This window comes from Schistocerca piceifrons, chromosome X, assembly GCF_021461385.2.
Source record: "Schistocerca piceifrons isolate TAMUIC-IGC-003096 chromosome X, iqSchPice1.1, whole genome shotgun sequence".
NCBI lineage: Eukaryota > Metazoa > Arthropoda > Insecta > Orthoptera > Acrididae > Schistocerca > Schistocerca piceifrons.
In genome coordinates, this window is record NC_060149.1 from 392,270,553 (window position 1) to 392,342,641 (window position 72,089).

General features: G+C 44.7%; 1 protein-coding gene across 1 annotated transcript; it reads left to right on the forward strand.

Moving 5' to 3' along the window:
- The first annotated feature begins 3,806 nt into the window (after window positions 1–3,806).
- LOC124722380 (ell-associated factor Eaf-like) lies at window positions 3,807–35,707 on the forward strand. Its single transcript, XM_047247554.1, has 3 exons — window positions 3,807–3,879; window positions 10,442–10,646; window positions 35,377–35,707. The coding sequence occupies exons 1-3, from the start codon at window positions 3,807–3,809 to the stop codon at window positions 35,705–35,707; spliced, it is 609 nt and encodes a 202-aa protein (XP_047103510.1).
- Window positions 35,708–72,089: the final 36,382 nt, after the last annotated feature.

A 72,089-nucleotide genomic window follows, 5' to 3' on the forward strand; every position in this document is an offset into this window, starting at 1 on the left:
AAAGCCTAAGAGATATAATTATGCCTGAGGTAATTGTTCATATAGCAAAAGTTGAATGCTCAGCAACTGCAGCCATGTGGACATGCAGCGCAAGAGGAAACCATTGTTCGAGATGTACTGTCTCCTATTTTGTTGACTGGATTTTCAGGTCTCGTGTTTTGTTTACAAGCAAGACACAGATGAACCAAAAACCGGGCGATAACGTTCTAGGATAACTGTTGCGACGATTTATGTCTCTTGGTATATACGACTCTGCCTTGAAAGACACGAATTTTATGACTGAATAAGGGCCAACACCGTCACTGTATTGTGGGATTCAAATGGTTCAAATGGCTCTGGGCACTATGGGACATAACATCTGACGTCATCAGTCCCCTAGAACTTAGAACTACTTAAACCTAACTAACATAAGGACATCACACACATCCATGCCCGAGGCAGGATTCGAACCTGCGACCGTAGCGGTCGCGCGGTTCCAGACTGATGCGCCTAGAACCGCTCGGTCACATCGGTCGGTTATTGCGGGATTGTTTAAAACTGAATTGTTCCTGCCATATGCGAAATACTGTGCTACGAAATCCTATTAATGTGGTGTATAAATGCATTAGTTGCCCTCAAGTTCAAAGTCTTTTGACTGCAGCGAAATAATTTATCAGTTATGCAAAGAAAAGTGGCCTTCTTAATGCTCTTGATAGATTACTGCAGCAGTCGAACGATACTCGCTGGAATATGCGGACGACAGTATTAAAATCGGTAGAAAGCCAATCTTTGGATTTGTGCGAAAAGCTGTCTGAGAAGACAGAAACAGCTCAAATTGAAGGAACTGACATCACGCTGATGAGGGAACTAATTTCTCTTTCCACGTTATGTATGCTTTTCTACTGTTGCAATTCTTAAACATTGTGATTTATTTTATAGCTCTTAAAACGTAAGGGGTTTTGCACCCCTTCAAGGGGGCGTGCAAGGAATAAGAACTGGGTAAATCATCTACACTGCACGTTCTGTTGCTTTGGAACATGACAATATTACCGCATTTGAATCAGGCGCCCCGGGACAGAGAAACCTCTGAAATAGGACTTTTACGTAAAAGCCTCAAATTGTACTTAGAGAAAATGTTAATTTTTCAGAGGTACCATGAAGTAGCAGCCACCATTCCATCATTTATAAATGTTATGTTAAGATAAGAAGTGTGAAGTAATGGCAGAGGTAAAACGTACAATCCATTTATTGCCGAGTTCGAAGGAGAACTGACACCTCTCAGTCGCAACCAAGGTCTGCCACAGAATCGAGTGTAGGCCTCATAGGTTCGGAGTCGATGTTCCCTCGCCTGAGCAGCCGAATGCATGAGAATATTTTATCTGATCGCCCGATCGAATTTGCGAGCGATCTTGACGGAGCCCTGAAACTGAATGAAATAGTTCAAATACCGTCAACAACAAAACATTTTATTTCATTTTCAATATACTTTAATTCTCAGAGTAGGGGTAACACTGGCACGGATTTGCGAAACGTTGTATTAAAGAACTTTTGTATTTTCGAATCAAGTAAATAACATTATGGTGAAAGAGGAATGAACGAGACACTAAGAGGTAATTCTTTCATCAAATCCCACAAAAACCCAATTAAGAGAAATCAAACAAGTTTGCTTTGCAGGCAGATGTCGGTGGTGGTCTTGCTACAATAGATGAGTTGAAGAGATATTTAAATCAAAACTGCAAAATGGAAGAAAATGTGCCTTCTTACTGGAAAAAGAACGGGCAAAATTTTCTAGTTTCTCAGAAAATTATCAGAAAAATATTGAGTGTACAAGCATCTAACTCTGCTTATGTAAGGAGTATTAGTTCTGCCCGTTCTATTATCAACCCAAGACGGTCACTTTTACACCATGCAATGTTGATTCTTTTCTTTTTATTGGTATTAATCCTACTCGAGACAAATGAGTGAAAAAGTGTGCTGAAACTCTTTTCGAACATTAAGTTTCATTTTTCATTGTTTATAGTAATAGAAAAGTTTTCGTTTATTGCACATTTTGTTGCTTATCTTTGGTTTGTGTGTACTGTCTTTTAAATTACTTTTGAATTTTTGAAATGAAATAAAACTCAGTTTATTTCCGAGCAGGGCCAATACTGGGAGCCCTATTTCAGACTCAACTCATCATATTTGAAAATTAGTATTTAGAAAAGTTTATCTTTTAGTCACAAGTGTGCTCATCGCAATTGATATATACAAAATGTATCAAAAACATGATCCGACTTTTAAAAAAATCATATCGTTACGTTATTTGAGATATGTGTGAACAACGTACGAACAACGTGGAAAGAGCAAACTCTCGAGTTTTACATGGTTCCTACTGGATAGCAGCAGTGTGCGCCCTCTTCAGTTCTAAGAAAAATTATGTCGGGACAACAGAAAGCGTTTTGTGTTCTACGTTTTACGCATTGCGGGTAATAACTGTTCAGCGTGACTTTCGTACCAGGTATGGTGTAGATCCTCTTACAGCATAGAGCATTAGACAATGGCATGAACAATTCCGAGAAACCGGTTTTTTCTGTAAAGGCAAATCGCCGGGCAATCCCCGAGTGTCCTTAAAAGATGTCGAAACGCGTCCGCCATAGTTTCATAAGGAGTCCGCGAAAGTTCGTTCGCTGTGCAGTTCGACAGCTCAACATGCCTCCGATGTCCGTATGGCGTGTGTTGCATCGACGATCATACACGAAATCATTAAAAATTCAGCTACTTCAAGCTCTTCCTTTAGGTGACCAACAACAGCCAGTGGAGTTCTGCAATTTCGTTCTTGGCAAGATGGAGGATGACAGTTTTCTTCCATACTTAGTGTTTAGTGAGGAAGCAACATTCCATTTAAATGGAAAGGTGAATCGTCATAATGTGAGAATATGGGGTACGGAACAACCACATGAAGTTGTACAACATGAGAGGGACTCTCCAAAATTTAATGTGTTTTGTGCAGTTTCACGAGAAAAGGAGTCTGGTCCAATTTTCTTTACCGAGAACACTGTTGTAGGAAGCACATCATGTGCTTGAGAATTTTCTTTTCTCACAGTTGGAGACTGATTCGAACGACTTCATTTACCAATAGGATGAGGCACTGCCATACTGGCATCTGGAAGTGCGGGAATTTTTAAATCCAAGGATTACTGAACAAAGGATCGGTCACACTGGAGCAAATGATTCAGCCTTAAATTAGTAGCTTCCAAGGTCACCGGACCTGACTGTTGTGATTATTTCTTGTGGGGGTTTATAAAAGACACTGTTTATGTGCCGCCGTTACCAACAATAATGAATGAACTGAGATATCGCATAATAGCAGCTGTGGAAGCTGTAACTCAAGACATGATCGCTGCAGTGTGGGGACAATTTGAATACCGCATTGGCATATGCCGTGCTTCTCAGAGGGGCATATTGAACACCTGTGAAAACGCATGAAAAAAACTTTTTGCGTTTCCCGTTCATCAAAAAACAAAATTCATTGTAGGCCTATATGTTTATTAGTTTCAGAAATATATACGTGCGAAATCGATTATTCTTTTTGATACACCCTGTATTTTTCTTGGCGGTTTCGACTGTAATGAGTCATCATCGGAACTAAAAATCCAGTATCTTGTTAAGAAAGTAACTCATAAAGTCGCCATCAAACACTCAGTGTGGTCATTCAAAATACATCTAACAAATGCGAGCAAGACCCCTGCGAATAAAATAAAATCTTTCAGAGAGGACAGGTGTAGGTGCAGTGGGAAGCGCGTATACAGAATAACCCAGAGCCACGGGTCGCCTGGCGGCCGCGTCGAATGCGGCGGATCGGGCCGGAGAAACCAGCGGGCTCGGAGTACTGTACGGAGGGCCACTCTGCACTGCTCACTTGTCAGGTGTGGACCAGAGAAGCGCAGAAGTGCCATAATGCCTAGCCTACCATCCTGAGACAACTTCCTGACATTTTGCTGTGACAACAACGCTTGGATCATCAAGGCACCACAGTAATCGGTGCCAGAAGTAGTGGATTCGAGCAACATCGTGTTCCAGCATACTGGGTCATTAGTGCACCTTGGTGAGTGTAAATAAGTTGTCTTTATTTGTTTCTCTCCTTTCAAGTAGTGTGTAATGTCGGTTCAGTTGGCCTCGAACCAGATCTTCAATTGTGGTTTTCGACTGCAGTTTGTGACAGTAGACTCAGACGATGATTTGAAGGTGTTTAGAGATAAGCATATGCTCTTTTGTGCCTAGTTAGTGTGGGCAGTGTAACTTACTGAGCGCAACGTGGCTGGCTCAGTTGTCACTTGTATTTTTTTTTAATGCAAAGAGCGGTAACCACTCAGGTATAAAGGTTGATTAGTGTAGAGAATCGGTACAGCAGAGCTAAGATTAAGTTTCCATGTGTTAGATATAGGCTTTAAAATTAGGAAATCAGAGGAGCAGGTGGGTATTATCCAGGAAGCGGGAGATAATACAGAATTTCATAGAAAGTTAGACGCTTTAAAGAAGGACGGATACTAGTCCAGTTGATTAGTACCTGTTTTTGATGCTAATGCTGCTACCATACTCTATCCTTTTTCGACCTAGCCAGGAGAAGGTGTGTTAGCATTTGTGGATAACCATTTGACAGTCGCAAAACTGAGTTGTTGGTCAGACGAACAATTGTTGCAAAGAGCCAAATTACGTTTAATACCGGACGCAAGGGCATACCTAACGTACCACAAAGACTTGATAAATGCTCGAAAATTTGAAGTGCTGAAGAAATGCTTAGTATAACGGCATAGAAGATATAATAGTTTTATATACTATCACAAGCAGTTAAATGGTGTGTTACAGAAAGTTTCGTGGATAGAATAAGAAAATTCAGTGTTAATTACTACGAGTTAACAGACCGTGGTGGGAGGAACAGGGTCCTTCTGCAAGAAGCAGAGCAGAGGGCGTTAGAAGCACTTCTACGGCGATAGCCACATAACGTATAGAGGAAAGTGAGTGCAGAGTTTTTGAAGGACTTAGGTGGGGCTATAGGTACAGCAACATCTTTAAAAGAAATAGGTACAGTAGCTCGAGTCTATGGTAGAAAAAGTAGTTTTTCGACTGACGTCAAGTGTTACCATTGTGTACCTTCCTGTCACTTACAGCAATATTGTAATTGGCCACAATTAAGAAAATGTGGGAAGGTTGGACATTGAGATTGGAACAGCAGGCAAAATAGAGGGTATATTGTGAAGGGACGAACTGGGAGTCGTTAAATGAATCCATGTCAACCAGTCAGCCCTTGGGTGAATTTCAGCATGACTGGAACCTCTTCAGAGCTAGAATTTTGCTTGATTGACATAATGGATGGAAGGGAACACAAGTTTTTATTAGACGCTGGTGCCCATATGTCTGTGGCTAGCTTATACCTCATACGAAAGAAACAGATAAACCCTCCACGGTGTAAGTTACTTACAGTAGGCGGTAATGACGTGCTTTCGCCGTGTTTGTCGATATTAAGTTTTCAGACAGGAGCAAAACATTTCCGTGCTCATCGTAATATGCACGATCTCTATCAAAATTCGAACATCTCTATCAAAATCCGAACAAAAATAAAGTTTTGTTATATTTAATATTTCACCCACGTTACAAGATCATTGAGACACCAATACTCGTAACGGCTAACGCCGAACGGTTAATGTCAAAAGTCGAAAATCTGACACCTGACGGCTAATGCATAAGTCCTAACTCATTATGCCTAACGCAAAATGCCTCACGCCATACATTCTCTGTAAGCAGACCATTATATGACCACTTCCAATGTTATACATCTTAAACAAATGCCACAACACATAGTAAAGTGATATACAACAAAAAGATGTAATTTTTTCTGTACATTGGTGCAGGACACTGGTATAAAACAGGCAGAGAAGCAAGGGGTCCGATGTCAGCTACAGGTAGGAAGAATCATCTAAGGAATTCCGAGTTAATGATTACGTGGTCAGTATAGTAGTAGAGACATTGCAGTTAGTAAGGCACAACGTATATATACTGGCATCTACATGTAACATACGTTTATACTGCGATACCCATGCAGTCCCTAGTTTTCTCGACGATTTTGGAACTGGGGTTGCTTTGACAGTCATATACATTAATATCTTTATGTATAGCTGATCGGTGTTCTCAGATTTACTATCATGGAGACAGTGACTGTCAAATAGTTAAGAAAAGGGAATCCCTACGCTTTCGGCTATCTAGTTTCGCCTAATTTTCCAGGTCACTCAGCTAGCCACTGCCTTGCAAGATCCACTGCTTTGCAAGATAAGCAGAGAAAAGATACATGTGGATTTTCGTAAAATGGGGGACTTCCTGTTGTGCGAGGGTTGGGGGAAGGGTGCAGTGTCTGGTTTTTTCATGTACATGGCCAGATGCAGTTCCCAGCATGACCATAGAGATGCCGATGTCATCGAAATATAATAAACACAGTTGCCTGGGATGGTGGCATTGCCAGAATGGTCTTGAAGATAAGACAACGCTTATGCTGGTGACCTCCAGTTTGGGGTCAACTTTGGCACGATTTATAGGAGGAACCTCAGTGAAACAATTTTGGAGAAAGGATGCCATTATGGTCACAGAGGGTCTGGAAAGATGACTTTCAACCGCTACAGACTTAAATTAAGACGAAAGATTCTTAGGATTTTCTGTCAGATTGGTAGATAGAATTTTATTTTAGATTTTAATGAAAATTCCACGTATGACTGACGTTACATTAATTTTGGCTTCGTTCAGCTTCTGTTTTGTCTGCGTGGACTTAAATCTAAAGTGAAGTTATTTTTCCCATCCCTCGCAACTTTACTCAGCGGTACCTGTCTAAGGCGTATTCTGTAGTCTCAGAGATGAACGTTTCATGTTGACCGCTCTGCTAATCTGAAATTTGTACCTTGTCGCAATTGCTAAGCAGAAATATCTTATTTCACCATCTTTCGGGAATGCATTCAAAACAATCTTTTCTTCTTACAATATTTGTACCGTTGACCATACAGCTATCTTCAGGATGAGTCGATGACTGAACAAAACCTTCTTTAGTAAATATATAGTGAAATAAATGAGCCGGCCAGGGTGGCCGAGCGGTTCTAGGCGCTACAGCCTGGAACCGCGCGACCGCTAAGGTCGCAGGTTCTAATCCTGCCTCGGGCATGGGTGTGTGTGATATCCTTAGATTAGTCATGGTTCAAATGGCTCTGAGCACTATGGGGCTTAACATCTGAGGGCATCAGTCCCCTAGAACTTAGAACTACTTAAACCTAACTAACCTAAGGACATCACACAGATCCATGCCCGAGGCAGGATTCGAACCTGCGACCGTAGCGGTCGCGCAGTTCCGGACTGTAGCGCCTAGAACCGCTCGGCCATTCCGGCCGGCGATTAGTTATGCTTAAGTAGTTCTAAGTTCTAGGGGACTGATGACCTCAGAAGTTAAGTCTCATAGTGCTCAGAGCCATTTTTGAAGTAAATGAGTGTGCGTAAGAGATAAGACAACCGCCACAAGAGCCTCAGTCACAGATAAAACTTTAAGCGTCTAAGAATAAAGCATTGTAAGCGCCGAGTCAGCAGATCCCCAGTGCTTAGGAATAAAGTTGTTAGTTAATAAAATGAAGGGCGTGTATTGGAATGCTAGCACCAGAAAAATAATTCCTCTAAAATGCAGACGTAAAATGATTTGTCGAGCTAGAAACCCTTGTCTCGGCTGAGATGATACTCTGCTAATTGTATTTTCACACCTTTCTTTACGAAAATATCTGAAGAAGTAATAATGTTTTTATTGGAAGCGCGCCTGGAAGATGATGGACTACTCTATCCGACGCGAAAATTTCAAGAAACACAGTAATATCTTCCTATCTGTCTTTACATTCTTATTTACTGCCGCTTTAAGTGATGCTATAAGGACCTTACTATCAGTGATTCCCTTTCTGCGTTAAATGAGCCGAAAATTTAGGGCCTGTTTTTAACTAGGAGGTCGAAAATGTTATCTTCACCATTCATTTCTCTGATTAGCTGATCAATATGATTTTTGAATATGGCATTCAAAACATTGTAGGACTGTACTGGGCACTACACATGGCAGTTTGAATAGTTTGGGTCAAGCCCCCACGTGCTATGGCACACTCAGCTTAATTGAGAGGCCCAGATATGTGCTGGGCTCAATGTTTGGCTACGTTTTTCGTCATGGGGTGCCAGCTCGCACCTCTCGTAAACTCAATTTTTAAGCTGAAATAAAATATAACAAAACAATGCAGGTAGGTATTACGGTAAAATTTAAAATATTGAGTCACTCACGTTGATTTATAATTTGAGCAAGTAGCTTATTTTTCTTCAATATATTCACTAAACACTTAAAATGCATTCTGAGGGGCTCATACGTAAGGGCGGCCGTTAATTACTGATGCTACAACAAGACTTCACTGTAAAAATCATGTCACGATCACGGCACTCGACGGTCTGTTCACAATTCGCAAAATATACTCTTGTCTGCTGTCCTAAACCACTATATTGCGCTCCACTTGACCGCTTTCGATCGTCGCTACATACATGCTTGTCCACGAATGTGGCTGCCAACCCTCTACCAATCCAGATGCGCGGATAAACACAAAAACGTATGACATATTGAAAAACATGGAAATTTCCCGGATAATAACAATTTAAAGTCCCGTTTTTTGTATCTCCCACAGTTTTTACAGAAATAATGTTCTTCTGGCGTGATTTCGCTTTTCCCGGATTTTTGATACTAAACATAAATAAACAAATAAAAATACATACTTAATTACTCATCTACCTCTTTAAGCTTTAGAATGCTTAGTTTCGTCTCTTTGAATTTACTTATTACCAAAAACACAGTTTCTCTCAGTCGAATCCCATATCCGGACCTCTCATTCAAAAATGGTACACACTATGCTAAATCGGCTATGATTGCTCGCTGCAGCTCTCCTAGCCGCATCCGTACACACTTTGTTCATATTAATTGGCCAAAGCATTGCCGAGATATTACCTTCTGAACTTTCATAAATTTACAATTTTTAAGACAGCAATAACTTTTGAACTATTATATATTTTTGTTGCGCGTGTAGATAATTTAGTTTAACATATTTTTCTGTCCATGAATGCCAACTTGCACCTCCGTCCCACTCTTAGTTTTGTTTTTATTAATTTTTCTGTGGCATATAAATTTCTCCAAGAGCGCAAACACGGCCATATGCGCCCCTGCCAAGCGCCCGCTCGGGTTTTTTCAACGCTGCGTACACGCTAGCCGCTCGCCACGGTCCCGTGGCAACAGCCAGTTACGTGTTCTGCGGCGAGACACTGCCGCTCTAATCTCCTGCCACAGCTTGTACGCTCACAAATGTCACACGATTCCCTGTCCGTACATCTCTGTTTACATCTACATTTATAACAAACATATAACGGTGTGTTGCGGAGGGTACTTAGGGTACCACTATCTGTTCTCCCCCTTTCCTTTTACATTGACGAATGGCGCGTCGGAAAAGTAACTGCTGGTAAGACTCTGTATGACATCTGATTTCTCTACTATCCTCGCCATGATCGTTTCGCGAGAGGTATGTGCAACGGAGTAACATACGGCCCAACTCTTCTTGGAACATATCCTATCGAAATTTCAACAGTAAACTTGTCTATTGCTGGAGTTTGTTGAGCAAACCCATAACGCTCTCCCGCCTAGTCAACAATATCGTGACGAAAACTCCGCTCTTCCGTGGATTTTCTCTGCTTCTCCCATCAGTCTTTCTTGATAAGGGCCCCAGACTGATGAACAGTATTCTAGAACCTGTCAAACGGATGCATTTGAGCCACTTCTTTCATGGATGCTTTTTTTTATTTCCTTCAGATTCTCTCAATAAAACTCAATCTGGCATCTGCTTTTCCTAATATTCCTTTTACGTGCTCATTCCACCTAAGGTAGCTTCACATGGTAACTCCTAGGTATGTTGCGGTATTTACGGATCTCTTTGGTTGTTAATGCGTAATGTGTTACATTTATTTACGTTCAGGGTCAACTGCCAGTCCTTGCATAAATCATAGATTCTATTATGATATTCATCATTTGGCTACAGTCTTCTGGAGTTTCAACCTTCTTATAAACAACAGCATCATACGCGAATAGCCTCACGAAGCCTCCACCGTTATTTATTGATCATTAATCTAGTACCTTCCGCCGCGGAAATCGAACACGCGGCAGAACAACTGGACGTGGTCAGCCCATAGAGGGCTCCGCCTCCGCGGCGGCTATTCCGCGCAGCGAGGGCGCCACCGCTAAGCCACGTGCAGACAGCGGCCAATAGCCGCTCCCTCCGGTTTCGTATATCGGGACCCGCTCTGCCCTAGTCCACGCATCTTCGGCGGTAATCCGGAAGGATACCGCCCTTCGATTGACGTTTCGGTTCTAATCGAAGCGTTAGGTGTATTGCAGGTGCCGTCCAGCAGTCCAGCAGTCCAGCAGTCCAGCAGCAGCAGCAGCAGCAGCGGTCCCGGTCCCGGTCTGCAGCGGCGGTCCAGCCGGCAGGAGCCAGCCAGTCAGCCAGCCAGCAGCAGCAGCAGCAGCAGCAGCCCCGGCCCCGTCCGCGGCAGCAGCAGCTGCGGCGTTCCTACCACCCGCCGTCGCCGTCGCCGTCGCCGTCGCCGTCGCCGTCGCCGTCGCCGTCGCCGTCGCCGTCGCCGTCGCCGTCGCCGTCGCCGTCGCCGTCGCCGTCGCCGTCGCCGTCGCCGTCGCCGTCTTTCCCCAGTTTGTGTCCTTTCTTTTTCGTCCTGTGCGTTTTTGTTTCTCCCTGTCATGTCCGCCCCCACCACCACCACCACCACCACCACCACCGCCACCACTACCACCACAGCCATAGTTTATACTTCCCCTTCCGCCGCCACCACCACTATAACATGGTGTGCCCAGTCACACCCCCCTCCTTCCATCCCACCTCTTCTCACTCTCCCTTCGCCCTCGCTCTTTGTCGCCCCCTCTCCAGCTTCTTCCTCCCGCTCCTCTCGATCTGATCCTTTCCCCGCACTCCCCCAGCCTGTCACTGCCGCTGCAGCTAGGGTGGTGGCCCGTCGGGCCACTGTCCATGCCCAACTCTCCCTATCGCCTTCGCCGTCACCGCCGCCACCTTCGCCGTCGCCGTCGCCTTCACCGTCACCATCTCCGGCGCAGACTGCTGCGTCCACGCCGGGACCTGTCCCTTCCCACCACCTCCCTATAGCTCCCGTCCCTCATATCACCACCCGCCCTTCTGCCGCCATAAAACGCCCTAGTGGCACCACCACCTCCTCCGCTCCCAAAAAGGCCCCGCCCCATCCTCCTCCCCCCGCCAGGGTGCCATGGATGTCTCCCCACTTGGCCCTGCTCCCTGCGCCTCCTCCTCCTCCTCCTCCTCCTCCTCCTCCTCCTCCTCCTCCTCCCCCTCCCCCTCCCCCTCCTCTTCCCCCCCTCTTTATACAAATACCTCCTCTCCCGTCCCGATCCTTCCCATCTCGAGGCCCGGAATCTCTCCCTCCTCCTCCGCCAACACTTCCCTGGTGCCCCCATCTCTCTCCTCACTCCCAGACGGGATTCTGTTCTCGTCTCCTCCCCCAGCCCAGCCGTCCATACTGACATCCTTTCCCGCCTCCCCATCACCCGTTTTGGCCCCAACGCCTCCCTCACCCCTGCTCCTTCTCCATCTCCTACCCGCCAACCCCAACCCCTGCGTCGCCCGCAAACCCTCACCGCCGTGATCACTCGGCTGAGTCCGTCGATCACAGAGGAGGAGGTGTTGGCGGAGCTCAAGGCGCATCCCACGCTGGAGGTGCGGGCGGTCTGCCGCATTTTCAACTCGGCCGGCCCCACTCGCCTTATGCGGGTTTTCTCCGAGGACGCCCGCTCCATTGACCGTCTCCTGAAGGAGGGTGCCCTCCTCTTTAACCAGCGCTACAAGGTCGACCCTTCTCGTTCCCCTCCTCAATCCCTGCGCTGCCAGGGGTGTCTGCGCTATAATGCACACCCAACAGCTGAGTGCCGCTAGGCCCCCACCTGCCCACATTGTAGGCAAGCGCACTTCCTCCGGCAGTGCCCTAACCTTCAATCCCCTCCCTCCTGCAATACCTGCAATCTCCCCCATCCCACCTACTCCCAAAAGTGTAAAGCTCAACCCCCTCCGACCACTCCTGAACTCACCGTCCCTGTCTGTCCTCTGGACGCCCCCACCCCTCCTGGCAATTCCCTTCGTCCCCCCCCCCCACCACTGAGGACATCATCAGGTTCCTCACCATCGTCCTTCAGAATGTTCATCCCTTTCAGCGCCCCCACACCCTCCAACAGATCTCCCTCGCCGCCCGTTCCATTTTCCAACTCAAAATGTACGCCACCTACTCCAACAACCAGGCCCTTTTCACCTTCTCCCGTCTTGACACCCTCGTCTAAATCCCTGTCATGGCGCGACAGCAACGTATCCTTTTCAACAATAATCGCTCCCTTCCCGCCAACAAGAACCTCTTCCTGCACACCCTTGCCACCCACTGCATGGATGCCTTCCTCCTCAATGAAACCTTCCTCCAACCCCACCACTCCATCCACACCTCACCCTATCTCCTCCACCGCTCCGATGATCCCCTCCCAATTGTGCGTGGCGGAGTTGCCATTGGTCATCACCGCCAGATTCCCGTTCGGCTCCAACCTCTCCTTCCTCACCCCACCGAACACCTGATCCTTAGTCTCTTCTTCCCCGGCCTTACCATTACCTGTGCCACTATCTATGTCCGCCCCAGCGCCCCTATTCCTTTCGACTTCCTCTCCCACATCGATCGTACCTTCTCCTCCTACGTGATCACCGACGACCTCAACATCCATAGTCGTTCCGCTGCCCAGTTATGGCGGTGGCATCGGTTCCTCTCCTCCCTTCAAGGCGACCTCATCCCCATCCCCCAGCACACCCGTCCCGAATCCAACTCCACTCCTGATGTTATCCTCTCCTCCCCCAACCTCCTTGGCCGCATAACGGTGGATGTCCTGGAGCCTATTGGTAGCGACCATCTCCCTGTCCTCCTCACCGTTTCAGACAGTCGTCGCCCCCGCCCCGATCCTCGTAATGACCCTCCCCCTAAGTACGTCCATGACTATTCCCGTGCCAACTGGAATGCCTACCGGGATACCCATTCCACCCAGGTCGATAGCCACCCCTTCACCTACCACCACCCTGACGATGTCACCCATGCCACCTCCTTTCTCCAGCAGACCTTGTCTGAGGCCGTGGAGGCCCACGTCGCTACTGTCGCCGTCCACCCCCACCATCCTACCTTACCCCCACAGGCCGTCCTCCTCCTCCGTGAATCCCGTCGTCTCTACCGTGACTTCCTCCGCATGCATGACCCGGACACACTACGACGCCACCGGCAACTCCAGCGACACATTCGTAATTTGCTCGAGGCTAAGAAACGCCGGGACTGGCGACAGACATGCACCTGTTTAAATGCTACCCTACCAATCAACTCGTCCAAGTTCTGGTCAGCCTTCCGTCGCCTTACCGGAACTAAACCCTCCCCCTATTATCCTCTTCTCCATGATGATCACCCTTTCCCTGACACCCTTAGTAAGGCCAATCACTTTGCCTCCTACCTCTCCAATGTATTTTCCATACCCGATGATCCCCAGTTCGATTACTCACTCTTCCTGGATATCCGCGATCGAACTGACACATCTGTCCCTCCCCTCACTCCTGGTTTCCAGTACTTGGACAACATTGCACACACAGAACTCAATGCCCCTATCACTACACAGGATCTCATTGATACACTCCGCACAAAACGCAACACCGCTCCTGGTCACGATCGTGTCACCTACCGTCACCTTCGTGAAGCTCCTGTCTCTTTCCTCTCCACCCTGGCCAGGCTCTACAATGTAGTCCTGTCCACCGGTTACTACCCCGACCTGTGGAAAACCTCCCGTATCCTCATGTTCCTTAAACCTGGCAAACCGCCGTCCGCCGTCTCCTCCTACCGTCCCATCAGCCTTACCTCGGTCTTCAGCAAGGTCCTGGAATCTATCCTCACCCGACGCATCCACCAGCATCTCCGCCAGCACCGCCTGCTTCCTGTTACCCAGTGTGGCTTTCGGCCGTCCTTCTCTTCCGATGACCTTCTCCTTCACCTCACTCATCTCCTTTCCGAACAGCTTCATTCCCGTCGCTCCGCAATCTTCCTCTCCCTGGACCTCGAACGTGCTTATGACCGCATGTGGCATTCCGGTCTCCTCTTCAAGCTCCAAACCTTCGCCCTTCCCATTAACTACGTCCGTCTGATCGGCTCCTTTCGCTCCCGCCGTCCTTCCTATGTCACCATCCATAACACAGATTCCTACACCTTTTTCCCCTCTGCCGGTGTGCCCCAAGGCTCCGTCCTCTCCCCCCTTCTGTACCTTTTGTACACGGCGGACATGCCGCCGCCGTCAGCCCCTGTCCACCTTCTCCAGTTTGCCGATGACACCGCCTTCCTTGCCCTTGCCCCCGCCCTACAGCGCTCCCAACACCTTCTCCAATCCCATCTTGACCGGTTCACCGCTTGGTGCAACCAGTGGTTGCTCAAGGTCAATCCCTCCAAAACCTAGGCGATCATTGTAGGCAAAACCACCCCTTCCTTCCGCCTCCTTGATTTCTATATCACCATCTATGGCCGTCCTATCGCCCTCACTCCCACCCTTAAGTACCTTGGCGTCACCCTCGACCGCCGCCTCTCCTGGACTCCCAACCTCCGGACAATCCAAGCCAAGGTACGCTCCCGACTCGGTCTCCTCAAGCTGCTCTCCGGCCATACGTGGGGTCTGGACCCCCCCCCCCCCCCCACTGTCCTCCACACCTATAAATCCCTCATCTGCCCTATCCTTTGTTATGCCCATCCGGCTTGGATCTCCGACCCCCTACCTTTTATAAATCCCTCCAAATCCTTGAACGTCATGCTCTCTGCCTCACCTATCGCATCCGTCTCCCCTCCCCCACGCGGATCCTGTACGATCTCATCCCCTTCCCCCACCTCCTCCTTTTCCTTGAAAGGATACGGATCCTGTACACCTCCCACAAACTCGATCCTCCTCACCCGCTCGTCTCCCCGATCCTCTCCCACTCCCACACACTGCCGCGCCTGTATTCGCTCGTCCCACCCAGTCTCCATCTCTCCTCCCTCCTTACCCTCTCCCAAGGTGGCTTCCGCCAGCTCCCCTCCCTGATGATGCCCTCCTCCCCTCCATCTAACCCTCCTACCAACTTTGATCCTCCCACCCTCCTCCTGTGCTTGCTCCTCTGGGCACCCTCCCACCCTTCTCTCCCTTTTCCCTCCCTCCTCCCTTTCTCCCCCCTCCTCCCCCGGGCCTCCCCTCCCCTGTCCCTCTCCTCCTGCCCCCGTCTCCTCAGCCATTGGCCTCCTTTTTCTCCCCTCTCACCCACCTCACCCCTGTTCCCCTCTTGGCAGGTCCCCGGACTCGCACACACTAAGTGGACATTCGCGCGCCGGAGATCACCGCCATCAGTGTTTCGTGTGTGCCGTCATGTTTAGTGTTCAGTGTTTCACCGTCACACTCCATCGGTCACCAGTGCCATCGTCTTCTTCAGTGTTTGTGCGTCGTATCAACAGTTTGCAGTGTGGATTATCGTAGAGTGTGAACGGCTCCGTGTTTGTCTTTGTGTCTACTGTTTTATTGCCCACCGTTCTGTAACTTGTGTCTTCTCCGTGTCTCTTCTCTTTGTGTATCCTCTGGCTGAAGAGCGGCGTAGAATGCTGCTGACAGCCTGCCTGTTATACAGGTTTAAAATAACGATAAAGGGAAAAAAAAGCCCTAGTCCAGGCAGTCTGGTACTCGCTCTGGATTTCGTTTCTATCTCGGCGGTACTGCGTTCTGGTCGTTGCTCATTGTTGACATTTGCCTGGCTCTGGTTCCGAGTGGATTTACGTTTGGTGTTTGGTGTTATGATTTCCACAAGCCTCCGTTGTTTATCTCTTCCTTGCTGTGTCGCTCATAGTCGGTCGTGGTCGGTTGTTGTCAGTTGCCGTTGGTCTGTCCTCCGACTCGTCCTGTGTTTACCCATTGGTGCGTGCTCCACCGCCGGCGGCTTCCCCGCCTGGCGGCTCCGATCCGCAACCCAAGGCGTTCCCGCTGTTGGTTGTGGTTACTACAATTAACAGAAATTGTAAATAGTAAGGAGCCTATCACACTCCCTTGGGGGTCTCCCAAAACTGCCTTTTCCTTTTTTCGATTTTGTTTGGTGAAAAACGATGTCTTGAATTCTGTCAGCAAGGAAGTCCTTTATCCCACCATAAATCTCCAACTAGTACCATTACACGACGTGAAAATTTACGTACAACCTTCTCCAAGTCTTCCATCAAATGTTACGCCACTGTTGCTCCTGAAGTAGGTGCTCAATAAAAGCATTCGATTAACATGGTTGATCCACAACATTTATAGTCACCAACCTTACTTCGTATTCGGAAAATGTTCTGACACCATTCCATAAACATTCCGGCAGTTAACTAATACTGTATTAACATTATATTTCGCAGATCTGCCATGAAGAATGCTACTCTCTTTAATTAATGGAGTTGATATTCTTCCCTCTCTCAAATTATAACTATTTTATCGGACCAATGGAGGGACTTCTATACGCTAACAAAACCACGTGTGCTCACCACACGTATTCTGCTGCCCTCTAAGCTGCTTCATGCACGTAGTACTCGCCCGACCTACAGGAGTTCTGCTATTCCCTAACTGATACCGTACGTTGAGAACAACATTGTCATAGAATCACCTGGTCCTCTGGTTTAAGTTACTGTGCATCCAATCAGAGGGCCACGTCCGGTTCTGGAAACGATGCTGCGTCCATCCCACGTACGGGACTGGCCGTCTTGACCAGAGCAGCCAACCACCTGGAACGATCGAGGATGGCCTCTGACCCCTGGCAGCAGGAGTCATTCGTGACGGCATGAACGACGATTTGCAGCCGGGTGCACACAGTGCGCTCAAGCGCCGCCGTCAGGGCCTACTCCGCATCTTAGTCGTGAGTCGTCGGCAAGCGGAGTGGCGACTGGCCTTCCTACCCGACCTGACCGTTATTTCCGTAAGCTGATGTTTCTCCATCACCTGCCTTACCTGATGATTCTGTTGATGTCATGTTTGCCTCGGCAGGCGGGGGTCGAGATCGTATGTAGCATCCAAACCATCAAAACTGACATTTACCGAATGCGCCATCGAATATTGCACACTGCACTCACCACTATACCGTCTGACATGTAGATATATGTAGAACAATAAGAAGTGGGATTCGGTCCGAAAACAATGCACGTTGCCCTTCAGCATGGCAGCGATAGTATTCACATGCCCATTGCGCTCTCATGTCCCTATAGTTCCTGGACAATGAATGCCACCCATTCTTTCTGGTCGCTCCAGCTGTCACAAGCGTTAATGTGTCACACCAGTTCGTGAGGATTTCAGGAACGACTATTTGTCCTCTTTAATCCTTCCTTGTGGAACTCTTCTAGGGATTCAGAGAGGAAGATAATATTTTCAGCCGTCTTTCTCCAAATAATTAATATCCCTGAGTAAAAGTTACATAATATTCTGTAGTCGTTAGCAGCATAACATTAACAGAAAGAAGCACGGGAAAATATGCGTCATTTGGAGATGATCTTCCTATAAACTGTTCACCCTCTAACTCCGCCACAGTTACTCACCTACCTCAAATAGCAATCAACAGCTTATCGAAATGGACGATATATACATAATTTTGTACGTATACAGGTCGGTTTATGGAGATTTTTAAGCATTTGTATAGTGTTTTTATCTAATACAGCGGAATTTTAAGAATCAATAAGATTTTAGAGTCTTAATTTCCTTGTTAATATACTCGCGCGATCTAAAGGTGAGATCATTCAACGCACTAAACGTTATCAGATGCCTCATAAGATGTCACACCTTTGATTTGAACTTTGTACGAGGCATTGTTGGAGCTCGACTTTACTACTGTGGTTTATGGTTCAGAAAGTATCATAATGAAGCCTAATGTGACACTTCAGCTTTTTAAAATTAGAACAAAATTTTCTTTAAAAATATTACGATGTTTTGTGCAAATGAGATGGCAGTGAACTTAGGTAATTCACAATGTGTGCAATTCTGTATCACTCAGTGCCTAAACATACCGTTACGAATGGTCCGCTAGGGAAAATCAATAAAAGAAACAGAATACTTTTAATTCTTGTGTGTTTATACTGAACCAGGAGTCACATGCTACAGATCTTCTTGAAACAGTGCAAAATTTGCGTTACGGGTACACCAAAAAAATTTATTTACTTTTCCTATTTTGGTTAAATGATGTGTAATGTCATAATATTCTGGAGAAGTTCTTCATTAAGAAAGTAAGTGTTCTTTGCACAGTAGTGGGTAGTAAGGTTCTACATGTATATAAAGTATACAGGGTGTAATGATGTTACGAACCTTCTGGGGCGATGGAAAGGGGTGCGTGTATCAGTTTGAGGTAAGAAACTCTAGCGTTGAAACGATCTAGTCGAAAGGTAGAAGCAAAAAGCTATTCAAGCTCTGCCGTAGCCTCTCGCAGCGCTCAAACTAAGGGTCCCAACTTCCTGCCAAATACTGCCCAGTACTCAGATAATTTTCCCTGTTAATGGACTAATAACGGCGCACGTAACTTGATGTCAGAGAGACCAAAATCTCTAAATCTACGGTACAGTAATAATGAATTCCAGTTACCTTCACAAGTTTCACGAGCTGCTTCATTTCGACAGTTGATAAAACGGCGTCCCTCAGCGTCAATGCTGTCATGGAAAAGTCGCAGAAAACAATGAACTCTCACAAATACAGTGTACACCGGTGCATTTAAGCGGAGAGAAAGAAGAAACGATACTAGTACGTAATAATTGATTATTCTTGCCCACACGTTGAGTCATAGTCTGTATTGATGGCTCTTCACAACTGTTGCGTGAGGATCCTTATCGGCCCAAATATGAATGATGAGACTATTTATCATCCCGTCTCTGGTAAAATAGGCTTCTACAGTAAAATTACGTGCACACGAAAGTGAGGATCGACTGTAAGGAGTTGCAAGATCCATTGGCTGAACGCGACACGATGTCCGAAGTCAGCAGGAGTTAAAACATACACTTCGTGTGGGTGTAGCTGAATTTCCGTAACCCTCGCCACACAGTACTCTGCGAAACATTCATTTTATGTGCAACTGATTGAGTGCTGATTGCAGGCACCTCATCTGCTCGAGCAAGTACTGCATCTTGTACGTCGAGATTCCGTGTCGTTTGTCGTCCTCCTCGGTCTTTGTACTGTGGTTTGGCAAAGCCTTCTAAACATATTTCGAGCTGTTCAACATTTCCGCTCCTCTACCGCTTTCATTTACCAGCCCATAAACGAAAGTTCCCTCGCGAGGTACAACTCTATTTCGTCACGGCTGATCGACATCGGTACTTCAACCTGTAAACACAGACTGCAGTGTAATACAGTACAGGCTCTGTACTTCACGACTGCTCGTGCCAGTTCGCAGTACGCTATCTGCATTGGATTAGTCATTATCGCAATCTCTATACCTAAGTTGCCGTCGGGACTGCCAAACGTACAGTCTTAGCAACAACAGTACCGGTGATCGTATTTTACTGTCAGAGATGACTTATAACTTTCAACTCGGTCGTTTCCAGACCAGGGTCCTTTTCCTCAAACAGATAAATTTTTCCTTCTTCATCATCCCTTACAGCTTGTAACATTATCACGGAATCACCGTGTATACAGGGAGCCCCAGCAGGAATGATCAATATTCAGGGATGTGACAGGAACGATCATTCGAACCAAAAATGTCTAGTACACGATGGTTTTAACACGCATACCTTAAGAGGTATGAGCACTTGTTCCATAGAACGCATGTCTCCCAGTAGCGAAAATGAACAAATGCTCATAGCTCTTAAGGCATCTATCTCACAGCTCAGGCGACAGTATAGTGTTTACAAGCGCCAGAAATTCTTCTTTGGAATAGCAGCAGTTGCCGTAGGTCTGATATGCTTTCTGTTTAGCCGGAAGTTAATTGAGTGTAAGATACTTCACATCAATGGGTAAGTGGTCAAAGAGTTTTGTGGCTTAATGCGTCACATCTTTCTTGCCATACTAAGGGTGAGTGTTTAATAATTCGTCATTTTCCATGTCCCTCACCTCAATAATCCGTTCTTTCAGAAAGTGCTAAAGACGCTGGCGAGCTAAGAGTGCACGCGATTTACGTATTAAAAATTCCGGTAACGCTAGATACACCCAGTGTAATATTTCTAGCTTTACAGCCATCAAATTCAGGTACGAGAAGCTCTTCTTAGCGCAGTTGAGAAGGCAGCACTGGAAAGATGACGTAATGTGGGGTGAGATACCGAAAAAAATGGTTCAAATGGCTCTGAGCACTATGGGACTTAACATCTGAGGTCATCAGTCCCCTAGAACTTAGAACTACTTAAACCTAACTAACCTAAGGACATCACACACATCCATGCCCGAGGCAGGATTCGAACCTGCGACCGTAGCCGTCGCGCGGTTCCAGACTGAAGGCCCCTAGAACCGATCGGCCACTCCGGCCGGCGTGTGAGGTACCGATCACAGATAGTTTGTTCGGTAAATGTATCGTGAGAAAGACCGCCTAAATTGTGGTCCTCCTCTACTGGCCAAAATGATAAACTTCTGTTATTAACATTAGAAAAACTGAACAGTGAATTTACTTGCACTTCATATCAAAGCATCTCTGAATAGCAGGCTATCATGCCATTATTTCAAAAGTAATAATAACGATGAGTAATAAAGGCAGACGAAGCAGTTCGGTAGGCGCGCAGTCCGGAACCGCGGGACTGTTACGGTCGCAGGTTCGAATCCTGCCTCGGGAATGGATGTGTGTGATGTCCTTAGGTTAGTTAGGTTTAAGTAGTTCTAAGTTCTAGGGGACTGATGACCACAGAAGTTGAGTCCCATAGTGCTCAGAGCCATTTGAAGCACTTCGGAGGTCTTTGGAGATCTCTAGTCTGGAAATGAGAGGTGGTTCGGCAATCTTGGAGGAAAGACATGTTTTCTGACACAGTCGGTATCGTCTGACAACTTAATTAGCAGTCTCCGTTTGTTTATTTTACATGTAATTGAGAACAATTTAATAGTAATTACGCAAATACGCAGTTTATTGTTTTGTTAGTTTTCTGTGAAGTAGTGAAGAATGGAAATTATTTGCGATTGGTAAAGAGAAATATAATTGTGGAGCTTCTTGTATTCTGCTACACTACTGACCATTAAAGTTGCTACACCAAGAAGAAATGCAGATGATAAACGGGTATTCATTGGACAAATATACTAGAGCTGTCATGTGATTACATTTTCACGCAATTTGGGTGCATAGATACTGAGAAATCAGTACCCAGAACTACCACCTCTGGCTGTAATAACGGCCTTGATACGCTTAGGCATTGAGTCATACAGAGCTTGGATGGGGTGTACGGGTACAGCTGCCCAAGCAGCTTCAACACGATACCACAGTTCATCAAGAGTAGTGACTGGCGTATTGTGACGAGCCAGTTGTTCGACCACCATTAACCAGACGTTTGCAGTTGGTGAGAGATCCGGACAATGTACTGGCCAGGGCAGCAGTCGAACATTTCGTGTATCCAGAACGGCCCGTGTAGGACCTGCAACATGCTGTCGTGCATTATCCTGCTGATCGACTGAAGGGTAGAGCCACGGGTCTTAAAACATCTGAAATGTAACGTCCACTGTTCAAAGTGCCGTCAATGGGAACTAGAGGTGACCTAGACGTGTAACCAATGGCACACCATACCATCACGCCGGGTAATACGCCACTATGGCGATGACGAATACGCGCTTCCAATGTGCGTTCACCACGATGTCGCCAAACACGGATGCGACCATCATGATGCTGTAAACAGAGCCTGGATTCATCCGAAAAAATGACGTTTTGCCATTCGTGCACCCAGGTTCGTCGTTGAGTACACCATCGCAGGCGCTCCTGCCTGTGATGCAGCGTCAAGGGTAACCGCAGGCATGGTCTCCGAGCTGATAGCATGATGCTGCAAACGTCGTCGAACTGTTCGTGCAGATGGTTGTTGTCTTGCACACGTTCCCATCTGTTGACTCAGGGATCGAGACGTGGCTGCACGACCCGTTACAGCCATGCGGATAAGATGCCTGTCATCTCGACTGCTAGTGATACGAGGCCGTTGGGATCCAGCACGGCATTCCGTATTACCCTTGTGAACCCACCGATTCCATATTCCGCTAACAGTCATTGGATCTCGACCAACGCGAGCAGCAATGTCGCGATACGATAAACCGCAATCGCGATAGGCTGCAATCCGACCTTTATCAAAGTCGGAAACGTGATGTTACGCATTTCTCCTCCTTACACGAGGCGTCACAACTGCTGTTTGTGTATGAGAAATCGTCTGGAAACTTTCCTCATGTCAGCACGTTGTAGGTGTCGCCACCGGCGCCAACCATGTGTGAATGCTCTGAAAAGCTAATCATTTGCATATCACAGCATCTTCTTCCTGTCGGTTAAATTTCGCATCTGTAGCACGTCATCTTCGTGGTGCAGGAATTTTAATGGCCAGTAATGTAATAAAAAGTGACAGCACCCCGTTTAAACAGACCAAGTCAGAAGTGAATTATTTATGCAATACCAGTTCCTCGCTAACAGTTTATTACAGCCTCAAGATAACTGATTCGCGACCTACGTGCTGTTTTCTGCGCAGAGGACAACAACTATAGAAGACAGGAGGTTGGTGAACATTATTCAGAAACTATGCATTCCCCTCAGGGCGGTGGAAGCAACTAGATACTTCGCGTGTACTGCAGTCTTAGTACAAATGAGATCAATGACACGTCATCTGTGGTAACACGGAAGAGGTATGAAAGAGGGCAACTTCCGAGGGAAGGAATTTATCATACACATCTAAATCCCTCTTTCTCTTGCACCAGTAGGTATCATGTACTTCATCGGCAGGAGTGGCTTTTTACTATACTGAAATAAGCTCCCATAAGGGTGAAATTTTTAGCAACATGTCTCACAGAGTGGGAAATACCGGTGCAGCACTCTCACAGCGTTCGGCTACGGTATACATGGTGTAACATTATTCTTTCCTGTCAGTTTATGCATCTGGGTCACATAATACAATTCTGATATGCATATTGTGTGGTAATTTGTCAGAAATCGCCTCTTCTATGTGAGAAACGTCTCTTATTTTTGAGGTAATGTTAATACAACTGAAGACCACAGATAGGAGAAAGATTCTCTACGTTGATTGATTGGTTATCGTATGTCATAGTCGTCTGGGGAATTTCGATGGATACGTTCAGTCACCTAAGTGTACTTATCCTTGGGGAAGTGTGAGAAATTTATGTTAATAGTGTCTGCTGAATGTGGGTAACTGATAGGCGTGTATATGATGGCAGATGGGTGAGGGTGGAGCCGGGTACCATGGCCTACTCTTCTATAGCAACAGAAAAGTGGGGGCCGGTCTTAACGTCCCCATCTAACGGACGGCCTACTATCTATTGTGTCACTATGAAGAAATTTGGAATTTAATCCACGATATTAGCTCAAAGTCTGATGATCCGGAAATTTACGTCTCCAACTCTCCCCACCGTTCCGGCCAAATATTGACTGTGAAAATTTCTTCCGTCACCAGGATTTAAACAAACTTACCTCAGAGTCGAGCACCACCGCACACGCATGCGTTAACAACCTGATCTACGGAGACAGGTTTTTACACGTTGTGTTCATAAGACAAATTTCGCCAATCGGCTCTTTCTTCGAAGACACGCCTATTATATATGAAGTAATTTTAAAACAATTGCAGATAGTAGCAGAAGGAAGATCTTCGTTGATTGACTGATTATATGTCTAAATTCCTTATTTGAGTAACCTACTGATATAAACGTCTTATTCAGGTTGGTCTCCATGCCATGACATGACATCTTTTCTAAAACGCTAGTGAGAAGTCCTACGAATATAGCAACTCATGTGTAGGGAATACTGGGAAACGACCGATAGGAAACTATGCTGAAAAAAGACATTTAAAAACTCTGAAAATTAGAGTAGCAAAACTAATCAGTTCAAGAAACAAAAATACACATGTACCTAATTAATATTGTGATAATTTGAAACACTGACATCATTGGCTATAGAGTTTTTACTGTACCCTGCTCTTAGGGAATGAGTCCGATTCCTTGGTCAAAGTTTTATCAGCACTTCGTTTGGACATAATTTCGATAAATGGTAGCAAATCGGTGGCCCATTGTGCAGCCCTGTTGCCGTTCTGTTGTTCATATTTTTCGGGGATTCATCTCCTTCATTTTAATTACTTACGCTTGAAGGCACGGGCTCTGAAACTGCTTTTTCTTTTTTCGTTATTTTCTTTATTCCTAAATCTGCCGTACAAAAAAAATCGTCTTCTCTTTTATTACGTAGCAACGCATACTTTAACAAAACGATTTAAAACGATTAACAACTAGTAGTACGAAATTTTTATTTGTTTCGAAATTTTTATTTGTTTGTAATGAATGTTTATGTGTATTTCTAAAAGCTCCAGCGAAAGTCAATCAAAATGATTGTAATATACCAAAACATGTATGAAAAAAGGAGTGTGTTGTAATTTACGTATGAAATGGGATTTCCCGCAATTCATTCGTAACGAGCAGATTATTTCAGTCTAAAAGAGGATTATGTATTCAATTATTATTGAGAACGAACAGATTGTGGGGTAATATTCAAGTGCTTATCTGGTGTATGTTTTTGATCTAGTTTGCTGTGAATAACATTACTTCTGAAATTTACAGCTGTCGCTGATATAGAAAAGGAGTTACAAGCTGCGACAGTAAGAAACTAATGATAAATTTATCAGTATGAAAGACGGACATCGTTTATCATCCCTCGAAAGAAAAAAAGAACCGACGACACATTTATTATCCACCCTTACCGATATCGTATTTAATTCGCAAAATTAAGAGACGTAAGTGCACGTGGAGTATTGACCTGTGACTTACATTTGACAAAATAAATTTGACAAAGCCACAAAGCAATGACCCAAATGAAGCGCAGTGGGAACAAAAGGAAGATCCTGTCTTAATTAATCACTAATGAATATGATAAGAGTTTCGTCCCAGTGCCAATGTGTTCTCAAGTCTCTAAACTACAAAATACAGAGCGTCCCAAACCTGTAGGGATCAAATTAAACGGATGGTAGTGGATCCTAAGTTGAGCATTTTGAGATGTAAACTGATGATCGGAAATGAATATTTACTTTTTATTGACACCAGCAACTTCCATATAGCAACAACATTTATGCATACAGTAATTGTTCAGTTTAGCTTTTTTTTTATATCAGCAAACTGCATCTAGTAGCACCAACTGGAGCATACAGTAACTGTTCAGTGCCGACCACGCTTTCCATTATAATGGTGCATAAAGTTCACATAAAACTTTCTCGCACTTTTTCAAATATCACTTTAGTCTATTGTGCGATGAGACACGACTCTAAGATAATACCAACCAGCTCATTTCAACCCCACGATGAGGCTACCTATTGTTCTGATGCAAATCTACATGGCGACTCTTGACCTCACGTAAGTAGTCTGCATACCGTAATTTAAAATAACAAACAGTGTCTATAGAGGCAGCGTACTTCCCTAATACACCAACTTCCACATTATAGCTGTGACAGTGGGAATGTACCCACAGCAAATGGATGATCTACTCCCTCTGTATACTGTGAACATCTTCCTAACGGTTGTTTGTTTTATTCCAACTCCGGTGTTGAATATTTTTAAGGACGCTCTGCGAGTCGGACACGATTAATACCTTTGAAAAGGGAGTTGAAGACACGAAATTGAGTTCTTCCAAACGTGCCACTGTCTCCGCCGTAAAAATAGAATCGCTTTTAGGCAGTTTTAAGAATTTGTGGACTTAAAGTTGAGAGCATAGAAAAGCACATCAAGTATACTCTTCTTGTGAAATTTTGGATCCATCGCTATCAATACAGAACTCCGTCTTCACGCCACAAGTGGCTCATCGGGACCATCCGATCGCCATGTCATCCTCAGCAGGGGATGCGGATAGGAGGGGCGTGTGGTCAGCACACAGCTCTCCCGGTCGTTATGATGGTTTTCTTTGACCGGAGCCTCTACTGTTCGGTCGAGTAGCTCCTCAGTTGGCATTACGAGGCTGAGTGCACCCCGAAAAATGGCAACAGTGCATGGCGGCCCGAATGGTCACCCATCCAAGTGCGGGCCACGCCCAACAGCGCTTAACTTCGGTGATCTGACGGGAGCCGGTGTAGCCCCTGCGACAAGGCAGTTGCCGGTATCAATACAGGGTGACAATTATTGAACTGTATGAAATAAAATAGTCGTAACTCCTGAACGGTTTGCGTTAGGACGTTAAAACTGCACGGTTGGCCGCGGGGCATAATAGGAATTAGCATGCGTTGTGTGGTTTGGTTAAGCGACGAAGTCCCTTTCATTTGGATGGGTTAGTCAATAAGGAAAATTGGCGAATTTGGGGGATTGAGAATCCGCAATTAAGGATCGAGAAGTCTCTTCACCCTCAACGGGTTACTGTGTGGTGTGCAATGTCCAGTCACGGAATAATCTGTGCGATATTTCTTGATGGCACGGTGACTACCGAACGGTACGTGAAGATGTTGGAATATGATTTCATCCCCATTAGCCAAAGTGACTCTGATTTCGACAAGATGTTGTTCATGCAAGACGGAGCTCGACCCCATCGAAGCAGGAGAGTGTTTGATATCCTGGAGGAGCACTTTGGGGACCGCATTCAGGCTCTGTTGTACCCAGAGGCCACAGGCAAGGGCCTCGATTGGCCGACATATTCTCCGGATCTGAACATATGTGACTCCTTTCTGTGGCGCAGTAGTAAATGCAATGTGTACAGCAATAATACAAAAACCATTGCTGAGCTGAAAACAGCCATTCAGATGGTCATCGACAGCATCGATGTTCCGACACTTCAGCGGGTCTTGCAGAATTTGGTTATTCGTCAGCGCCACATCATCGTCAAAGATGGCTGGCATATCGAACATGTCATAACGTAAATACGAATATCTGAAGTGACGTTTACATGTTGAATAAAGTATGTGCACGCTGTAATTTGTAACTAATTTTCGTTTTTTCATATGGTTCAATAATTGTCTCTCTGTACGTGGATAATCAGGCTAGTGAGCTGCAGGGAGAAGATTAAAGCTGCAGTTGACATCTACACTGTCCGAGATTGTCGTATGAAGATAACAGACGGAAATCTGAAAGCTAAGTATGTCGAGATCATATTCAAGCAAAGGTAAATGCAAAGAACATCGAAACGGACGTATGATGGGAGACCAACTGTCAAAGCTGGTAAAGACGGCCTGAAGTTCATTTCTTTTGTACGAGGCAGTCTATAATAGGTAAATGTAGCCTCCACTTTAATGGACAGAGCTGTTCATGAAGGTCATGCTCTGAACGTAAAATTAATCTGACAACGTCTGGCGTCTGACGCTTAAGGGCAGCCGCTTGCTCCACTAAAAGGGTGGTTAAGGGAGTCGAACACATGACTCTAAGACATGTACGGATGAATCTGTATTTAAGAGTATCTAATTTGGAGATGTAAATCTTAAATGCCCGTTGATACAATAGACAGCCAAAATGTAGTCGACATTGAATAATTTCTCCGGACGTCGCTAATAAGGTGCTCTGAAGCCCTCCCCACCACACACGGGTTAGTGAGCGAATTACATTTAAATCTACTTCACATTTAGCAACAGCAGTGCTAATGTGAAGCGCCCATCTTAACCTAGAGTGAAACATCATTCCTAGGGATTGAACATGAGATTTTGTCTGGAAAGCTCACTTTGTACACGTAGCATGACCATCAGTGCGAACAGTAGCCAATTTGAAAAAGGGGTGATCACTGCTTCTCAGCAGAAATCTCCAGGCCTTTAGTAGACAGCCATTCAACGAGAGTGAGTAATGCCGTTGTCGCACGAAGATGGGGCTCGGCAGTGGAGTAACCACATATATCGTTCACATACAGCAATATTTTAGTGGGAGGAGTGACTGCGCTTTCTAAATAATGTTTATACAGAGTTTACAAGAGGGGGCTTAAAATTGCAACGTATGGCAAGCCCTGGGAGACAAGAAAAGGTCCGACCAAGCTGTTTTTGAATCTGACGTAGTTTGTTCTTTGAGCATCCAGGTTACTGATATCACAATCGTTGAAGGAATTAGGAATTCCACCAGCTTCTCCAAGAGAATCGCTGTAAGTACGTGATCATAAGTCCGTTAACGTCAAGAAAAGCAGCGACGACCGTTTGTTTTGTTTGAAAGGCAGATGTGATATCCATAGGAATCGAATACAGATTGTCCATAGTTCCTTCTCTGTTTCTGAATCCATATTCACACCGAGGCATCAAATTACTATTTTCATGCCACCATTACAGTCTCATTTTTACCATTCGCTCCAGTGTTTTTGTGATACATGACGACAACGCGGTCTGTCGTTAGTTAGAGGCCATTTTTGTATTTAATATTTATTTCAACATTACAATGAAGCCATATATTTTCATTAAAATAGTCTCAGACTACATTCAGCAACGACGTACATTTTTTCATAATTTTTAGAGGCATTTAATATTGAATTTTCTTAGCACTACACATACTTAGATTATTATCTAACAGAACGTTCTTTTGAATGTGTTCCAAAATTTTGGCGAATCTCACCAGTTTTTGAAATTTAGTGTTTTAATCTTACTTCGGCCCATAACCATGAATGTTGGACCTGTAGATCCAACCCATTGGTGAGGGCTGTGCAGGGGAACAGCGAACGACAATCGGCACCCTCTAACCTGCTCACCAATCCGCCCACACATACGTAAACCGTGGGTTCGGGTCTAGAGTTCCTGGCTTCTTGACCTGGTGAGGCCACTTTTGATACGATGTCATCAGTGAATTCGAACAATGATGGAACCACATCAGGTCAATGAGCTTGAACGTACACTATGTGATGAAAAGTATCCGGACACCTGACTGAAAATGACTTTGTAAGTAAGTGGCGCCCTCCGTCGGTAATGCTGGAGTTCGATGTGGTATTGGTCAACCCTTAGCCTTGATGACAGCCTCCACTCTCGCAGGGATACGTTCAATCAGGTGCTGGAATGTTTCTTGGGAAGTAGCAGCCCGTCCATCACGGAGTGCTGCACTGAGGAGAGGTATCGATGTCGGTCGGTGAGGCCTGGCACGGCGTTCCAAAAGATGCCAAAGATTTCCTATAGGATTCAGCTCAGGACTCTGTGCAGGCCAGTCCATTTCAGGAATGTTATTGCCGTGTAAGCACCCAGCCATAGGTCGTGCATTATGAACAGGTGCTCGATCGTGTTGAAAGATACAATCGCCATCCCCGAATTGCTCTTCAACAGTGGGAAGCAAGAAGGTGCTTAAAACATCAATGTAGACCTGCCCTGTGATAGTGCCACGCAAAACAACAAGGGGTGCAAGCATTCTCCACGAAAAACACGACCACATCATAACACCACCGCCTCCGAATTTTATTGTTGGCACTACACACGCTGGCAGATGACGTTCACTAGGCATTCGCCATACCCACACCCTGCCATCGGACCGCCACATTGTGTACCGTGATTCGTCACTGCACACAACGTCTTTCCACTGTACATGTCGTCCAATGTTTACTCTTCTTACACCAAGAGAGGCGCCGTTTGGCATTTACCGGCGTGATGTGTGGCTTATGAGCAACTGCTCGACTCTGAAATCCACGTTTTCTCACCTCTAGCCTAACTTTCATAGTACTTGCAGTGTATCCTGATGCAGTTTGGAATTCCTGTGTGATGGTCTTGACAGACGTCTGCCTATTACACATTACGAGCGTCTTCAACTGTCGGCGGTCTCTGTCAGTCAACAGACGAGGTCGGCCTGTACGATTTTGTGCTGTACGTGTCCTTTCACGTTTCCACTTCAATATGAAATCGGAAACAGTGAACCTATGGATGTTTAAGAGTGTGGTAACCTCGCCTACAGACGTATGACACAAGTAACACGCAATCACCTGACCACATTCGAAGTCCGTGAGTTCTGCGGAGCGTCTCATTCTGCTCTCTCACGATGTATAATGACTACTGAGGTCGCTCATATTGAGTACCTGGCAGTAGCTGGCTGCACAATGCACGTAATATGAAAAACGTATGTTTCTGGGGGTATCCGTATACTTTTGATCACATAGTGTATGACATCATCAATATTGTGGATAATTTAAAAATTTTAAAGTAGAGGTGGTCGAAATTGTGCTTCAAAACATAAAATGTACCAACTTGCCCCAAAAATGTATGAACTTTCTCCAAAACTGAGAAAAATTGAGGTATCACGAATTGTATTACACGCTTGTGGTGACAATTTAAATTCATCACAAATACGACAAACAACATACATTTGTTGTTTGTGCTCAATAAATGATAAATAATTTTATCAAATTGTTAACTTCGAGATATCGACTCTGTCTTCTTTGGAGAGGTTTCATCTCTGTCATCGCCTTTTGTTGTGATGTGTGTAAAACGGGAGATGTTTTCGTTGCGCATTGCGAAAAATATGGGTTTATGTGCTACATTACAATGACATTATCAAAACACCTTCTTCCTTACTTTCTTCCTTACATGTTTTACGCTCAATTTGTTTGCCTTTTGGTTATATTGTTTGTGTTTTCAGATCGCGTATTTTTATTAGATATTGGTGTTATTTAATACTTTATTATAGGAAACACGGTCTGTAAACGTTTTAAACAGCCTTGGCGCCATAGTCCAGATTGGTAAATATTACAACTTTCCTCCGAAAATGTTACTGTACGGTTTGTATGTCAGGCAGTGCATCAACTAACGATAAACTGCAGTCACGTTAGGCCACGATTCTGCCACTGTCGAATTTCGACAAGTGCAGGCTGAAGTTTCTCCTTCATGCGGAGACTAACACGAACTTCTCACAAATAACCAATATTCAAATACGCTTTCTTAACGAGGTATGCGTTGTATAAGCCTTCTCTACGAATAGAATTTAGATCTGTTTATTCGTATCTAATCTGTGCGTTTACCCTGAAATGCTCATCGTTTCCATATCGAAGCATGCAGTGCACTTCATACCAATTAGTTGCTTGTTGTATCCCACCTTCATGATGGGACACTTTAGATGATCAGCAGTGTATATCTCGTTCGATTCAATACCGTACTATACTATACTATTTAAAATACTGTAATATGTCATATGTAGCCAGCTTCGTGACTGGCCTGAAAAATTCTTGACAGACAAAACTGAGTTCATCATCCTTGATCATCCGCAGACATAGGAGTAAGTTCGGCACACCAGAGGTAGTGTGATGAGACCATTGCTGTTAATGATAGTCAATGGCGTAGTATAAAGTACACAGGGAAAACTTGATATTAAGACAACAGGAAATTATTAGTCGCTCAGGAGCTACGATCGCAAAACGGTATCCAATCACCGACGAGCGAGCGAAAGTGTGGGTGTTAAACCTAAGAGTCACCAGGTAATAGCTGTTATGCTATAGAGCGCAGTTAGTGGTTAAATAGTTCAAGATGATTGTTTAATCTTAACATTCAAACCTACGCAAACTCTCAGTCCTTATACACGGTTGGTTTCGTTCTGTGATGATTAACGGGTAAAGATGGACAGTTGAAAAAACTACACTTAAGGTATAGCGTTTTCCGTATAGAAATCTAATGGTCACGTTTTTAAATACTGCTAATGTACGGAAAGCATGAATGCCTTTCACTCTAACAAGTAGATCTGAAATTATGGATGAATACAGTGCTGGAAAAGAAATCAAATTTTAAAAGTTCTTCTTTTTTCAGTTCACATTCTTTATAAAAAAAACCTGACACTTTCCCCCTCCGGCATCCAAACCAGGTTGATATCCATGAACAAGCGTTTGGTTCATCCACCGTACAACCGATTATATGTTACGAATGATTGTCGTGGGCACAAAAACGCTCACGATAAGCTACATATCCGACGAATAGTTAACTGGGAACATAAGCTCGATCCGACATCACCTAACCTGACCTCCTTATAATCTTCATTTTCTACACACTCTATACAATGAGCAACACAATTAAAGGGTCACTTTTGAAACCTTGTAATTGTCTCTCATTGCGACGCAAAAGTTTTGGATTTGGCTGAAAGTGCCTATAACCTTCCTCTGTAAGGTGCAAAAGCGTGGCGCCCTGCGGCGTCTTCCTCGAAGGGGCCAGAGCTCGGAAGTTCATGTGAGTTAAAAGGTGGGTTAATGATGGTACATTGGAATTAAATTTTACCAAAATTCTTCCCAGCGCCACCGCGCGCGTGTCAGACGATAGGAAGATCGTTACACCCCCTATTACCCACATTTTATCCTTTAGTTTGACGTCCGTGCGACGGAGGTCAGAACCGTGAAGGCCAGCGGTGAAATCACGCGGGTACCTTATGGGTAGCAGAAGGAAACATTTCGTATACACCACGGCTCAAAATCGACACGCAAACGTCTCAGGAGGTGACATAAAGGGCGTCAATGGAACCATCCCTTCCCTACAGGCGTTCAATTTCACACATTTCGCACTCGAAAATTATAGTTTGCTGTGCGATGTACCACGGGCCGACGTTCTTCCCCCCGCCTCCCACTACCGGACAGTTAAATCGTTTTCTACAGACATCGCGGGACTGCTGCAATCCCACTGAACATGATCTCACCCCTTTGGAGTGTAGAGTGACCGCAAGTTTTGCTCTGGTACCCAGGGTTGAACCACTATGTACCGTTCAAAATCATTCGATAAAATCTGAACGTGATGCGAAGCAGAAAATTATGTTTATTATTTTTCATCCCTCCATTTTCATGCCCTCCGGTGGTCTGTATACTGGGGGGATGCGGCATTGTAACTCACGTGAATAAAACGGCAAACGTTTCCTCTAAGACCGCCAAGTTCGGCAACGCCATCTCTGCTTCACGCGCACCTTTGGTGGACACTTAAAAAATGTCTCTGTACAGAGATATCCATCTACCGACCTCTACCGTACCGGCCGGCCGCATTGGGTTGCCTGTCCCATCTACGATTAGGAATCGGTGGATGAGTATTGCTGTAAAGGGATATCTTTTAAAGTGCCCAAGAAAGGCGTTCGTGTGGCACCAAGGATGTTGCCAAACTGCAGGTTGCTAGAGAAGAACCTTTCGTCATTTCATTTATGTGTGTGTCAATGTCGATCCCTTCCGTTCACACGTCACAGTAGGGCGCGAAAAAGGAGGAATGAAAATTCATAAACATAATTTCCTTCTTCGTATCATGCTCAGATTTTATCGAATGGTTTTGAACGGTACCTAGTTGTTCAGCCCTGTACGCCAAAGCAAAACTAGTGGTCACGCTACAGTCTAATGGAGTGAGATCACGTTCAATGCGGCTGTAGCCCCGCAATGTCTTTAGAATAGGACTGAATCGGCCGGGGGTATCAGCAGGGTCAAATTTTATCAAGAACGCCGTCCTGTGTGCATCGAACAGCAAACCGTCGTTCCCGAGAGCAAATTGTGTGAATATGAACGCCCATAGGGAAGGGATGGTTTCATTGATGCCCTTTATGCCACCTCCCGAGGCGTTTTTCTGTTGATTCGGAGAGATGGCGTGTTTGGAACGTTTACCTCGGCCACTCATAAGAAACCGCATATTATCAACACTGATCTTCGCGGTTCTGACCACCATAGCAGAGGCGTCAAACTAAAGGATGAAATGTGGGTAAGAGGGGGTCTGGTAACCTTCCTATCGTTTGACATCTGCGTGGTGGCGGTGGGCAGAATTTTGGTGAAATTTGGTTCCAATGTAACATCATTAACCCACCTTACAGCTCACATGAACTTCTTAGCTCTGTCTTTTTTCGCATGCGTCGACACCTTGCAGCTTGAATTGTCCCGAGCCCGAGGATGAAGTCGGAGGGTGCCACCCTTTCGCATTATTACAGAGGAACAATGTAGGCACTTCGAGCCAAATTTCAAATTTCCGCGTCGCATTGGGAGAGTTTAAGAATGTAGGATGGAGCAGTCAGTTGAAGATAAAGTGAACTTGGTTGTGAGAGTAGGTGACAGTTACATCACGATGGAAAATAGATCTGGCTGTTAGGAAAATTTATTGGAGAGCGTGAGGACGTTGAAAACGGTGTATGTTTTGGAGGAATATGGAAAGAGCAGATGTTTTCTGCTGCCAGAGCAGGATGCAGGGAGATTCTTGGTTGGATATTGGCGTAGGTACGAGACAGATGGGAACGGTTACTTGATGTTTTGCAGGAAGTGGTTCGGATTGGCAGTTGTAGAAATATGTAGGATGTGGTTCGTTGCAAGTGTTACAGGTGGAAGGAGATTTTAAACTAGGAAAATCCTTGTAGAGGTGTTTTGGTTTGCAATGAGGTCAGGTGGAGAGGAGAATGAGGGAGGGGCAATTGTTCAAATGGTTCAAATGGTTCAAATGGCAATTGTCGTATTGTGGGCAGTGTAAGCAGTTGATGTCTTGGGGTTGGGAGCGATAGGGCTCTACTTTATGTCGTCGGAAATATATGAACGTCCCATTATGAATGAGATGGTCAGTGGTGGGTGCAGATTCGGTGAGTAGTTGGACTGCTTGTATGTGGCTGTGGTTGCTGCACTGAGCGGGGATGACACTGGACTCGCATTTGGGACGACTGTTCAAACGCACCTCCAGCTATCTTGATTTAGGTTTCTTGCGATTTCCCTAAATCGCATAGGGAAAATGCCAGGATGGTTCCTTCGAAAAGGCAGAGCCTATTTCCTTCTCCTTACTTCCCTAATCCATACTTGTGTTCCATCTTTAATGACATCATTGTCGATGGCTCATTAAACGCTAATCTCCTGTAGTGGTTGCGCACATACATATGACAGTGTGGATTTCTAGATGGTCTCAGAGTTGGTCGGGAAGCTGTCAGAGTAGACAGTAATAGAAGTTCTAGTGGTTTTGATGGGAACTGCTTTTCTGGGGTAGTTTAGAATATTTGTTACTCGGGTTTGATGTTCTTAATTTGCTGACTGTGGGCTTTTGGGTTGGAGAGACTGGTGTCATGTTCGAATAGAAGGAGGTGTAGGTGGTAAGGTTGATAGATGGAGGCCAGTGGATTTGAAGAAGATTGTGTAGAGCATGGAGTCGGTATAGGGGATGTATTATAGGCAGCATATTATGTGGTGGAAGCAAATGACGATGCAGTGGTGTTACAGTGGGTAATGGTAGTGGTGGTGGTTGTGATTGTGGTAGTGATTATGGTGGTAGTGCTGCTGCTGCTGCTGCTGCTACTGTCGACGCTGTTGGTGGAGCTTCTTCTGGGAACAGTAGAGGTGAAAGTGGTGGTTGTGATTGTGGTTTTGGTGGTGCTACTGCTGTCGATGCTGTTGGTGGAGCTGGTGCTGGGAGTATTGGAGATAGCAATGCTGGTGACAGTGCTGGAGCTGCATATTCTGGTGGCAATGAGACTGCCAAATCGGTTGCTGATGGCGTTAAGACATTGGAGACGACAGGGAAGGGAGAAAGATTACTGGAGAAAGACCATGACGTGACATTGGTTGAAACAGTTGAGATGGTGGTGTAGGTTACTTTGGCTATCATAGTGGGCTCCATGTTGTTGCTGGATCGATGTCCGGAGGATTGTTGGATGCGTCAGAGCTGGTACCGCTGTTTGCAAGGCAGATGATGGCGGCAGCTGTGGCGGCGTTGGCATCAGTAGAGGCAGCGGCGACAGTGACGGCATTGGAGACTGATGGACTCAGTAACTCTCTTCTGGAGCAGCTACGGCGGCCAACGAAGGTATAGTGGAGGCGACGACGGCGATGACAGCGATAAGTCGATTCGGGGTGACGTCTGCAGTGGCGGTGAATAGAGCGACGGCTATGAAAGCGGAATTTTCGATTACTAGACATTCCAGGCACAAGCTCTGGCAAATTTGTTACTAGTCGAGGGACTTCAACACATGGATGTGTGGCTTGAGGTTACTCATTTACATTTTTTGTTTGCAAACAGCCGCATGTTGTTGCAAACTATGTTTTGACTCAGTGACTGAATCGAGGGGCAGGGGTCTCAGATGGAAATTTGATACGAATTTTTATTAGCTGTCATCGGCAAATTCGGCAGAGGCTGTCATCGTGATGTGGGGCTACTTATGTAGTGGCCTATGGTACCTATGACCTTCAGTGTGCTACTTACGGCGTGCGGTAAAGCAGCTCAGCTAGTCCTTTCTACCCACCGGCATGCAATATCTAGCAAATGTTGGTCATTTTGGAGAGCTTTTTCTCTGATCTACAGCCTCCCTGATTTTTCCTTAGAGGTAAGTGGCTGCCTAGTTACAACATTGACTTGTTTGAATTTGTATGGACACACCGCCCTAATTTGCATGTTCTGCCACTGCCGATTCAGTATGCTAAAAAAGCCTTGCTGATCGCTCGTGCTCCACAGTACGTGAGTTGATAGGACATCCAATCTTACCAATACAGGCCAGTCCACAACTGTAGCTAAGCTCGTATACTCCTGGCGTGTAAAGCATGTACACGTAATCTTCAGTGGCACCCTGAGAGTCTCTGACTTTGGTGGTCCTGTGGAAGATAGTTTTTATTCCTTCTTGTCGTAGACTCTTGCCCACCACATCACTAAGATCATGTATGTGTGGTAGGTGAGCGATTTTCCATGGCGGTTCCTTCTGAGTGGTCTTCATAAAGTCCCGTGCTGCCATACGGGTCTTTATCGGACATCGTGTAGCCATTTACCCTCAAAGTCGTTGGTAGCTTCCGAAGTTCAGCCTCTAGGCAGTCGGTGTCGCTGATTCAGTGTGCTTCATTTGTTAATGTATGACTCACCCAGTTCTTTTGTTCCGGATTGTGTTGATACATAGTTTTCGTGAAATTTTCGGTGTTTGTTGGTTTCCTAAATACTCTGCATCCGCATTTCTCTTCATGTTTCCCACAGACCTCAACGTCCAGAAATTTTAACTTGTAACTTGCTGGATAGCCTTTCGGTAATTACTTAGTTTATGTATGGGACTAGATTCAGTTTAGTGCATATCAGCCGCCAGTTCCATCGTCTTCTCTCATAGAGTACCGTACATAGCGGAAATATCTTTGTCTTGCCGGTGGCGTGTAACTACACTCTAAGATAAAAAGAAGCAACGCACCACGGAGGAGTTATGCAAATTGGTCACAAATTAATATTCATACAGTTATCGACGGAATATGCAAAACTGTAAACTTTGGCGGCCGATGGATGAATGTGTGACGCTGCAGCGCAATTTCACAGCGCAGCTGGCAAGGATAATAAATAGGGGACGCGTTGATACCAGGGAATAAAATCTTTGAGAATTTCATCCCGTGGAGTACTCAGTTTGACAGTAACAACGCTTCGCAGACAAGCGCGTGAACTTTATACGCAGATGTTTGCATTTGAGAGTTGACGTGTAGCTGAACTCAAATAGCCGGTTGGAGTAATTGGCGAATCACGCGACATTTGAATAGGAACGATGCCACTATTCGACGATCTTGGCAGGAATGGGTGAACCATGGCCGAACACAGCGCCAAGAAGGAAGCGGTGGACCTAGAGAGACGAGAGAACGAGAAGACTGCAGTCGGCAGAGAGGCACAAGCACATAGATACGTCGACGACTCTGTACGCTCCGTTTTGTTGCCCTCCGCAGCAAGCCAACCGGGGCTCAAATTTCAGCAAGAAACGTCCATCCGCACAGTGCGAGAGTTCCTACTGCTTGTCTTCGCGCTTGTCATTCCCTGTCTTGGCCAGCAAGGTCGCCGGAGCTCCCCCAATTAAAAACATTCGCAGCTTTATGAGCAGGGCTCTCCAATAAACACGGGATTTTTACGATCTAACGCGCCAGTTAGACAGAATTTGGCACGATATTCCTGGGAGGAGGGGGTGGGGGATATCCAACAACTCTTCCAATCAGTGCGAAGATGAATAATGGCTTTCATAAGTGCCATGGGTGGACCAACGCGTTATAGACTTGCTCAATTTGTGTAGCTCTTTCTCTTGAATAAATCATCCAATTTTTCTGATACTGTAATCATCTGCTTGTCTGTATATGCACATCACATCTACTGATTTCCATCCCATTCGGATAATTCCTTCGTGGTGCGTATTTTTTTCGCTGTTTTCTGTGGGAAAAACAATTAAATTTTAAGGGTATTGGAAAGTGTTCAGGTGGGTTCAAGTTGTGCTATGGGTAAACTATGAATAGGCATTCAATCCGACATGATTGTAATCTTGGACTGATATGGAAGAGGTATTGTAGAGTCAGGTTTGTGGTACTCGTTATGCATGATTAACACTTAGATTGAGCTACACTCACTTTCAGTCAGACCGAGGCCGTAACATTTCCATATCCAAGGAAACTGGAGAATACCGTAATTACATCAATAGTGAAGCTACTTGGGAATGGGTTTTATTCGGCAGAGGGACTAGTCTCCCGAGATAAAAACAAGACACTGACGCCATCCGTTGACTTCATCTTGTGCGCAGCTTCGGATATTAAAGCCAATGGCAATAATATGGACGGACGAGGACAGGCTAACGTTTGTCGTGAAATTTTCTGGAACAGAACGACAGAGGTAGATACAATGTTCAAGAGAATTAGGGGAACACTTGCATGAACGTCCGGTATATTAAGTAATATTTTGATAAGGGCGGTCTTATTACCTGGTTTGAGATCTTCGCTTTTAATGCAGGCAACAATTAAAATCATCCGCCAACTATCGGCTGTGTTATGTGTTACAGTGTCAGGTGAGCGCTCAGAAGGAAGTGAGTACCGATGTCCCATTGATTTCTAGTGAGGCACACAAGTGGCACTTGTCATTTGTGGACATTGTGTTCAACCAAGCACAAGTAATTCGACATCATAATGAAGTGCAAGTTGCAAGGCAGTCTGTTTGATCCAAAAAGGATGGACTTTCGGTCGTGTTGTGCAAGATGGCAAAGCTTCTCCGTGTGTCATCCACAAGTTGCGTACACGCTACAGGGACACAGGTCAGTACAAATGGCGAGTTAGACAAGGTCGTTGAGGAATTACAGTCCCACGTGAAGACCGATATCTAACCATATATACGTGGCGACGTCGTATAGATACCGCTAGATCACTGCAAGACAATTTCAGAAGGATCGTTGGAGTCTCTGTATCCGACCAGACTGTAACGAACAGGTTACGAGAATGGAGATTAGCATCCAGACGTCCTGTTCGAGTACCTCGCTTGACACGACAACATATTGCAGCTCGCTTTCCGTTTTGCAGTTCCCATGTAAACGGGCAACTTCGTCACTGGCAAAACATGTTATTTATCCTCTGACGCTAAGTGATGGACGTGTGCATGTGCGTGGAATTTGGTAGGCGGTACCTGCCAAATATTGTTCTGGAAATTGACAGATTTCCAAGGCCTGTGACGTTGTGCGGAGACTTCAAATGGTTCAAATGACTCTGAGCACTATGGGAGTTAACTTCTGAGGTCACCAGTCCCGTAGAATTTAGAACTACTTAAACTTAAATAACCTAAGGACATCACACCCATCCATGCCCGAGGCAGGATTCAAACCTGCGACCGCAGCGGTAGCAAGGTTCCAGACTGAAGCGCCTAGAACCGCTCGGCCACACCGGCCGGCTGCGGGGACTTCATTTTTGACAGCCATACGGATCTTGTCCATGGTCACCTTACCGCCAGGTAATACATCGAAGAGATCCTGCATACGGTGGTGGCCCTAAATTCCTTTTAATGTGAGGGCCTATGTGGCGGACGTCAGCAGGGATGTCTTGCGAAGCCTGAACAGGGAAGTAATTGAATGGGCGGCTGTGATTCCTGAACGCCATCGTGCATATGTGGGAGATGCTTGACGACTTGTTCGTAGTCGTCCTGTTCCACCACAGTTTCTCCAACAACTCTCATGGGTTCTTATTGAAGAATGGGAACGGATAATACACGGAGGCCTCTGTAGACTTATACGGAACATGCCTATTAGGTGCCAGGCAGTGATAAACGCTCATGGAGGGCATATACGCTACTGTAACTCTGAAAGTACAATGAAAAGTACCCAGGGTAACGGGATGAATGATTCTTTCCACTTTGTATTCGACACCTGTCGAACATTTCGGCTCTTTTTATGTAAATGATTGAGGGTGTAATGATGTTTTGTTGTGAACTTAATTCGTGAAACATATAGGTATAATTTAGTAACATAACCAGTCCTCAATTATTACTCAACGGAGTACGGCAGACGCCCAAAATCATGTTCCACTAATTCTTTTGGGCAGCGTATATATAGCAGTCCAGGTGCTGCATAAGTTGTTTGACTGAATTGTTGAGAGTTGTGAAAAAATACTGATGTATTATTGGTATTCAGTGGCGCTGCCACTCCAAGCCAGAGGGCTATTTCTATATTGGAGGATGTAGGGGATTTGCTGATGGTGTGGTGCAACTGAGGCGAAGTGTCATATACGCAGGTGTGCGAAATTTAAGGAAGAAAGTAACTTTCGTACGATTTGTCACTGGCAAGTAAAATAGCTCGATGAAATTTGAGCGATATATAGAAAGAACTGCCACAGTATAGTACAGAAGGTAACTGAAAGAACTACGCAATCCGACGAACAGAAATTACGCTTCATTCTAAGGCAATAATGTCACTGAAGTCACCGCGATTCATGACGCTGCCCTGGACATTACAAACGGCGGGACGCGGTTCTTAATAAAGAGTTTGATCACCAAAGACGGCAGTGCACGTTCTGCAGCGTGCTCCTACGATGGCTACAAGGTTAGTAAGGAGTTCTGGTATGGCGTTCCATTCGTCCAACAGCGTGACTGAAAACTCCTGGGTGGTCGTTGGTGCATGTGGACGTGCTGCGATGTCTCCCCAACGCATACCGCCCTTGCTGTATAGGATTTACACTCATATATAGAAAAAAACAGAACACACTGAACGATTGGAGATAGGACGTTTATATCCACAGGACATGTACATTAGTATGTTCTGCAGAAAATAAGCATTTCAGTCACCTCGGCTCAGCATGTATCCTGTTGTCGAGTGGACCACCATGGGCCCTGATAACTTGTTCCATACACTACGGTATCGACACGTATAAGGCGCGAATCGGTCCGTTGGTAAGGCCATCCATGCTGCAATCACCTGGTTCCAAAGCTTATTTCTGGTGTTTGGCACTGGGTCATAGCGCTGCACCCGTCTTTTCACCATATGCACACATTTTCCGTTGGCGACAAGTCTCATGATGTGGAGGGCCAGAGCAAAAGGCTAACATTCTGTGACACCAACAAGGTACATGTTCCTGCAGCAACATGTGGTCGTGCATTTTCTTGCTGAAAAATGGCGTCTGATGTGTTGTGCTGTGTTGTGCTAATGGTCGCAGGATGTGATTCACGTAGGTCATTCTGGTCACAGTGCCCTGACAGGCGCCAACTGTGACTTGTGGTTGTACCCAGTAGCACACAACACCATTAGGTCTTCAGCTGGCGCTGTGTGTCTCGTGCGAATGTAGTCGCTGTGATGCTACTCCCCCTGTCTGCGGCGAACCAAAATGCGGCCATCTTTTTCAAACAGACAAAACATGGATTCGTCTGAAAACACTATCTAATTCCATTGCTGTCCCCAGTGACGTCGTTTCATACACTATTGCTGTCTAGCATGTTTCTGCACATTCGTCAAAGGTAGGCGGAGAAGTGGACCACGCGTACGCAATTCGTGCCGTAATAAACGGCGACGAACTGTCACCTCTTATAGTATACGATGTGTTACACTGTTGCATTGTTGCACCAGAGCCGAGGAGGAACAGATCTGTCCTCCAATGCCATTCGGTCTAGTTGTTGATCTTCTCGTGGAGGGTGGTGTGGGTGGTGCGACCTGGTCCATCTCGTCGTTTTATACGGTCTTCCTTGAACCATTCTCCACACACCCATTGACTTGCCGAAGCACTTCGTCCTACAAGAGCAACAACTTCCCGGGTGGATGCATCACATTCTTTCATGACAATAATGAGTGTTTTTTCAAACTCATTGATTTGACGGTGCGGTTCACGCATTCGTCTGCGAGGCATCATGCACGTCTGCTCAAGTCACACTGAGCAATTACCTTCGGCTTATTGCGACAACGAGAGGTGCAGGCACGTTTTACAGGCAGGTGGAGTTGCACCGTAATATCGATGTTCACCTTGAACCCGCGGGACTACATATTTCAAGTAATAATCGTTTCTGCAGAACATGCGATTGTAACTGTCCTGTGAATGCGAACGTCCTATCTCTAGCCGTTCAAGGTGTTCTATTTCTTCTGAACATGAGTATAAGTTAGGAGAACGGGGGCAGGAAAGTCTATTTGCCGAACAACCTCTCGTTCCAAAAGCTCCTCCACCTGCACAGTTCGATGCTGTCATTCATTGTCATCGTTTTGTTTTCACAGTGTTTTCCATTATTTCTAGATAGTGTTTGTTTAAAACTGTAACAAATATCGAGTTTTATCGAATTTCCCTTCGTTTAAGCCCTCATTCCGTGTATTGGTGTACGTTAGTGTTAGTTTCAACGTCTGCCCACGGTCTAATTGTTACATGTTGTCTTGGATTCATTACATGCTTTACGTAATTTCCTGATAGCGTCAGTTTATGACTGTTGTTAGAAGATATTGTGCTTTAAAGTTTTCATTCACTTCCTGTGTTGTGCTACCTACGTTCAGTGAACATCTGTCTTTTCATTCCACGTCTGTCTGATGTCTGTGAGTTAGCTGCACAACTTACCGAAAGATAATTATTTTGTATACTAAGTATTACTTTATTACAGTTCAAGTGTTTTTAGTGCTTTTTAGCTTACTGGGTGAGTAGAGTCAAGTGTGATAAACGTGTATGTTGTTGTACGTTAATTGGTATGGGAGAAACATGACAGGTTTGAGAGTGGCCGAGCGGTTCTAGGCGCTACAGTCTGGAACCGCTCGACCGCTACGGTCGCAGGTTCGAATTCTGCCTCGGGCATGGATGTGTGTGATGTCCTTAGGTTAGTGAGGTTTAAGTAGTTCTGAGTTCTAGGGGACTGATGACCTCAGAAGTTAAGTCCCATACTGCTCAGAGCCATTTGAACCATTTTTGAACAGGTTTGCCGGCCGCGGTGGCCGAGCGGTTCTAGGCGCTTCAGTCCGAAACCGCGCGACTGCTACGGTCGCAGGCTAGAGTTCTGCCTCGGGCATGGATGTGTGTGATGTTCTTAGGTTAGTTAGGTTTAAGTAGTTCTAGGGGACTGATGACCTTCGATGTTAAGTCCGATAGTGCTCAGAGCCATTTGAATCATTTTTGAACTGGTTTGAAGGTTGGTGTTTCACCGAGGAGATAGCGGCGGGGAATTCAAAAAAGAGACAGATGAAGCTTTTCCATGGAGTTATAGACTATTTAGTCGAGACAAAAATTAGTGGAACAGGGAAGAAAGGGTATATTTTGTGCTAGTTGAGATGAAGGGGGAAGTAGACAATGGGAGCTGGGAGAAAGTGACAAGTAATAGGCAAAAGGAGGAAACATCAGAAATGGCATTTCAAATTCCGGTTAGCAATCAGTCTGACTTGTTACCTGATGTAGGAGAAGAGCCGAAACCAGTTTTTGGGTTAAGTAGAGCGCAGCAGGTTCGTAGGAACGACTTTAATTCGGTAGACTATTCACGCAGAAAAAAACGGGTTTTGCTGCTAGGTAGCAGTCACAGGAAAGTTATAGGCCAGCTGCTACACGAAAAGCTAGGTGCAGTATGAGAACATTGGAGTTTGTGCAGTGACTTTGATGCAGAGGATAAGGTACTTATTGTAGGAGGAGTAGGAAATAGCCTGGCTAGCAAGTTGGAATATCGTATTAAAGGCGATCTGGAGGAAATAGGAGCAGCAATAACACAGACCCATGTGAGAGTTGTGGAAGTTTTGCAGCAACATGACCAACCCTGGGTTAACACGGTTGTTAGCCGTGGGAAGAAGGAGCTGAGCGAATAGTGTTTGAGAGAACGATGTCTGGTACCTGTGCCGCGCCCGTTGCTGAAATAGGGAGATGGGGATGCATAAATCATGGCCTGCACCTTAATAGGAGGGGAAAGGAAAGCTGAGCGTCTTGAAGAAAGTGTAAGGAGGACCAAAATCATACAAGACAAAATCCCTGTGATTACTGGAGTCAAACGGGGCACACCTTTTAAGTTAAAATCAGGTTACAGGTATCTAATATTGAAAAAAATTACGGCGCAACAGGCCCGTAATATATGTAACAGTTTCCGGAAATATAAAATGGTGATGTTGACTCATCACAACACTGTAGAGGTGGAAAATAAGATAGATGAGCTTCTTGTATGCATGGAATATGTGGAAAATTCTTTAGTTACATATGTTTTGTGCCTATTTGAACGCCACATATCCACAGGGGTGGAGAAGTTTAACATCAGGTATTACAGAGTAGCATGATTTTAGTGTAGAGTTAATATGAGAAAAGGAGGAGTTCGCAACATACGTAAAAGTTGGACACAAAGTCAAAAATACTGAAACGAATAGTTTTTGTGTTAAAGCAGAATACTGCAGAATACTTCCCTGATAATTGTAACAGTCTACATGTCGCCTCTAGGAAACTTTCAACTATTTATGAAAAATCAAGATACATTATTGAACTGCCTGTCAGATAAGAAGAAACCGTTAGTAGTTTGTCGAGACTTCAATGTGGATATTAACAGTAAAAATGAACTAGAATCATTATTTTGTTATTTCAGTCTAATTTCAGTAGTCAGTTTTGCAACTCGTGTGCAGCAAGATAGTCGGGCACTGACGGATAACATTTTTATAGATAATGCTCAGGTTGAAACAGTTAATGGGTATCCAGTTGGTAATTTACTATCTGATCATGATGCACAACTAATGGAAATATACAGTATGCCCCTGAGGCAGCTTCATACAAAACGGTAAGACTTCTTAATGAGATCAGGATATAGTGTTTCAAGAATGAGTTGAAAGAGATGGTGTGGGATAAGGTAGGCCCTATATATAGAAAGAGTTGCTAAAATCAAATTCAGTTAATTCCGTTGTAAATATGTGTCAGTATTTTGCCGTGTCCTAACAAGGATGGAGAGAAGACAGGAGGTTTCAGGTCAGGCTGCAATTTCCGAGTGGTTAGGTGCAAATGTAAAAGAGAAACTTCCAGTGAAGGCAGGTTGATTGTTGGCAGTAGCGCCTAACACTGTCTCAAGGCAGGAGACTCAAGGATATTTGCTGGTCTGATTAACAACGTTTATTTGCAATCAGACTAACTACTACTCTGAAGGCTTATTTTAAACACTAGAAAAAGCAAAGAGTGCAACTGGTTGCACAACAGAAATCAGTGTCTAAGCCCGTGGAGTGAGCGCTGAATGAAACACCGAAGATTAACAGCATTTTAATTACAAACTTTAAGAGCAGCTCTCGAATAGAGAGAAACAGACTTGTCGGCCCTTAGCGAGGCTATCCCAGAGCGACAGAGTTGGCATCCCAATGATCTGACTGAGAACTCTTTCTGAATACAAATACATGGGTTTTAAAAAACTGTGCCGGTCCACTATTCCTACTTCACAATAGTTGGCTCAGCAATCCACCGGCACTTCTCAGGCTTCAGCTAATCTGAGGAGTGGGCTCTCTAGTTCCAGGGCGCCTGTGGCCAACCACTTTCAGATTACTCTCCTTCTGCTCGGTAGGTAGGGATGTATCTGAACTTTACATTAACAAACAACCCTTAGTAGTGTCTGTAGCAAACAATAATGGAGATGCACTTCGTAAGAGATTTTATCTCAGAGTGTACCCAATCTCCCATCTCCAAGAAAATGAAAAGTAGGCATTCGGATTGAGGGGCCTACGACATGGTGCAAAGAATGAGTCGGTGGATTCTGGAACCTGCTTTAAACAACAAACCCATATAATCAAACACAGAAACATAAATTACGTAGCCACTTTTAATATAAATTCACTCTTATAAACAGGAAAACTTAAAACTTTAATAAAATTTCTAAATGAAAAAATATAACAGAACTGCAGGAAACAAGATTTACTAACGAACATCCTTTCGATTCAGAAGAATTCTGGATATTTGAGGGAAGACTTGGAAGAAGAGTTATGAAAAATGCACTCCAATCCGGAACAAGCTTCGTTATGAAAAACGTACCCCAATTTGAAGTAGGTTTCATTGTAAACCAAAAAACGCTAAACTCAACAACAGAATTTAAATCTACTAACTAAAGACGTTCCTCACTAACATTTAAATCATCAAACAAAGTTTACACCATTTTAAAGACACGTGCATCAACAAATGAGAAAAACAGAGGAGCAAACAGAAAATTTTTGGCAAACTGTGTCAAACACCTTAGATCACATTCCAGCGAAAAACACAGTATTACAACTTGGAGCCTGTAATGCAATAATTGGCAAAGAACTTGAGCACAGATCAGTCTTTAATGCACAAACTGGCAAAGAACGCTAGCACAGATGAATAGTAGGAAACTTCCATGCACATTAAAGAACCGACGCAAACGGAGAAAGACTCTTTAGCGTATGCAGGCAGCGTAACACTGTGCTAAAATCTACATACTTCAAAAAACTTCCTAGAAAACTAACGACATGGTTGTCACCAAACCCGATTTTTGGTGGAAAACACCTTGATCACGTCGCAATAAGTAAACGCTCTGCTATGGAAGTACTCAATGTAAAAGTTGCCAAGTGCACCGGATTAGATTCAGACCACTAGCTATCTGTCATTAAATTCAATGTTAGACCAATATTTAGAAAAAAGAACCAATAACACCCCAGGAAGTCTGACATAAAGAAGTTGACTAGAGAAAAATATTACAAAATGCAGGTGGAAATAAGAATTCCTAAGTGTAGGGAACAACTACAAAAACACATTGTTGATACTACAGAAGAAACCGGTGGAATGATGACAGTGATGAGTTATTTATAAAAAGACAACTAGACTGGAATATCTGGAATGCAAGTAAATATGATAAGAACAGGAAAAAATTTACAGAAGCAAGGAAACATGCATTAACATGTCTCAAAAAGATCAGAGTACAACATATAAAAGATCAACTAATGTCAACTAAGTCATATTTTAAGGAGAACAACAAAAGGAACTTTTATAAAACATTCTAAAATAGTTTAAAGTGGTACGTAGAAACAAGTTTACAGTTTGTAGATACAAAAACTCAAAAGATTGCATGCAATAACATGCAGAACTGCAGAATACTTGCGGACTACTTCAAAGAATTACACAACTGCGATCCGCCACGCTTGTTACAGGTACAGACGCTGCAGCTGGCCCAGGACAGCCGGCCGTTTTGACCGAGCGCTTCTAGACGCTACAGTCCGAAAACGCACTGCTGCTACGGTCGCAGATTCGAGTCCTGCCTAGGGGCATGGATGTGTGTGATGTCCTTAGGTTAGTTAGGCTTAAGTAGTTCTAAGTCTAGGGGACTGATGACCTCAGAAGTTAAGTCCCATAGTGCTTCGAGCCATTTGAACCATTTGTCCCAGGAGACTCACAGATGCCCAGCCCAGGAGTACCTCTCCTCGATAGGAATGACACTCTTTGCGACGACCCAAGCCAAGGCAACGCTAGCTAGCATTGCACGATACCCGAAATTAACAGAAACCTCACCTTTTTATGATCTGTCGCCGATAGTAAGAAAAGGGCAACTGCTCTTACTGCCCGACCAGACTATCGCAGAGATCCTTTTCCCCTTGGCGCTTGCGATGGCAATTTTCTCCTTTTGCCCTTGAAATGGCTACTCTTGGTTCGCTTTTCATCCATTATTGGAAGGTGGCGTCATATCTGGGCCATGCACTGATATTGCAAAGCCCACATTAACCGCCATTTTGAACTTATATTACTGAATTGGGGGTTGCCATGGCAGCCAGATTAGTGCAGACATCAAAGTTAAGGGTACTCGACGCATAATCATAACTATCACAGGTCTATTAAAACGTACAATGAGCACAAGCTGCATTGCAGTAAAAATCACCTATTATAAAGACTTTTCGTGGCAGACTTCTCTACCGGAAACCACTGCAAGTGGGCTCAATGCTGTGCAGTCTGGGGGAGATTATAATACCCACAGAGAGGGCCACCCACTTCGACGTCCTGCGCAGAAGCGTTCCTTTGATCATACCCTAGACTAGACGCCCGTACCAGACAATGGCGGCGCAGTCACCATGCAGCGGAGAGACCTTCCGCGAATTCTGAAAACGCGCTGGTGTGGTGCTTGGCCCAGTGACCTGAGACAACGAGCTCCTCCCAAAAGCAACACTGATTAGACAGCCACTGGGCGTCCAGACAATCAGAGGGAGTGACGGTGATTGGATCGTTCATAAGAAAATTGTTACTATTGAACGGGCACTGGCGCTCCGCGCCAATCCGTCAGATAGTCAAGAATTACTCGCCACTCCCCTCAACCCAATCATTTTTGGGGGGATTATTTTTGTGGTTTTATTAAATTGATTCTTATTATATGTGCGGTATGCGTTCTCACCTGGCCTGATTCTTTAACATCGACAAGGGATTAAAAGTCAGATATTGCGTATAGGAGTCATGTCAGGGGGATTCTTGTAGGATTTCGAGTTAGCATAATGCATAATCAGCATACCACCTCACGGTGAGATGTACTCAGACGACGCCTCCTATACTTGGCGACCCTGCTTTTTGGCACGTTCACTGCTATCTTCAGAAAAAAATATGAAGATACTTAGGTTTATGCAGATATCCAATATTAAAATTGTTTTTATCACACTTTGACAGTCAGCAGTTAAAGAAATTCAAGTATTGGGCTATTAAAATTTCCGCTGTTTGGTCACAGATGCCTCGTATTTACTAATCTACTGTATTCTTTTCCTTACAGGTGTTACCTTCTATGGTAACTGGTGGTTTTCGTGACCTCTGCGCCACGTCTGTTTGAGTGCGGTAGCACATCAGCGTTGTTCACACAGCGTTTATTGGTTTAAATGTGAAAGTATTTCTTCCTAGAGACTTTATTAGGGTCATTTGCATACTGTAATCCAGTGATACAATGTTCAAATGTTACGCGAAGCAGTGCCAAATTATTGTACCACAACAATCAAGTAGACATGGCAGACACTCGGGAGAATGATAGTAGAGAGCAGGCAGGTTCCGTACATAGCGAGATGGAATTTACGGATGACTGGATTTCAGGATTATCGACAATCAACCCAAAGGCGGTGCAGTCGCAGAACTGTAAGATTTTTCAAAATGACGTCACCGATGCGACACGTGAGGGAGGTTCAGATCTCAGGTGTACAGGCCCAGCTACACAACAGTATGGTCGTTAGGCGTGTCCAGTTGCGCATTTCGAACTCAGTCACTGAGAATACCAAATGTGAATCGGCACAAAACAATGAACAACACTCACATGTTGCTCACAGCGCACCAGAACCTCAAGTAAACTCACCATCCACGCTTGGTGAACAACGTGACGTAGACAATGAGAGAATTAGTGCATTCTGGAAATGTTTCCAAGCAATGTGTGAACAAGAATGGGTAGGAGACGCGGAAAAACGCGAAAAGGAACTGTTAGAGAAAGAACAAAAACGCAGTGCAGACAAAGCAGAGCTCCAGACTCAATTTGATAAGTTACAAAACACAGACAGAAACATACAAGGGCCAATGTTAACGAGAAATTACGTAAACAGACTGAAAAAAAGGATACATGCGCGGAAGTGGCGGAAGTAAAACGAACAGCCGCTTCTGCCAAAAGAGTCGTCTATGTAGCAAAAGTAAATGCCGCCACCTATAGAAAAACGTCACATGTTGCCATACACAAAGCTAAACTTGAAGTTTCGACGGCCACGATAACATCTAAGGCGGGTTTGCTGCAGGAGAACAGAAAACTTCTGAACAAATCTCCGATCACCAAGAAAACAATACATGGAAGTTCTAGTAAATTCATTAACGGATCACAGACCTGGAATAGACGATCACCACTGGAAGTCTGCATATCGAGAACTCATCAATTAACCTTATAGCACTGTAGTAGTAGGGCAAAGCTGGCTGAAGGGCGTTTTGTTACTGCAGGTTGCCTACATCGGGTGCAAGTATGTACTCAGGGGCAGACCTATTTGTCTATTCATAGACAGGTTACGATCCCCTGGGGATAATCTTACCCTTTCATTGATAAATTCTTAACCAACTGTGTTGTAACCGCAACAGGAATGGTCACAGGGTGGCTGCTAACAAAAATGCAACGGGACCAAATGAGAGTGACCCACGAACAAACAAGACGGACGAACGGGAATGGAAGGACAAGCACGACGACAGACAACTGAACAAGACACCAAGATCAACAACAAAGTCTTAAGCAACAGGGTCTGAAGAGATAACCTCACGAAATCGAAACAACGTCCACTTGTAAACAAGAAGTGAGCACATGCAACGTAAATACGATGTCTGTAAGCAATATATCAACTGACTCAACGCAAATACCAGACTGACTAGCTGAGTGAGAGGCAGCCACCTAAATACCCAACAGGGTATGTCACTATTGGCTGCTGGGACCACTTGCTCCACAATGGCACCCTCATGTTAGACTTGGGGCCAGGAGCACACACAGCCATGGCTTACAGCGCTACTGCTGCAGAGACGTCTAGTGGTCATCGAGTTCCATGTCACCTGGAACGGATTTGTAACCCGCGGTGCTTGGTACCAGAAACTGTTCTCCCCAACCCTCCCCCTTCCCCCTCCTATCAACTGCTTAGGAAACCTCCAACGTCTCCCCCTCCCCCTCACAGGTACAGCTACACTGTCAAGCCCAAGGCTTTCGAATATCCCCTTCCACTCTATTAATTTGATTGACTGCCTAATTAAATTGATCATTAATTAGCCCATCTTCCTCCGGTAAACTCCCCAACCCTCCCTTCCCCACTCCCCATCCCCTACCTGGAAATTAGCGGCTCTGTGGTGGAGAGGAAGGATCTCATGACAGAAATTCAATTACACAGCAGATGGTATATTGTTTATTTATAAAAAATTCAGTTTTCAGAGGTTAGATCACTTTTAGTCATCTAAATCGATGGTTTATTTTTATTTCGATCGAGCAAGAAATACCATCATGAAACACCCACCACACGTAAATAGTCTGTTAAAAGCCTTTCGCCGGCCGGTGTGCCCTAGGGGTTCAAGGAGCTTCAGTCGGGAATGGAGCTGCTGCTACGGTCACAGCTTCGAATCCTGCCTCGGGCATGGATGTGTGTGATGTCCTTAGGTTCGTTAGGCTTAAGTAGTTCTAAGTCTGGAGGACTGATGAACTCAGATGTTAAGTCCCATAGTGCTTAGAGCCAATTGAACCATTTTTTAAAAAGTCTTTCAATCGCAAAGCATGCACCGTCCGCCATATACTGTCCACTGACTGCTCCCAACGCCGGCTTGCATCACTGCACACACAGCTTGCTCAGGGGTCTGCACAGTGCACCCACACTACATGCCTATCCAGGAGTGGCTGCTCAGGCCCCATGACTGACAGACTGAATGTCACGCTAATCCTCGATTAAGGGCACCCAAGAAATTACTGTCCAAACATGTGCTCTTTCTCTGTTTCTCCTTGTGTCCTGTTGGGCCTGCATGCGCCGTTGGTCACCGTTAGACCGAACCGCAAACAAAACAGCATTTACCCGGTAAACACCTGCGGGATGCCGACGCCCACGAGACCTCTGCCATTCCAAGGCAAATGCCTGTTTGAGAAGCGATTCCGCAATGGACTCTAAACTGCCCCAGACCTCCTGGCACACCTTCTTGTGCTGCACTTCACTAACTTCTTTGGGAGTTAATACATCTGGTGTTGCGGAATATCGTCACATATATAACTTGACAATATCACGGAAATTAAATTTAACACTGCACAAAGAGAGAGAGGGCGAGAGAGATCTTTGCAGATGACTTGAGAATATTTAAACAATTCCAAGGAATACCTCCACCGGCACACTTGAACACATACTCTAAAAGAAAAGATCATGAAACACTTGTGAAACCGCCCCTGAGACACTCTGCGGTTTTGTGGGAAAAGTCCTTGTCTTTGAGTTTGAGCTGCTTCAGAAGCTACTAAATCCAATTCAATATTGTTCCAAATGCATTTGCAAAAAGATCATTGCACAGTAGCTTACATCAGTTTTGCAGTGGGTACTCCCACTGACTCTAAAAAACGTTTCCGGCGCACTTGTGAAACCTATGTGTCTTCCTCCGCTACTCCGAAACATTTGCGTGCATAAACAAATTAGGTAAAGTATTTAACGCATCAACAAATTCTCAAAAGTTCCTTCAAACAATTTGCTTCAAATACACTCGCACGCAAAACACTGTTCTGTGTTCCCAGGTGCACGTGAAACATAAATACATTACAGCAAAATACACTAAAAAAAATATACATTGCTCAAATAAATGAGGGTAAATACACCGTGTCGAAACTCTAAATAGATCCTGCAAAATATTGTTAAATACACTATGACAGTAGTTTCCTACACGAGGCATGGTCGTAACTGGGGACCTGCAAAGCGGCAGCACATCATCCCATGGCCGCAGCTCACACCAGTTTGTGGGAGACAGGGCTCCCCCCACTTGGGTATATAATGACAACAGCCCTCACCATTGCTCCCCATGACATAATAACTGTAATCACAAGGGAATGGAATCAAGTGCGATATAGTAGCCACCATTTGGGGTCTCCCACGTGTGTGCCTATCGTCAGGGCGCAGCCACGAAGGTCAAAATAGCCCAATATGCTAATTACAGAGCATGTTACCAAATACCACCGACCACTGACCGGATATCGGCCTCCTTTGATTTTGCAGCCCCCAAACAAAGCATAAGTGACGGTATTCTGTTGATGACAAATTCCAGGCTTATTTCCTGTCTCTGTCGCTCTCAAGAGGCCACTGCCTGCTTGACTGTGTGAACCAACGTCTCCAAATACGAAGATGGAGATTTTCATCTCTTCTCAGAATACAGTATTCTTATTGATTAATACCGGAGACAATGGAAAAGCTGACGAAATTTCGATAGCAAAAACAGACTGAAATAATCAATGTGCATTGCCCCATCAAATTAACTGTTTAACAGTTTACAGGAGTCAAACACATCGCTTAAAACACACGCTTCCAACTTATGATGATTCTTCTTCATAATAAAACATATTTTCATCATTTGAGTATCACCCGCAAACATAATGCAAAATCAATTAATGAAATTTCTGTCACAAATAGATCGTAGTGCTAAATATATCTGCAGTCTTGTACATGCGCTCCTCAACCACAACATTTCGACTAAACATATCTGGTGAAAAAAAAAATCCTGACGATCACACAAACTCGTGACCATGAAGCACGCGCCATTTGCTGTCGGACGATGCTCTTGTTTCCCGTGGCGCGCCAGCCATGTCTGCCCACACGAAATGCATGCGTGCATGTTAAATAACTATCTGAAACAATAAATTGATCAATCTGGAATTTAACATAGCGATTATATTTTTAAAAGTCGTATAGACTTCCCAAATTGGCTCTCTCCACTAGGTTCGGAAGGAGGGAGGAAGGTTCTTCTGCATGATAGAATAGAGAACAGCAAATACCACTGCAAGGCAGAGTCCACTGCGATGTATTGAGAAGCACTAAGAATGACACACTTAAACCACGAACCAGTTCGTAGCAATAAGCTGTCATGACCAGATGTTGGAGACAACTGAGAACACTCGCAGATCCCATGCACCCACCTCACAAAGTCCACATGCAATGCGCCTCTCCCCATCGTACGCTGCCAGCGCCGACGCAAAGATGTCAGTGAAAATTTCCGCTGCAGCCACAATCGTGAATGCACGTATATGCCCGAGTGCACTGCCCCCAGCCATGGAGGGCATCTGGGTATGATTGGAATGGTAGGAATTCGGATGTTATCAATACATCCAGAAAGAACGTCCATCATTTTAAATCTTCTGCCACGCAGCACACACACTTTCTCCACTGTCGCATTCATCCAGCACACTGGTCACTTTGCCAGCCTTTGCTGCCGTGGGCAAGATCAAGCAGGTAGTCGCTTTCTTTGTACATGGCAAAGGCTGAGCCACTCCGTTACTTCCAATTGCCGATTCCTCGTACCACCCTTGCAGACAGCCATGGTGCACTCAGAAATAAGCAGCTGCAGCTTGTACATATACAGTAGTTCGAAACAATTCCGTCCCTGCATAGACACAGCAGTTAAAAAAAAAAAAAAAAAAAAAAAACACTTTACCCAATCTGAGGCAATGATGTTGTTGGCCATACACCTCGAATTTTTTATGCAGATTGTAGATTCCCCCGTTCATACAAGTTATTTTAGAAGACAGGAGAAATCGGACAGTACCGGTACACTGGTTTTTGCGTTGGTAAAGTATCGTTAATTGTTGTTAAAATCCTGTACAGGACTATGGAATTGGCGATATACCCTGTAAGCATTCTTTCACCAGGTAGAAAAATATCTTTCCTAATCTGTCACGTCATGCATCACAGGACTAAAATACACTCCTGGAAATGGAAAAAAGAACACATTGACACCGGTGTGTCAGACCCACCATACTTGCTCCGGACACTGCGAGAGGGCTGTACAAGCAATGATCACACGCACGGCACAGCGGACACACCAGGAACCGCGGTGTTGGCCATCGAATGGCGCTAGCTGCGCAGCATTTGTGCACCGCCGCCGTCAGTGTCAGCCAGTTTGCCGTGGCATACGGAGCTCCATCGCAGTCTTTAACACTGGTAGCATGCCGCGACAGCGTGGACGTGAACCGTATGTGCAGTTGACGGACTTTGAGCGAGGGCGTATAGTGGGCATGCGGGAGGCCGGGTGGACGTACCGCCGAATTGCTCAACACGTGGGGCGTGAGGTCTCCACAGTACATCGATGTTGTCGCCAGTGGTCGGCGGAAGGTGCACGTGCCCGTCGACCTGGGATCGGACCGCAGCGACGCACGGATGCACGCCAAGACCGTAGGATCCTACGCAGTGCCGTAGGGGACCTCACCGCCACTTCCCAGCAAATTAGGGACACTGTTGCTCCTGGGGTTTCGGCGAGGACCATTCGCAACCGTCTCCATGAAGCTGGGCTACGGTCCCGCACACCGTTAGGCCGTCTTCCGCTCACGCCCCAACATCGTGCAGCCCGCCTCCAGTGGTGTCGCGACAGGCGTGAATGGAGGGACGAATGGAGACGTGTCGTCTTCAGCGATGACAGTCGCTTCTGCCTTGGTGCCAATGATGGTCGTATGCGTGTTTGGCGCCGTGCAGGTGAGCGCCACAATCAGGACTGCATACGACCGAGGCACACAGGGCCAACACCCGGCATCATGGTGTGGGGAGCGATCTCCTACACTGGCCGTACACCACTGGTGATCGTCGAGGGGACACTGAATAGTGCACGGTACATCCAAACCGTCATCGAACCCATCGTTCTACCATTCCTAGACCGGCAAGGGAACTTGCTGTTCCAACAGGACAATGCACGTCCGCATGTATCCCGTGCCACCCAACGTGCTCTAGAAGGTGTAAGTCAACTACCCTGGCCAGCAAGATCTCCGGATCTGTCCCCCATTGAGCATGTTTGGGACTGGATGAAGCGTCGTCTCACGCGGTCTGCACGTCCAGCACGAACGCTGGTCCAACTCAGGCGCCAGGTGGAAATGGCATGGCAAGCCGTTCCACAGGACTACATCCAGCATCTCTACGATCGTCTCCATGGGAGAATCGCAGCCTGCATTGCTGCGAAAGGTGGATATACACTGTACTAGTGCCGACATTGTGCATGCTCTGTTGCCTGTGTCTATGTTCCTGTGGTTCTGTCAGTGTGATCATGTGATGTATCTGACCCCAGGAATGTGTCAATAAAGTTTCCCCTTCCTGGGACAATGAATTCACGGTGTTCTTATTTCAATTTCCAGGAGTGTATTAAACTCATTTTTGATTATGATGGGGTTCTAATACCTGCTACTGTCACAGGACGCCTCCTCACTTTCGAACTGTCTCTTAAGGTAACCAACTGCCTCGCCATATTCAAAGTCTCTTAAGATAACAACACACAGAAGTTGTAAATATAAGTCTTATACTATGTACCACTTTATAAATCTCGTAACACATCTGATTTTATTACGATGTTTGTCTCTCCCTGTATAGATGGACGTCTGAAATATCATTAAAAGATACCGTCACAACGAAAAAAACGCCAAGTGACGAATCATACCTCTGGTGCCCTAGCCATCGCCTACACTTGCCAGGTGGAGTGTCACTGATGTCAGATTGATAGGCTAATTAATTAAATTTATCATGAGATTCACTTTGCATGGCGAGTAATTTTTCTTTTTCAGTAATCGCATTACATTCACCAGATAGATCAAATGGGAATCCATGGAGAGAAGACGATGTTTTCTACGAGGAACGCTATTGAGAACCGACATTTGAAACTGACAACAGAAGCATTCTGCCGCCATACATTATTCGTAAGGACCGCGCTATTAAAAACACTGCCACGACTAATATCTTACCGTCACCCTGCATAAAAAAGCGATCTTAGTTATACAGTCACTGTATCAGATAGTCCCTCTGCGTCTTGTAACTGTTCCTCAGTCTCTTCCCCAGCCTCCCTGCAGTTTCCACCGTGTAATCGTCCAAATTTAGATCGGAACTGAACGGAAGTTGGAGAGCGCTATATGTACAACATTGTGTAACCCATGCAGAAACAGAGTGAGCCGAGTTAATGCAACAGAATTGTCTTTTGACCACTCGATGGAAATGGGAACATGTTGTGGTAGCTCCGCCAATGGTGTACGATGTGTAAAGTCAGCGCCAAAACGAAGCTTTCTCATGCGTCACGAGGTAGTATAAAAGACAGTATGAACAGTTATAGTGGTGTTTCTTATCGGGAAAATTACCAAGATTCCACGTCTTAAAGGAACTGGAAAAAGGAAAAGAATTTTGCTACTGCATTGCGATGCATTTCCAAACTACATACAAGTACTACAGTCACAAGGAGATCTGCGTCCCTCAGTGTGCATTCAGGTCCATCACCCAAAAGTTCTATCATCATAATTCTGTACCATCCAGCAGAGAAAAACTACTAATTATAAAAGCTCCACTAACTTCATCAGACAGACAATTCGAAAAGATTTTTACCACATCTGTCTCTTTTGATATATCGAAAACAAATACCATCTGCGTGCGAGCATCGAGCATATGTGGTGGCCTTATTATATATACAGGTACTGATCTATTGGGGCAGGTGGCCAGGATCGAAATCACTCGCACAGACCAGTGTGAAGTTTCGTCGCCTGTACCAATGGAGGACCATATCCCACAGACTGTCAGTCGCAAGAGAGGGTCCCTGTTTTGCTGCCTTATACATAGTTTCTTCTGTTGTAACACGCTTTGTACACCGCCATGTATTTTGTTTTTTACCGCCACGACTTAGAGGTCTGTGTCAGGTTCTAAACTGATATTAAGAGGTTTCGATACTTTGGTTCTCACAGAAAACTGGACATCACACGGTGTAAATCATGTTGTTGCTATTCTCACAGCACACACACACACACACACACACACACACACACACACACACACACTGGCTGATTGAAATAAAAGACATTCACAGCATAAGGTAACTGGAAGAGGTTTGTAGCATTGTGGAGCGTTTCTAAACTGGTGTCCAAAGGTGATTGACGACTTCTATATGCAAACTGAATGGAGTTTGAAGCATTTTATGTAAATCAAGTGTCCCATCAATTCTAAAGTATTTTTCTAATGTCTGAGGTCAGTATCAAGTACGTATTGGTAAGAGAGGGCGTGCACTCCTAACACTATACGGCTCTGCACTTAAAAGACGTTATAATGTCAAATTTTTGTGGTTTCCGACCTATTAGTCGTGTGGAATGCAACGCTGTTACTATCCTAATATAAGACATGTATTTCCAGCGAATGACATACATTCTTCTTGCAGGTTTCTCGACGATAAACTATGATGACAAACTGTAAAATGAGAAACTATTTCCTTAAAACCTCAGTTCTTCGTAACACATGCACAATATGGGTTTCTAGAGGTTTATACCACCCACTGTTCACATCTGATCACGGTTCGGAAATTATACTGTGCTGGCATCAGTCCTATATAAAATTATCGGTAGTAACAGAGAATGCCTGTTACAAAGAAAGAGACAAATGCATAGCAGCGGTGTTTGACGTGTGAAATTACACGTCACGCTGCCACTGACTCCGTAAATAGGACCTCGGTCAAGAAGATGTATACACAAGGATTGCAGTACCTCACAGACACCTGTCGCTAATTTATAATCACCATAGTTGTGAAACTAAACACTCGATTTCCTACCCAAGATATCTCAGGGGAATGCAGTACGTCACAAAAAGCTTCATGTTTCGTCACACATGAGATGGAAGTCCTCTGATGACCGAGAGGTTTGCTGTTAACGATCTCAAGTAGACAGTGCTCAGTCACACACAGAACATGCAGTTGTATACGTGGCGAATGCAGGTTACGTCACCTAACAGAAAAAAAATGGTCAAATTACCTGCAGAAACATCTACTCCGTCTGTCTGGAGATCCATCAAGCATAAACACAAGTTTCTTGTTCTTAGCTGTCTGTTTATCATCACAATACTTACGTATCTACTACACACCGAGACAAGGTGCTAACCTCATCGAGATGCGCGTATCCGGAGAAATCTTGTGCTCTTGGATATGTTCGGGGCAGCAGTTACGCAATCCGTTTGCCATGTCCCTTCACGAAACGTGGAATGTAGTGGTCTATTACTGGTCAGCTGCAGATTAAATCGGTGACAGTGTTCCAAGGAGCGATGGTCAAAGTCAATGTGAGGAAATCTTTCAGTCTCTAACTTCATCCTAAGAATGGAAGAATGCTCTGTGACTCTCATCTGCATAGGGGAAGATGGGCAATTGTAATCGTAAGTTATGCTCTATGATCAAAGTGCTAGAAATATGTTGATCACTGTCTGGTATACTTTGGTGTATGTGTTCGAAAATTAACCATGAATGTACATACTGCAGAGTTATCTATCTACATTCACAATGGTACTTGCAAAGTAGAGGAGGGGCGGTTTAGCAATGATACAGAAATTGGGAAGCATGCTGCCGTGAGCCGGCCGAAGTGGCCGTGCGGTTAAAGGCGCTGCAGTCTGGAACCGCAAGACCGCTACGGTCGCAGCTTCGAATCCTGCCTCGGGCATGGCTGTTTGTGATGTCCTTAGGTTAGTTAGGTTTAACTATTTCTAAGTTCTAGGGGACTAATGACCTCAGCAGTTGAGTCCCATAGTGCTCAGAGCCATTTGAACCATGCTGCCGTGCCATTGGTCGGCGTTGTAAGAAACTGGTAAAATTGCTAAAATTGATCGCAATATCAGCTGTGATGCTTATTATTAGAGGACATCGGTGGTGTCTCTTCCATCTCATCCATCCACTGGTATGCTGTTGATTACCACATAATGATTGACTGACGTCGCATGTTTGATATGGAGAAGGAGACTTGATGGAGGGACAACACTTGCGGGGATGGCTAGCACCGAGAAAGGGATCGCGACCATGACTCCAATATGAGGAATCAGTCCAAACTGAACGCCAAGCCATCAGCTATCCCGTCATTGTGGGAACAGCAGCAACATGATTTACGCCGTGTGATGTCCAACTTTCTGTGACAGCCAATGGATCGAAACATGTCAACGTCAGTTTAGAACCTGACAGACCTCAAAGTCATGGCGGTAAAAACAAAATATAAAGCGGGGTACAAAACGTGTTACAGCAGAAAAAACTATGAATCAGACGATGAAACGTTACTCTGGTCTAAGCAACAGACTTCAATCACTGCCCGCCTGCTCCAATGGATCAATACCTGTGTAATTAATAGGATCTTCACATACCCTCGATGTTGGCACACATACGGTATTTGTTTTCGATGTATCGGAAGAGACAGATGTGGTAAAAATTTTATCGAGTTCTCTTCAGATGAAGTTACCGGAGTGTTTGTAGTTCGTAGTTTTTCTCTGTTGGATGGTACAGAATAACGATGATAAAATGTTTGGATGACAGATGTGAATGCATCCTGAGGGACGCAGATCTCCTCCGGACAGTGTACTTGTACGAGTTTGGAAGTGAATTGTGATGCAGTAAGTAAATGCTCGTCCGTCCTCCAGTTCCTGTATAATGGGGAGTCTTCCTAATTTTCCAGGTAAGAAACACCATTGTAACTGTTCATATTGTCTTCTATAATACCTCGCGATGCAGGAGAAAGCTTCGTTTTGGCGCTGACCTTGCACGTCGTACACCATTGGTGGAGCAACGACAACAAATTCCCATTTCCACATAGTGGTCAAAAGACGGTCCTGTTGCATTAACTCAGTTCAGCCTGGTTCTGCATGGGTTGCAGAAGATGGTGGATATAGTTCTCTCCGACTTCCGTCTAGTTTCGACTTAAATTTGGACGATCACATGGATGAAGCTGCAGGGAGGCTGGGGCAGAGACTGAGGAACAGTTAGAAGATACGAGGGACTCTCTAAAACCACGCTGGAGTTTTGCTGTAACGGATAGGTTCGTAAAAGGTGACTCGTTTCGATATATGAGAGTGACACGAAAATTATTCACCAGCGGCGCCAATCATTAAGAGGCGTCTCCATAGGATCCAAAACAAGTATGTGGTTGAATGCAGAGACCTTATTCCAAATCGCAGACAGGGCTTCTACCAGAAAGCGTTACCCTACCAGCGACCCATTTGTGTGCCTATAGAACCAAGGCCGCTTTTCTATGCAGGGTGCTGGTAACATAGTCGTTGTGACAGTGTTTTTAATACCGCGATTCTTGCGGGTTATGTATGTAGCCGGCGGTAGAATTCTTCTGTTGTCAGCTTCAAATGTCGATTCTCAATAGCTTCCTCGAAAAAAACATAGTGTTCCCTCTAGGGATTCCCATTTGAACTACCTGGTGAGTGTAATCTGGTTAATGGAAAAGAAAAATTACTCGCTATGCAAAGTGCCTCTTATGATCAGTTTAATTAATTAGCCTATGAATCTGGTATCAGTGACATGCCACCTGACAGGTGTAGGCTCTGGCTAGGGCGACAACGGTATGATTCGTCACTTGGCGTTTTTTCCGTTGTAGCGATATCTTATAACAATATTTCAACCATCTATCTATACAGGGGGAGACAACAGTCTTACTAAAATCAGATGTGTTACCAAATGTGTAAAGTGACACATCTAGTACTTCTCTGTGCTGTAACCTTAAGAGATTTCGTATGTGGCGAGACATTTGGTTACCTCATGAGAGAGTTCGAAAGTGACGAGGCGTCCTGTGACAGTGGTAGATCTTAGCACCAGTAGTGAGACAAGGTTCGCTCTGCCCCACATTGCATTGCTGCCAAATTTATCCAAAATGGCAGATCCAACATTGGAGTGATAAATGTGGCAACATCGCAATGACGTCATGGTGCGAAGTGCAAATAGGTCAGTAGGGCTACCTCTACTAACCTAATCATTCCCCACGTCCCTTCCCTCCCCCTTCTCACCGCCCCATCTCTCCTCACCTCCCCTTCCATCACCCATCTGAAAATTGGTGGGAAAAGGACCCAGTCTGTGCTGAGCTGCTGGATATGATGGATCTAAGTCTTTACTTTGTATGCATTGCTCCCCTCCCCTCCACATCAGGAAATTGGCGGGAAAACGACTCAGTCTGTGCTGTGCCGCCAGATAGGATGGACATAAGCCATTATTTTGCATGCATTGTTTACTTAAACAATTTGAGTCGTCATAGGCAGTAGCTCTAACCAATGCACTCACCATGAGGTTCGGAGTCCAACTGACCTAGTTCACAATACCGAATACAGAGGGAGCCAACGTCCCTCCCCTTCTCCCCTTCCATGACGTAAATGAAGCTGACGGTCTAGGGGAAAAGAGACGGGAAAAGGACTCAGTCTGTGTCTAGCTGCTGGATTGGGAGGACAGAGTAGCATCTGAGAACTGTGTCGCTAGCACTGATGTTTGATGAAGAAAAATGCTGGCTAAGTTACTCTCCGTAATTCATACTGGTAAATCCTGTGCTGTAAATGTACATCATTCGATAAAAGTCCAGTAGCACTGACTTTTGGTGAAGACGAATATGGGCTAAGTTACACTTCACAACTCATACTGACAAGTGCATGTGCTGTAAATGTAGATCATTCGATGAAAGTCCAGCTGAAGTGCAAGAGGCAAGATGTTCACTCACTCCAGCTAGCGGCCTCTTCTAGTAGGCCAAAATGGGCTGACTGCCCTAAGTCTCCCCACCTGCTCACGCCACAGCCAGGAAGCGCACTGATTTATGGCACAGTTTCAGTAGCTGCTAAGCTCTTCCTGTCGCAATGGAAATACCCACAGCCTACCTCCCTTTCCTTCCTCAGTGCACGAATAGCCTTTGTCGTTGAACACAAACTGCTGCACGATTTACTACATCACATCTGCTGATGCAGAATATTGTTACATACATAACTTGAAGATATCACGCGAACTAAATGTACCACTCCCCAAAGGGGGAGAGAGACAACCTTGCAGATAATGTGAGAACATTAAAAACCAATTACACGTCTTATTCCGAGGAATACCACCACCGCTGCACTCAAACATGGACTCTACAAGAAAAAGACCGCGACACAGTTGTCAAACCGTCCCAGAGACACTTCGTGCGCTTTTGCAGGAAATACCATTGTCTTTGAACACAAATATGTATCTAAATGCATTTTCAAAAAGATCAGTGCACTGCAGTTTGCGTCAATTTTGCGATGTATACTACCTTAATCGAACATGGACTCCAAAAACAGATCATGGCACACTTGTGAAACCATCCCCGAGACGCTTCACACGCTTTTATGGGATATAGGTCCCGAGACCGTTATCAGCTGCAGTATCTGATTTTACACGCCAAAACGACGATATCGGGAAGTCGAAATAAATATCTTTGTAGCTCTAAACAGGATGCTCACCACTTTGAGTTTTAACTGCTTGTTTGAAGGCACTCCCAGAGAGAGAGAGAGAGAGAGAGAGAAAACTTTCTGAATCCCACAGCTGCTGTGGTGTTCATCACTTTTCTTAAACAGTGAGTGGCCTTAGTTTATATTTTCTACTGCTGGAGTCAGGGACGCTATTCTTTCCTTATTTCTCGAAGCACAGTCTAAGCACATACAGGAAAATTAGAACAATTCGAAGCACCGTTATAGAGACGAAAAAAAAGGCTGGAATTTTCAGTGAATCTTTTGTGTCCTACAGTTACTGGCTTTTAGATGCTTTAAAGCCACAGCGGTGGATGAGGTGCAGCATCCTGCCAGAGATGGATGGTCTGCTTGAACACGTCTTTGAACACTTGAACAAAGAAGACATCACGTTACATACACACCTTTTCATAGGTACCTTGTCCCTGTCTTGTTCGAAGCAGTCTGTAGAGGCTCGTATGCCCCAATCAAGGGATGTCTTGTGAATGAATGGAGCATTCTGCTTGGCTCTTACTGAATTTACCCACCAAACTGCTGCTGCTGTCGGTGTGAGAGCACAGTCCGCCATTTTCTGCAGACGAAACTTTCAGTGGAAAAACTATTTTCTACAGATCGCCACATTGCAATGAGAGTTAAAGCTTGCAAAATATGCTTTTATCGAATGATCTACATTTACAGCACATGCATTTATCAATATGAGCTGTGAAGCGTAACTTACCCCATATTCGTCTTCACCAAATATCAATGTTACTGGACTTTTATTAAATGATGTATATTTAAAGCACTCGCATTCATAAGTATGGGTTGTGAAGCGTAAGTTAGCTCATATTCTTCTTCATCAAATATCAGTCCTATTAGCATAGTCATCAGATGCTAATATACTCCTCCTTGTTCGGCACAGAAAATGGTTCAAATGGCTCTGAGCACTATGGGACTTAACTTCTGATGTCATCAGTCCCCTAGAACTTAGAACTACTTAAACCTAACTAACCTAAGGACATCACAAACATCCATGCCCGAGGCAGGATTCGAACCTGCTACCGTAGCGGTCACGCGGTTCCAAACTGTAGCGCCTAGAACCGCTCGGCCACCTCGGCCGCCTTCGGCACAGACATCTCGTAAATTGAACACAGTAAACAATTATGTCCCTCCTCCCAGTCCATCTCCTAGACATTGACTGACTCCTGCTCCTGCCGGTTTCCTGATGGGTGGGGGGAGGGGAGAGGAGGGGGGAGGAGAAGGGGAATGGGGAGGGAAGGGGAGGATTTACGTTAGTGGAAGTAGAACAGTTGACCTATTTTCATGCCAAAATTTGTGCTACCTGCCTTGACGTCATTGCAACATTGCCACATCTATCATCACCATCTTGGATCCGCCCTCTTGAATAGGTCTGGCAACAATGGAACATGGGGCATATTTAAGTTTGTCTGATTACTAGCATCCAATCATGAGCTAAATATGAGTTTAATATTCTTGTCCTTTGATGCATGAGGTGATAGATAAGGAAGATATTTTTCTACCTGCTGAAAGAACGCTTAGGCTGTGCTGTACAGGATTTTCACGACAAGTAACGATACTTCAGCGAGGTAAAAACGCGTGTGTTGTCCGATTTCATCTATCTTCGAAAATAATTGGAATAAACAGGGGAAACTACATTTCGCATGAGAAATTCGAGGTGTATGGGGAGGAGGGAGGAGAGTAGTGGAGGAGGAGGAGATTAGTGTTTAACGTCCAGTCGACAACTAGGTCATTAGAGACGGAGCGCAAGCTCGGGTGAGGGAACGATGGGGAAGGAAATCGGCCGTGCCCTTTCAAAGGAACCATCCCGTCGAGGTGTATGGTCAACAATATCGTGTCCTCGGATTGAGTAAAGTAGATTTTTTAAACTGCTGGATCTATGTCAGGTGGAATTGTTTAGAACTACTGTATACGTCCAAGCTGCAATTGCTTGTTTTGGAGCGCACCATTGCCGCCTGCAAGGGTAGTCATGAGGTGTCGGCAACCGGAAGTAAAGGATTAGCTCAGCTTTTGCCATGTACAAAGAAAGTGCCTACCTGCCTGATCTTGCCCACCTCAGCGAGGGCTACCAAAGCGACCAGTGTGGTGCGTGAGCATGACAGAAGCGGACGTGTGTGTGCTGCGTAAGACAAGATTCAAAAAGATGAATGTTTGCACTGGATGCAATGATAATATCAAAATTTCTGTCACTCCTGTCATCGCTGAATGCCCTATATGACCAGGGTCAGTACACACGGGCATACATGCTCGTCCACGACTGCAGTTGTAGCTGCTGCAGAAATTTTCACTGACATATTTACGATGTAGACGATAGCGTTGCGTGTGGATGTCTGGGAGGTGAGTGCGTGGGATGTGCGAATGTCTTCAGCTGTCGACGGCATCCAGCTTAGACAGCTTATTGCTGCGGACTGCATCGTGGTTGAAGTGTTCGTGTTTAGTGCTTCTCAACACATCGCAGTGGACTCTGCCTTGCAGTGGTAATTGCTGTTGTCTCTATCTATCATGCAGTAGAATCTTCCTCCCTCCTTCCCGTCCTAGTGGAGAGAGCCAATTTAGGAAGTCTATAGTACTTTTAAAAACCCAATGGCTACGTTCAATTTCCGACTGATCAATTTCTTGTTTCCGATAGTTCTACTGCGTGCACGCATGTGTTTGGTGGGGGCTGGCATGGCCAGCACTGCGGCAAACAAGAGTGGAACCCAACAAGAAGTGGCGCGTGCTTCGTGATCGTGAGTTTGTATGTTCGTCAGGATATTTTGTTCAGCAGATATGTTTCGTGGAAACGTTGTGGTGGAGTAGGGCGTGTACAAGACCGCGGATTTATTTAGTGCTGCAATCTATTTTTGTGTAGGAAATTTCATTACTTCTGTAGCAAACTATTGTGATAGTGAATTTAACGTTCGAGATGGCGCGCTGTTGTAAAAAGTACAACAGAAACAGATTTTGTCTAATCGACGCCTTAACCTTGAGCTGTTGCGTCATTGCTGCCTTGTTTTCCATCGCTGATGTTTTCTCGACAATGTTAAAGTGGCTTCAGTTCCATTTGGTTAGCATTCTCAGTTTGTTTTCAGAACTGTAAGCAACGACGTGTCGAATGTTGTAAAAAGTACAATGCACGCCTGCTGGTGTGAGAGTTGCAAGCTTTGTTCGAGCTGTCAATGTCCAGAGGAAGGTGTTCTAAAAAAGTAACTACACTTGCTCGTTGTTTTATTAGTTTTTATAGATGCACATTAAACGTTACTTTGGTTACACCGACATCTGAATGTACTTATCAATTTCTTTTTTTATATATATTTTGTTCAAATTCAAAGGGTGTATCAGATGAAGAAATTCGCAAATGCTCGAAGAAGGTGGTGATGAAGACCATCCAGACTTCTCAGACTTGGAAGAAAGTAAAGTAGATTTGAATGATGAAAACATTGAATGGGACCATGACAGTGAACCTGAACTTGAAGATGAGGATGGTGGTGATCCTGAAGAGACATCAGATGTACGAGGGTTCTCTATTGAAAAGACAGAGTTTCACGTTGGTGTAAAAGCGAGTGTGCTAAAACATCAAAACTCTACAGAAAAAAGCATTGAGCAAAGTCCACCAGATCCGAAGTGAAATGTGATGGGTGTAACTGATGAAGTTAGTGCTTTTTTGAAAGTAGTTGACCTTGACTTTATTGATGAAATCGTAAACTATACAAATACCTATATAAATAAACAGCGAGACACACATCAATTCTCGCGCAAAATAGGTAATAAAGTGACGAAAGAATAGCTGTGTTCGGGATTTTTTTTAAGATGAAGAAGAAGAAGAAAAGCCATCACGCTAATCTACAGGAACTCTGGGCAGCAGACGGAACAGGAATGCTACTGCTTAGGACTGCAATGAGTTACAATAGGTTGTTGTTTTTTCTAAACCGTATGGTCCTGTATGACAGGAGAAAATCTGATAAGTTGGTTGCAATTCGTACAGTATTGGATCCTTTTGCTGCTAACTGTCAATGTTCTCACAGCATGGTGAATGGACCGCAATAGATGAAATGCTTCCCCTCTACAGAGACTGCTGTAGATGGATTCAGTACATACCTGTAAAACCAACTAAATATGGGACAAAAATGTTTCCTCTGTGTAATAAAAAACACATAAATATGTGATGCCTATAGAAAACTAACAGGAACCTTACAACTGACAATTGGTACACAAGCTAACTCCTTTCTAAATATTTGCTGCAGAAGGCTATCCCCTGCATTGGTACCATGACGAACAGACGTGAAATTCTTCCAGAAATTCTCCAAAACAAAACAAAAGAAATTGGATGTGCCATGTTTGGATTTCAGTAGGACAAGACCTTAGTTTCATATATTCCTTGTAAAAACTGTGCTATCATACTGTGCTATCATACTGACATGGCGACAGTAGGTGAAGAAACACACAAACCTTAAATCATATTTGAGTACAAAATGACAAAATGTGTGCCTGATACTCTGTTTCAAGAATTACAAGGTGATGGCCATTGGCTACTTTTTCATTTTTCTGAGCATTGTCCGAATTAATTCACAAACAAATTGTCTGTGAAAGGTGTTATTAAAGTGAACATATGTCAGAAAATCGTTATTTAAGGAACTAAAAGAGCCAAAGCTTTTGTTATAAATGTTTAAATGGCTCTGAGCACTATGGGACTTAACATCTGAGATCATCAGTTCCCTAGAACTTGGAACTACTTAAGCCTAACTCTTCTAAGGACATCACACACATCCACGCCCGAGGCAGGATTCGAACCTGCGACCGTAGCGGTCGCGCAGTTCCAGACTGAAGCGCCTAGAACCGCTCGGCCAAACCGGCCGGCCGTTATAAATGTTGAAGATAGTGAATATTAAATGCATTCTTCAATAAATATAATAGTTTGTTTAAGACAAGTTTGTTTTTACTGACAAATGATCATGATATAAATTTTACAACGTGCGCCTGCTCGTGTGACAACAGTAGGCGCGCCTGCCGTAGGGTTAACCATACTTTGCAGGATCGTCTTCAGAGTTTCGACACAGTGTGTTTGCATTCATTTCTTTCAGCGACGTACTGTTTTTTTTTTTTTTTTTTTTCAAGTGTATTTTACTCAGGGCTGAGTGTTGTGTTGTCCTAATTATCATAATTTCATCTCCATCGAAGCGCAAGTCTGCGAAGTGGCGTCAAATCGAAATACTTGCACCGAGCGAATGGTCTACCTGACGAGGGGCCCTAGTCACACGACATTTACATTTACCCGGTAATGCTGTTTTGTTTGCAGTTCGGTCTAACGGTGACCAACGGCGCATGCAGGCCCGACAGGACACGAGAACAAACAGAGAAAAAGCACGTTGTTTCGACAGTAATTTCTTGGATGCTTTTTATCGAGGATTAGCGTGACACTCAGTCTGTCAATCGTGGGGCCCGAGCAGCCACTCCTGGACAGACACGTGGTGTGGCTGCGCTTTGTAGAAGCCTGAGCGAGCTGTACGTGCAGTGACGCGAGCCAGCATGGGGTACATTCCAGTGGCCAGAGGATGCTTTGCACAGCATGCTTGTAACCGCATACTTATATATGATGGGTGTTTCATGGCGGTATTCCTTGCCCAACTGAAATTAAAAAAGCGATCGATTTAATTACTTCTGTACTAGACTTACTTCTTCCCAAATAGCAGAGAATGATGAGCAAGAGAGACCCAACCCCTACAAACTGACTTATTTTATGTATAAGCAATATACCCTCTACCATGTAATTGAATTCCTGTCATGAGATCCTTCCTCTCCACCTCAGGGCCGCCAGTTTCCAGGTAATGGAGAGGAAGAGGGGAGAGGAGGGTTGGGGAGTTTACCAGAGGAAGAAGGGCAATTTAATTTATCAAATTAATTAAGTAGTCAATCAAATTGATAGAGTGGGAGTGTATTCGGAAACCTTGGGTCAGGAAGTGTAGCTCTATCAGTGAGGGGGGAAGGTTGGAGGTTTCTGGGGGATTGGTAAGAAGAGAAGGAGGAGGAGGAAAAGGAGGGGAAGGTTGGAGGAAACAATAGGTTGAGGACCTGTCAGTCAATTGGAAGGGTAATCCCCAAGTGGTCATAGCCTGTTAATCAGAAGGGTAGATCATCCCCAGGGGGTCATAACCTGTCGATCAAAAGAGAACAATAGGTTTGCCCCTGATAAAGGCAAATTGCACTAAAAAACGTCCTGAAACCGGGTTTGCTCTACTACTCGCTGACACCATGTAATTCCGCACTGGCGGACACAAACATACCCCTACAAACGCTGTCAAGTGCTCCCTCACCGCAGCCAATGGCAAATACTCGAGGTGTACTGCAAATTAATCTCAGCGACAGCACTATTTCAGTGGGAAGTCATATTCATAACGCTACCATTGGCCAGCATGAAGACATGGACTTCCAATAACAGACACAATTACAGAATACGTCAGCAGATGTTGCATTTGACTTCAAGCACTAGTATGTCTATTAGGAAATGCGCAACTTTCAAAAAGGATGGTCTTTTATACCCCATCGCAGGTCAAAGTAGTTGCAAAATACATTCCCTTCGTTCTGTCCATTACACACAAAGTTAGAGTTTCTGTACATGTATAGGGACGGGAATGCCACTGATACGAAGCGTCTCACGGCAGAGTAGAGATGGGCAAAATTTTTCTTTTCAGAGAACTGATCAGAACTAATCACTGAAATGAACTAGCTCTTTTTCATGACTCAAAACTCGCCACTCACTCACAAATGTAAATAGAAGGAAAGAACATCGCCTTTTTAATTCAATTAACTAAACCTGTATTTTTATTTGTTTTGGTCCTGTTTTGAAAAAATGTAAAGAGGAGTAATAATTTTGTGTTACGTCCCTAGTAATTTTCAGATACAAGAGTTTTAAATTTCGTCTGCTGTAAAAAGTATAAATATTACAATAAAATCCTAAATATTTTTTACCAAGTAGAAAAATTTTAAGAATTAAAATTGATCTTTCTTATATTTTGACACTTTTATTGGGGAAAAAACGGTATAAAAATTATAGCAACTGCAATTGAAGTGTATCTGCAGTCATCACTTACAAGGGAACCTCCCCATCGCACCCCCCTCAGATTTAGTTATAAGTTGTACAGTGGATAGGCCTTGAAAAACTGAACACAGATCAATCGAGAAAACAGGAAGAAGTTGTGTCGAACTATGAAAAAATAAGCAAAATATGAAAACTGAGTAGTCCATGCGCAAGATAGGCAACATCAAGCGCCGTGGTCCCGTGGTTAGCGTGAGCAGCTGCGGAATGAGAGGTCCTTGGTTCAAGTCTTCCTTCGAGCGAAAAGTTTAATTTTTATTTTCAGTCAATTATCAAAGTTCAGGCACTCACACATAATCAACTTCACTCTCCAAAATTCCAGGACATGTTCAGATTTGCTTGGACATATGCAGGATTTGACGGTCTACACACGGAAAAATTTGAAAACGTTAAAAACATATGTTTTGACGGAGCACAGGGAAAAGTGTGCGACTATGAAACTTTTGGATTCATTTGTTGCAGTTTATGTGAAAACTCTTATGTTTTCATCACTTTTTTGGGAGTAATTATCACATCACAAGAAAACCTAAATTGGGCAACGTAGAAGAATCTTTTTACCCATTCGCCAAGTGTACAAGTTAGGTGGGTCGACAACATATTCCTGTCATGCGACGCACATGCCGTCAGCAGTGTCGTATAGAATATATCAGATGTGTTTTCCTGTGGAGGAATCGGTTGACATATGACCTTGCGATCAAATGTTTTCGGTTCCCAGTGGAGAGGCACGTCCTTTCGTCTACTAATCGCACGGTTCTGCGGTGCGGTCACAAAACACAGACACTAAACTTATTACAGTGAACAGAGACGTCAATGAACGAATGGACAGATCATAACTTTGCGAAAATAAAGAAAAACTCTTCGCTCGAGGGGAGACTTGAACCAAGGACCTCTCGTTCCGCAGCTGCTCACGCTAACCACGGGACCACGGCGCTCCTCCCTCAGATTATCCTTGATGTTGCCTATCTTGCGCTTGGACTACTCAGTTTGTATATTTTGCTTATTTTTTCATAGTTCCACTCAACTTCTTCCTGTTTTCTCGATTGATCTGTATTCAGTTTTTCAAGGCCTATCCACTGTGCCAACTTATAACTAAATCTGAGGGGGGTGCGATGGGGAGTTTCCCTTGTTAGTATTACCATATATGTTCTCATAAAGGAAAAATTAATTATTGTTATTTATAAATAAAATTTGACCTATTTTAGTCAATGCGAGTCTCTTTATCTTCTTAGTGCACATTTGTACTGCTTTTGAAAATATTCGTTCACAGAGTGCTGATGCTGCTGTGGTACATAATACTTTTAGAGCCACTTGATACAGTGCTGACCAACGCCCATACGCCCCACCAGTTTAAGAGATTGCTGTTTCTAGGCAAATTTCCCTCCGCTTAGTATTTGTCCAGCTCGACAATTGCACTTTCTGGATCGTGGCTTGGTTGAAGCTAATATTTTCATTTAACTCCTCCCAGATTGAAGAAGTCTCAAGTGTCGCAGTGATAACTACAGAAATGAGCTCTGTTTTTTCTTGTTGAACAACCAACGCTTTCATTTCTACAATATCCTTCCTGTAGCAGTTCTAAAATCCTTAAAGCCTGTGGCATTATCTCCCAGTCTGCACCTTTTTCTTTGAGGTGATCGATTTTCAACGTAAAGTAGTTTGGCTTGAAATTATGGGATCTTTATTTAAAGTAAATCTTTGCAAGATTTCGTAAGTAGAGTTCCATCTCGTTGGGACATCTTGTTTCAGTTTCAGTCAGTGTTTTTTTTTTAATTTTCTTGCATTTCAGCATGTTTGCTTAAAGCAAAGCGTCTCTCCTTAAGAAAGGTA

What these genes read in the sequence shown, in the direction of transcription:
- LOC124722380 (XM_047247554.1), top strand. Translation starts at nt 3,807, where the DNA reads ATGCGGCGGATCGGGCCGGAGAAACCAGCGGGCTCGGAGTACTGTACG. An exon ending in CCACTCTGCACTGCTCACTT is followed by an intron (nt 3,880 to 10,441) that starts GTCAGGTGTGGA and finishes GGTGTATTGCAG; the next exon opens with GTGCCGTCCAGCAGTCCAGC. An exon ending in CCGTCGCCGTCGCCGTCGCC is followed by an intron (nt 10,647 to 35,376) that starts GTCGCCGTCGCC and finishes TGATTGTGGTAG; the next exon opens with TGATTATGGTGGTAGTGCTG.